The sequence below is a fragment of the Rhipicephalus microplus genome, chromosome X (assembly GCF_043290135.1).
Source record: "Rhipicephalus microplus isolate Deutch F79 chromosome X, USDA_Rmic, whole genome shotgun sequence".
Classification (NCBI taxonomy): Eukaryota; Metazoa; Arthropoda; class Arachnida; order Ixodida; family Ixodidae; genus Rhipicephalus; species Rhipicephalus microplus.
Window position 1 is genome coordinate 117,985,050 of NC_134710.1, and position 72,089 is coordinate 118,057,138.

At 44.6% G+C, this 72,089-nt stretch overlaps 1 protein-coding gene and 1 long non-coding RNA gene across 2 annotated transcripts; one reads left to right on the forward strand and one right to left on the reverse strand.

Annotated features, from left to right (window-relative positions):
• Positions 1-8,598: 8,598 nt before the first annotated feature.
• On the forward strand, positions 8,599-46,539 carry LOC119176796 (uncharacterized). Its single transcript, XM_075876412.1, has 7 exons — positions 8,599-9,752; positions 10,829-11,093; positions 11,421-11,680; positions 21,579-21,665; positions 42,420-43,361; positions 43,717-43,984; positions 46,230-46,539. Exons 1-7 carry the CDS (start codon positions 8,742-8,744, stop codon positions 46,460-46,462), a joined length of 3,066 nt encoding a protein of 1,021 aa, XP_075732527.1. The 5' UTR covers positions 8,599-8,741; the 3' UTR covers positions 46,463-46,539.
• Positions 12,363-31,341, reverse strand: LOC142775712 (uncharacterized). Its single transcript, XR_012886942.1, has 2 exons — positions 31,223-31,341; positions 12,363-13,378 (listed from the first exon to the last, which is right to left on the reverse strand). It is a non-coding gene; the product is annotated as an uncharacterized LOC142775712 (long non-coding RNA).
• Positions 46,540-72,089: the final 25,550 nt, after the last annotated feature.

Below are 72,089 nucleotides of genomic sequence, written 5' to 3' on the forward strand. Positions count from 1 at the left end.
CCTGATGTTTTTTTTTTCCGCGTTTAAAGAAAGCATGCGAAATAAAACTACGCGATCGCGTTCGTGCACAGCCGTACAGCAGCGCTTTCAAACGGGCTTCGGGCGACATGACCGGTAATACCCATCTAAAGGGGACGCCACTTCTGCCCCATACCTTTACTCAGTCGGAACTTTTATGCCATTTTTTTTCGATGCGCAATGAAAGTAAGGCTACGCATGTTTTTCAACAATGATGATGACCATAGAGCCCTGATGTGGCATTCAGAGAACTGTTCATTTCTCACCTTTACTACGAGAAGCCGTAGAGAAATGGCGGATCTTTGTGAGAAGCTGCAGTCATTGCTTCATTTTCATTTTTGCACGCGTTGCGGCGCTCGTTTTCTTTCGTACTCGACCACAGCGATGGGCGCTGCAGTAACATTTGCCCTTGCCCTGTAATGGGGGAACCCTGAGCCCGCTTATGCGCAAGGCAAACCTAACTGCCGTCGTCGTGGAAGCGTTACATTGACGTCTCTCGCATGTAGCACGACCAAGATCTTACGGGTAGAAAAGAGCGACTACCTAGAAGAATGTTAACAGTCGAGAAAAGCAGTGAATGAATGGGTGTGGAAGTTATGATAACCATTATTTCTAAAAACACGGCAATAAACCACATTGCACATGACCCAAGAGCCAGTTGGACGTATAAACAGTTACTGCAGAAACGAGTGACAACTGGAGAAGATTTGGAAATAATAATAATAATAATAATAATAATAATAATAATAATAATAATAATAATAATAATAATAATAATAATAATAATAATAATAATAATAATAATAATAATAATAATAACTGTTGGAATTTCATGTTTCAAAACCACGATTTGATTGTGTGAGATACCGCAGATGGGAGCGCTAAACATTTAGACCATCTGGGTTTCTTAAAAAAAATTTAGAACAATTACGACTAGAGATAGCGAGTAAACAGTAGGTACCGTGGCAAACATTAGGTTGAATGCATAAAACTGCAGTGTTTCGCTCGTCGCTTCGGCAAAAACCTAATGTCGTGGCCAGGTTTCTAGCCAGGAGTTTGTTTTCGGGGGAAGGGGCATTTGCTGCAAACCTAGACTATTTTAGAGAAAACAGCCATTTTTACGACGTATTTTCGGTACTACCCTCCGCTTCTCTGGCCACGGGCCTAATCATTGCCATGTATACGCGAAGTGGCACTTCAAGGATGCCTTTTCTTTACTTAAATTAACCGGATAAAATTATCTTAGTGTTGACGTCCCTCGTACAGAGCTCTGCCATATGAAATTAGTTGAGGGATACAGAAACGAAATAGTCTAATCTAATCCTTAAATTTTAATGGGATGAATTTATCATGGAAACTCCAATCGTTGGACGCAGATCTACCGATAATAATATCGGTGACTAAAGGGAGTCTATTTCTTCAGAGTCTCTGGTATTTGATCGCTTTGATATAAGCCGATATTGGTGGAGCAGGGAGTATATGTTCAATTAGCGATGTTCGGGCTATCAAGTCTGTCCTTTCGTTTAGCTAGTCTATAACCCGCAATCCACATTAACCAAGAACAGTTTACTTATTGAGTAATTAATGATATCACTTCTCTCAAGGCTTGTGACATTGGTGAAACGGTAAGAATACTTTGAAAATAGATCTATGATAATAGCTGTAGGAAATGCATAAAAAAAAGAAGATTGAGCGAAGGTGTAATCATAGTGCAATGGTCATCATCACAAAGAAGACTCCAACCTTTGGGGGAAGGCCTTTTCGGTAGAGCATCTCCAGGATGTCAAAATTTCTATTACATGTTTGTCATTCACAGCAACTTTTGTCTAAAAAACAAAAAAAAAAAACAAAAGCAAGTAAGGACGGTGATGATTTTCAGGACGGTGTTAATAAAGCGACAGAATGATGTGAACGTGCGTAGTTATATAAATGGTTTATAGCAAAAAAACTAGCATAAACACCTTTTAACAGTGATATGACACCTGAATGTAAAAGCATGCGAGTTTCACGCCTTTCTATGCTACCAATTGTTCACGTACTTACCCTCTCAACAGCATTCCGGTACCATCTGTTGACATGACCAGTATCTGGACTTTCACACTGCTTACAATATTTTAATATGAGACTTCAGAGGAGCCTGCCGAAATGTTCAACCGGGGCGGACCTCACCCCTAGCAGCCTAAATCATGTCCGCGGGTAGATTACCCCTCGCCCGCTCACTATTTGGCCCCCTGGCCATCAGGCAGGGAGGTGGCGCACGCTACCGACTGTGCAATCATTCCCCGGGGCCTCGACCACCGACGATCCCTGTGATGCCGAAGACAATGCTCCGCGCCTGACTTTGAAAGAGATAACTACCCATTATCGGGACACCCACCACCGCTTTCCTGCGCGCTACAAAGGACTCGGAAAGGCAGACGAGAGAATTCTTCTCCGCCTATTGACCGATACGCTACAGTGCCCGGCAGCGCTTAAGAATTTTGACTCTTCCGTTTCCGGCATTTGCCAGTACTGTGTGGAGGTGGCTGACACCTACGACATGCTATGGCCATGTCAGCCCAATCCTTCTTTACCCCCCGCACCCCAACCCAATCCGAGAGGACGGGGAGGTGGCTCTGCTCGGCTGCCAAAACCTGTCGGCCCAACAAGCTAGCCATAATGTCGGCTTGCCAGGACAGCAGCCACATCTAATGGGGTCCCTGACTATAGGGACTCCACCTGGTACGTAAGGGAGCTGACCTACTATACAGGCTGGTTTTCCTAACAACCTCTCTGTAAATTTCAGATTAATGAATGTTTACTACCACCACCACAGCCTGAAACATGCGCATAGAATATGTGACTAACAACGCGAACCGCATGCTCGGTAACCTGCGTCCAAAGTTTTCTTCGGCCCTATCATCCCTAAATAAACACTCTCAAAACCTTGGTTCGACCAAAATTAGAGTACACATGTGCCATATGGGATCCAATTCATGTAATTCTCATTCATACTCTCAAAGCCATATAGGATCGCGCAGCACATGTCATATCTTATCGAATTATTCCCGTCATTCTAATGTCCCATCCACGAAGAGGACTGTAAACTTGCTTGACCTTTCATTGCGCCGCAAATTGTCTCGCCTTAACTTTTTTCACAAAATCTGTCATTATAACAGGCATTTGAAAGACGCCCTATTTCATCCACCTCGTTACATATCATCAAGGACCTATAAGGTGGGCCTGCCATCCTGTCGCACCACATTGCGCAACGACTCGTTTGTTCCGAGGACAAACGCACCTTCTGGAACCACTTTCCCGCCTCTTATTCTTATGTGGTTCTTAAAGGGAAAAGAAAAGTGAGCACCGTAACTGTCTGCATCAGGTGCGCCACCTCCGCAGTAGCTCACAAGGGATGGGGTTAAGGAGGGATTAAAAGGATAGGTTTAAAAGGTATATACAGAGAGAGAGAGAGAGAGAGAGAGAGAGGAAGGCGAGAGCGAGGCGTAGAGACAGCTAGCGACGGAAGTAAAGAGAAGATAGAAAAGATGGAAATGGTCGCGGGAGTCCGAGGACGGGGCACCACTCGACGAGAGCTCTTGCCGGCGTCAGGAGTTGGCGTATATAGGGTTAATCCAGTCAGCCAGAGCTACGCTGTCGTCGTCGTCGGGGACCGGCGTCAGGAGGTGGCATAGGACCAGCCCCAGTCGGCCAGAGCTGCACTGTCGTCGAAGATCACGAGGGCACAACTGGTCGGCACGGAATCCACTGAGCGAGCCTCTTTCCCGTCTTCATCACCTGCATATAGGACGTAAAAGGTTTCAAGCTCACCGTACAAGGTGCCCGGAAACGTTTTAAATGCGAACCATTTCTTAGCGAACTTCGGCGACATTGAGCGTATCTATCTATCTATCTATCTATCTATCTATCTATCTATCTATCTATCTATCTATCTATCTATCTATCTATCTATCTATCTATCTATCTATCTATCTATCTATCTATCTATCTATCTATCTATCTATCTATCTATCTATCTATCTATCTATCTATCTATCTATCTATCTATCTATCTATCTATCTATCTATCTATCTGTCTGTCTATCTATCTGTCTGTCTGTCTGTCTGTCTGTCTGTCTGTCTGTCTGTCTGTCTGTCTATCTATCTATCTATCTATCTATCTATCTATCTATCTATCTATCTATCTATCTATCTATCTATCTATCTATCTATCTATCTATCTATCTATCTATCTATCTATCTATCTATCTATCTATCTATCTATCTGTCTATCTGTCTGTCTGTCTGTCTGTCTGTCTGTCTGTCTATCTATCTATCTATCTATCTATCTATCTATCTATCTATCTATCTATCTATCTATCTATCTATCTATCTATCTATCTATCTATCTATCTATCTATCTATCTATCTATCTATCTATCTATCTATCTATCTATCTATCTATCCATCTATCTATCTATCTATTTATCTATCTATCTATCTATCTATCCATCTATCTATCTATCTATCTATCTATCTATCTATCTATCTATCTATCTATCTATCTATCTATCTATCTATCTATCTATCTATCTATCTATCTATCTATCTATCTATCTATCTATCTATCTATCTATGTATCTATCTATCTATCTATCTATCTATCTATCTATCTATCTATCTATCTATCTATCTATCTATCTATCCGCTTAGGTTTGGGTGCTCTCATGGTCACCCCCTTAACTTGGCATGAACTAAAAATAACATGTGAGGGTAAGATGGTTCGACGAATATGACGCGCTGGTCAAGACATGAATAATGTCACAATCCCATCGCGTACGTCGTCAAACACTTTCCCCCGACAGTGGCACATGCCCACGGGCGGGTATGTGCCGCTGTTATGCAGGTATGTGCCACTTGTGATTGGCAGTATCTGCCCAGGAACGACGAGAGCACACATGGGCAATTTTAACACGTGAGTGTCAAGAAATACCCGAAATTGGTAGCGTCAACCTGATGAATGCAAAGAATAAATATCAGAATCCCAGCTGAAATTGAAGCCAATCATTCTGCGTGGCAATGAAGAATCTTACCGCAGAGCTACGCCAGGTCTCAGAACTACTTTTGAAATAGACGCTAATTTTTGTGAAACGTCAATAGTCGTTGTAGTGCTACCTACCTAATTTTATAAACGTTACACATGTACTCCTTTGACACATCCGTCACGTCAGGTTAATGTCAATTCTGGTTAGTTGCCGTGCGCTGAAGTTGATTTATGTAGCAGTGTCCAGGGCCAGCATCATCGCGAGCATCAACGGTTCATTATCAGCTTCTGGTGTTGGTAATACGCATGTTTCAGTTGGCATCGTTGCCCAAGTGCAAAAAACTTGGTATATAAGCATCAGCAACTCTTCAAAACACAAACATTTTCAACATACAAACATTTTATACAAACATTTGCAACTCTTCAACTTGCAACATTTGTACATATATTTAGCGTCACTTCATCACGTGTCGGTCAACAAAAAAATTGCAACATGGTCACCTTCCCTCCGCATGCTACGCATAACGTCGATTTCCAGGTACGTGGGATCTCAGTGAGTTTCCTAAAATTAACTAGAGGGGACTCTGGCGCTGCGATCATTCAGCGACCATAGGAATGATGGGTAGCACACACATTTGCCTAGTATTCGTACTTGCGGGCGGCGAATCGTACTTGCTTGCGGCTTCGTTTATTGCAGTGTTTCAGTTTTGTTTTGAAAGAAAGATTCAACCCTTTTGAACTTTATGACCTGATTTGGAAAGGTAAGTGTAAAAGAATAAGATGATAGAGAGCAACCGCTGAACATTTGCTAATATTTGTTTCGTAAAAAAAAAAAAAAAAACAGCTCCAAGCCACACGAACACACATGGAGCCAAAAGCAGGCCAGAAGTACGAATATTAGACAAATGTGTATACTACCCATCATTCCCATGCTCGCTGAAGCGCCTTGCGTTGCAGCTGCCATAAACACTAGCGCCAGAGCTCCCTCTAGTGTATATTAGGAAACTCTATGTGGGATCTGTCAAACTTTTTTCTTCTTCTTTGCTTTCCTTTTGACTGTATAGATTTTTATTCCCCACTCCTGTCGATTGTGCCTTCGTGCTCTGAACATATCTTTATTAAATAAATAAATAAATAAATAAATAAATAAATAAATAAATAAATAAATAAATAAATAAATAAATAAATAACGCGTACACAACTTATTTAGTAGCTATTTTGAATCTGAAGGCTATTATTCGTATCTTCAAGCATTCCACCTTGTTTTACATTTTTTTTGTCAGTCGTTCCAAAAGTGATAACCGAGCAATGACGGTGGTGCGGCGACGCGGTCAACCAAGGGCGGATAACCAGAAAAAGAGAAAAAAACAAACAATGGAAATAGTTCTATAAGGGGACACCAGGATGTGTTGCCACAGCGCAAGCAAGGCACACAAATGCCTATACTGCGTGTACGCTTATAGGGTGCGTATACCTGCCAGCAAAGCAGTCGAGCAAAAACTTGCCCCAATCAATTATTATTTCCATTGAGGACCAGCCCTGTTGTGATATACTCTATCTAAAAGGGTCAAATTGGGCGGGAGACTCAAATAAAGCTTTGCTTAAAATTTAATATTGTGTTGAACCGAGTAGACCAGTCAATAACCACGTATGGTGATCGACTGGTCGATCCGCGGCCTGGCTGAGAACCATCATGCAGGGTGTTAAGCTGTGTAACCTTGACAATACTTGATCCAGCGTGCAAGACAGCAGCCAGCACGGGTGTACTAAGTAACGGTAAAAGAGAAAGAAAACATTTTTAAGAAACAATTGAGGCTGAGGTGGTGCATGGCCTGCGCTTCTTGCAGCGCACATGAAGAGACAAAGCAGTTAACTCAATCGAACATGTGGATGAAGAGGAAGATGCCCAAGCTTAGCCCAGTGCGCGCGTTCATCATGCATAGAGGATTAGACCCCTAATACTGCTGGAAAGAGAAGCGTTGCGTTTGTGTCTGGGTCTACCAAAGTTTGTTGCAAATAACGTGTTGTATATGGAAGCTCGCCTACCTTCTCTGCTAAATAGGTTTAAAATTCTTACTGTGCAAGCATTCTTAAAGATATACAGTTCACACCAAAAACTCTCATTTTACGCTTTCATTCAAGAACCGACTTTATTTTTCGAACCCCATTGGTCACGACTACACACCCCGCAAATAGTATTTGCACAAGCGCTACTAAAGCAACTGAATGTAAAAATTAGACATATTGGTCCAATACACAACCTAAAGTCAATGCTTAGCATACAATTCGATGATATATTTCCTCATAACGCGAAACAATTGGCATATAGGTATTTAAATGACCAGTTAGCAGATTATCTAGCCCACCCAGCGATAAGCAATATCATAGCGACTGATGCATCTGTGTCAAAAGAAAAGGCTGGGGTTGGCATCTTCTCTCCTTCTTTGGACTGGTCCTTTTCGATTCGACTCCCAGATTATACCCCGGTATTTATTGCTGAATTATTGGCCATTGTTTTGCCCTACGCAAATTACCCTCAAGCGAATCATTAGCAGTTATCATTACAGATTCGTTATCAGTTTGTAATGCACTTTCTGCGGCAGTAAATGCAGAGCTGATGAATACGTTTCGTCATTTAGTACCGAAAAACGTAAAAAAACTGCACTTGCTATGGGTACCAAGCCACCGCGGATTATATTTGAACGAAATGGCGGACTCTTTAGCAGCAGTGTCCCTGGGTGGGCCCACCATCCCAGTTTTGCCAGATACGGCTTACGTAACCGCGCTAAGGTTCCGAAATGCTTGCCTTCAATGGGGAAAAGGTAATTGGAATAAATTCAAAGATTTCGAGCATTTGAGCTATTGCTGGAATAAACAGTGGTGTGTATCTCGCCAGTTAGAGGTCACTTATACCAGATTGCGCTGTGCAGTTCCACAACTAAATTATTACCTTAATAAAGCTCGGCTCAAGGCGTCACCGCTATGCATTTGGTGCAACGAAATGGAAACAATTGAACATTTCTTTTTATTCTGTCATCGTTACTCTTATCAGAGAAAAAGATTTTTAGTAGCCCCATTACAAAAGCTAGGAATACAAGTAAATCTACCAGTAATTTTATCACTTGGCGGAACTTCATTTGGTTACTGCCACAGGCATGTATGCTCCGCTGTGTTTGATTACATCAACGCAACTAAAAGATTACCATGCTAGTGAACCCCTACCTTTTCAGATCTTTAGTTTATAATTCGTAGTTATGTCTTTCAAAAACAAAAGATGGTTTGACCGCTTGCTCAGCAAACATTTTTGCTTTTTGGTAGTATTATTTTAAGCTACTTTTTCAGATTGGCTTCATTTTCAATTTAGTTTCATTTAAGTATCCTGCCGCCCGGTTCTTGGCCCATCCCCCTTTGTGGGTAAGCACCATCCATCAGAGGTCATCAGCATCAGCATCAGCATCATGCATGGGGTTTCTCTTTCGCTTGGAATTTTTACATAGAGTGCGCAGCGCAGCCCACCGCAACATCATGGTGGGCTCTGGGAGAAGTTGAGGGTCAGCAAACGGCGGCGAGGAGAAGCTCGCGCAGGTGATGGCCTTCTAGTTTCACTGGGCGCCTCCTGGTCTGCAGCAGCGAGTCGTGAGAGCGCCATGCTGCCGCGAAGCGTCGAGCACAGACAATTCCTCAAGATTTATCCTCACAGATGCGGAGCGCGTGCCACGTCGTCCGGCGGCGATGCGTCGTAGAGGCACGGGGTGACGGCATGCAAACGAGCAGCCCGGGCCAGGGTCGCCAGGAGCCGAGGGACAGCGTGGCCGTTCTCTCCACGGCCGAAGCGGAAGGACCCTGCTGGGACCCGCGGCTGCGCAAACAGCGGCTGCGCAGAAACCTGCTCGTGGTGAGCGCCAGTTCGTTCCTCGTCAACTCTGCCTTCCTGTCACTGAGCCACCTGCAGGCAAGCATGCTGAACATCGAGAGCGGCCTCGGTACCGTGTCGTTAAGTGCCATTTCGTCCTCGTTCGTGCTATCGTGCATGTTCCTGGCGCCCTTCTTCATCAGTGTGGCGGGTCTCAAGGTTACCATTGGCGCTTGCACTCTGCTCTACACGCCGTACTTCATCGCCAACTTCTATCCACAGTGGGTGACCGTGTTGCCTACATCCTTCGTACTCGGTTTCGGAGCAGGGCCTTTGTGCACGGCCAACTATGCGTACGTGGCCGAGCTGGCAACCCAGTACGCCGGACTGAACCACCAGAATTCCGACGCGGCTTTTGGCCACTTCTTTGGTGTCTTCCTTATGTTCAGCCAGTTGTCCCAAGTGTTTGGAAATCTCCTGTCGTACGTGATCATTCAGGCAGGTAATACCACTGGGGAAAGCACTGTGGTCAACCAGGAGGCGAGCAGCGACAAGCGTTCCACTTGTGGAGTTAACTTCTGTCCTCAATCACCGCTTCCGACCAACATGACCGCACCGACAGCGACGAGCCGCTTCCAGCTGTGCGTGGTGTATACAGCATTCGGTTGGATCGCAGCTCTGGTCGTTTTCCTGCTGCTCGATCCGCTTGAGCGCAAAATGCAGCGTCACGACAAGGCATCACTGCAGCTGCTCATGCTCACTGTGAGACACATGAAGAACCCATACCAGATGTTCATCATCCCGTTGACCATTTTCAGTGGATTGGAGATCTCGTTCATTGCGGATGACTTCACGAAGGTCCGTGATTCATCCTCCCGACTGCGCTGAGCGGTCGCAAATCACGGAACGCCGAGTAGCGCACTTGCCCTGTGTCGCTTAGCGCGCTTGTCATGGAATGTTGATGGCGCCAATGATGCTTGAGGATACAGTTGGAGGCATGCCATTTAGCTGCCCCCTAGCACTACAGATTATCAGAGAGGATGGAAAGGGGCGTAGTCCATGTCATGAGCATATGTGGTAAAAAGGAAATGCCTACATCAACAAAAACACAGTGCACTATATTACAACTTTTTAGTATCGGCAAAACTGAAGCGCATGTTAGAAGAGCAATATTTCTTAAATATATATATATATATATATATTTGTAAGTGAGTATAGAGCAGGTATTTGTGCTTGGATTGTTATGTGACTAAGGGGTAACACTGGGCTACTACGAGAAATTAGTGCATTCTTTTTCTCCCCTTCCTTCCTCATGCAAACTTTCACCGTCATTGATGTTCCCCATGATATAATTCAACGTGGTTATATTTTATAAAGTACATGATTCAGCATTTACACATGTAATAACTGTGTACTACTTGCGAAATTCCGTCAATATTCTTCAACATGCAGTGAGGAACGTATTTCAGGCTCCGAGTGACATTGCGTAAGGAGTAATACATACAGAAGTGGCATTGCAAACAGCTATGTATGATCAGCTGTCACGTCGTCAAAACAAAGGGCAAAAGAAATGTGCATCCTGAACTAGAAAGTAGCTTTTCCAGCTGTGTGTCAGACTGATTGATTCGCTGCAATAACTGTATTGTGACTGAAGCGACATTATCGACTATATTGACTATGGGGCATGCGCGCCCACGGGAAATCGGGATTGAAATCTTTCGCGTAAAAGAAACCGGCTTATACTGCAATACAGTGAGTGTAAGATGGTGTAACTGGGCCTCTCTTGGTACCTCAGAAAATTGTGCTTGTCGGTTATATTTCGTCGCCCTACGTGTGTCAAGCTCGAATGTTCTAGTGCGGCCTACAGAACCGATGACGCGCTCAATCTTTTGGTGGTCGTTCACGTGCCAAGTAATTTGTACATTGTTCTGCAGGCGTTCATCACATGCACGTGGGGCGTGAACTACGTGGGATTGTTCTTGGTGAGCCTTGGCGCGTCTGGAGCTCTGTTTTCGCTCAGCTTCGGCTGGCTCGTGCACATTACCGGCCGGCCGCAGATGGTGCTGCTTGGTGCGGTGGTAAACGTGGCCATGATCATCCTCATGCTCAGCTACGAGACTGGTTATATTCTTGTGGTCTTGTTGGTGGCCTCCGGAGTCTGGGGCATTGCCGATGCCGCCTGGACCACGCACCTCATCTGTAAGTGATGCTGCCTCCTCCGTGTTGCGCGTCCCTCCGTAACGATGATGCGGTATACACTTTTCACGAAGAGTGTATGAAGGGGAAGATCACAGCCCTTCAGTTTTTGCGGAAGCCAAGCTTTGTAAAGCTCCGACGTATTTGACGTTTGACACGTAAATGTATATCTGAGGTTTGTCTTGACAAGCAGTTTGTGAGCGCGCAACGGCCGATGGATGTGTCCAGAGATTGCACGCTCTGTAACGTAAGCAGTAAAACCCGAAATCGTCGCGCAGCTGCGAATGCGTGTGTTTTCTGCTGCGCTTGCGAACACTTTCTTTGGCGCAGCATTCTACGCCGTGGCGTTCAGGCAGAACCCGGAGGCCGCCTTCGCCAGCTGCCACCTGTGGCGCTCCGTCGGCACCATCGCTTCGTTGAGCTACAGCAGTGTCGTGTGTACCGACGTGAAGCTGTACATTCTGCTGTGCGCGCTAACCGTTGGTGTGGCCGGATACTTTGCCGTGGACGCCGAAGTTAGGCGCGTCGCTGCGGCAGCGGCAGTCGTGCTGCCACGGGCCTCCGTGGTCAACGCCACTATGACGCCTATCGTGAGTGTGGCAGGCCTGCAGCCGCTAGCCGCGACCCGCAGCCTCGACGGGGCCATCCCTGTCATCATCCCCGCTCTGTTCACCTCAAACTCCTTGGTGGCGCGCTGAGCTCAGTAAACTGGCCCCATGCTGGCGGCGCTATCCGTGTTGTTGCTCTCTCGCCCGCCTGGGTGGACCGCCATCGGCGGGTCGGTGTGCCTACTTGTTGCCGTTTGGAAACTGAGCCGTGAGCCTTTACCATGTTTCGTCTGACGTAAGAAAAACTATTATTAAATATGTCTCGTTCGTTGCTGAGTTAGTGCGGCATTGCCAACGTATCAAAATCGGCGTGTCGAGTGCGTTCTGTGAAAAGGTGAACGTCCCGATCACTTTGAAAGAAAATCGTCACGATGTGAACTTGGGAAACTTGCGTGTGCGCTGAATCAGATAGGAGTGCTGGTGCTGCAATACAAAAGATGGCTGACCGTTTACCGTTGTGCCAACGTCAGCTTACGTATAGTGCAGAATACGCGTATAGTTGACCATTCGTCCGCTTAACAACGTTCCTACAGTGCCACTGTGTGTTGATAGTGCTAAATAGTAAGTGTTCCTAATGAGTGACTATAGCCATTCTGGAGTTCACTTGTGATAATCTGAAGCAGTTTGGGTGCGCGCCAGTTGGACAAAAGGAAACCGAGGCAGCTTACCTTGCTAAGGCTTAATTCCCTTTATTCATGCAGTTGAACGGCAATTTAGCGAACGTTGTGTCACGATGAGTCAGCGAGATCCCCTCGGGAACGCCTGTATTTGCAGAGTTCTCGGATTGGAACGCGACAATTCAGGACTAAGTTATTCGACTACCGTATTTACTCAATTTTAACACGACCACAATTGTAACGCGAGGGGTGACTTTTCATTGCGCCCAGAAAAAAAAAGGCACTTATTTGGCTATTCGATTGTAACGCGAGGGTCGATGTTGGGTCCCAAAAAGCTCGCATAACTTTCACTTTGTGCCATGTTGGCCTCGAACGCGAGCGAAGGTTACCTTTAGGAGCTAGATTCTTACCATGGATCTGTACACAAGTAAAAAAAAATACTTGATATAATTTTTTGTTGTGAAACACTGCATTATGGGTTCTCTCTCGCATAACTGCAAAGCCACAAAAATGCTATAGGCGGCACCGCCGCGGTGGTCTAGTGGCTAAGGTACTCGGCTGCTGACCCGCAGGTCGTGGGATCGAATCCTGGCTGCGGCGACTGCATTTTCGATGGAGGCGAAGATGCTGTAGGCCCGTGTGCTCAGATTTGGGTGCACGTTAAAGAACTCCAGGTGGTCTAAATTTCCGGAGCCCTCCACTACGGCGTCTCTCATAATCATATGGTGGTTTTGGGACGTTGAACCCCACATATAGAAACAGAATACAAACGGCGTGCGTCTAGAGGCGCAACGCTGGTAGGAAAGCGTGCAAACGGTTTCAAAGTGCGCTGTTACAGGAAGCGTCCTTCGAAAAGCTTCTTCGGAGCTATAGTTTCATGTTGGGACCGCATGTCACCTCGCGGCGAGAAGAGGCAATATACTCCGCTTCATCTTGTTTTGCAGCGAACGCGGCGATCAGTTCTCTAAAGTACTGCAAAATTTTGTATCGGTGACGAGGGTGTCATGGCGCCAGCTTGAGCTGATTCCCGGCGCTCCGTGCCACCACGGTTGACGTCACAGTCCTGAAAAATCGGGCGGGGAGATGTCTCTTATAGTGAAAAATTCCATTGGCTACACATTATTATTACATGTGAATATTGCGGAAGTCTGCCAATGTGCATTAGCCAGCTTGAGTCAAGCTTGTGCCAACGAGGCTGAGTTAGCAGAAACGTATTGCAGATGTTTCACCTTCTATTCGATGGGTTGAGTGTACCAACCACAACCAACAAATTTGCATATGGTCTAATAGTTCCACTCCTTCCAACGTATGCAGTAGTAGACTGTTATGCTTGATTTTTTTTTGTGGTGTCAAGGGGCTGAAGGTATAGCTCAAAAAGGCAATAATCTTCAACCACTAAAAAAAGTTTCCCACGTGTTTTCTGGGCAATATATGTAGCGTGAATTTGACAGCACGATAATTATTGAACACTGATTTCTGGTGTTTCGAAGATGCCGCCATGACGGCCAGCGAAAGCGAAACGCGGACAGAGAAGACAACGACACAAGCGCTGTCTATCAACTAAAACTTTAATGAAAAAATATATGGGTAGGAAAAAGATTAGGAAAACAGCACACGCTCCAAAGATATCCAACAGAAAGAAAGCTCACGTATAGACTAACGTGACAGCGCTTGTGTTCTTGTGTCATTGTTTTTGTCTCTGTCCGTATTTTGTTGTTCGCGCTGGCCCTCACGAGCATTTTCGAACTAGTTACTCTGGATGATGCTGTATAGTCTTATGAGTAAAAAAAAAAAGACCAGCGGTAATTATGAGTTGTACTATCGCAACCGTAAAGTAATCATATTTCGCAGTCTATATGTGCTTCAGATCACATTCGTTTTAATAGATGAGCTTAAGAATATTGAAGCATTGAAAAGGCCAGCTTTTCAAAGCAGTAAAGAAACGAAGATAAAATCTGTGAGCGAGCCCTATCACGAGTTCGCTTCGGTGGTACAGTGGTTGCGATTCTTGGCTGCTAATTCGAAAGGTGTGGGTTTGAACCTGGCCGCTGCGGCCACATTTCCGATGTAGACGAAATTCTGTAGGTCCGTATATACTGGGCAATGTCAGAACACGTTAAAGAGATAGCGAAAATTTCCGGAGCCCTCCACTACGGCATATGCCTCGTAATGAAATCGTGTTGTGGCACGTAAAACCCGGGATATTATTATTATTATTATTATTATTATTATTATTATTATTATTATTATTATTATTATTATTATTATTATTATTATTATTATTATTATTATTATTTTACATATGCCACACGAGCAGCCACTTGCGTATCTCATAGTCATATCGTGGTTTTTGGGCGTAGACTCCTAAGGGTTGTTGTCACGTGCAACCTGTCATGCGGCGTCATCATTTCCAGAGTAGCGACAGGTTTTTCCAGCCGATATATGTTTCAAAGTGGTTAATAGAACACCAATAGAGAAAAGGCTTGATTGCTACAGGCTTCCAAAGCAAAGTCGAACAATGCCATCTGCTCTTATCGAAACTGGGCCTATTGGCCGTGAGGGCCTCCACTGGAGAGGCCAGCGCTGCGATCGTTTTGACGTCACAGATAGGCTAGTAGCTTTGGAATACGGCAGGTTTGCTTTCGCGACACCATCGTCCCCCATGGCTGCACCGGTTCTTAGTCGCGATTTTACGATGCAAATCAGACACGATCGTGCCACCGGGGGCACCGATTCGTAGTTTGCTTGCCCGTATTATCAGGTCTTACCACTTCTTTAAGCACTGAGCTTCAAAACAAAGGGAAGCACGCATGGTGTTCACAGCAAAAGCGCAGAAAACGCGGAGTGTCTAGCAAACAATACAACACGTTATCCTATGGGTGACATCATCACGCGGGTGGCGCCATGGTATGCCCTCGAGGCCAATATCCACGATGCTTCTTTTGCCCAAACAGTGCCACTCCCGCTACCATGCACGCGCAGAGCTGTCGGATTGCATCTGGGCTGCGTCACAATGTAACTATTGCCCACTAGCAGGCCTTCGGGCCTAATGGGGTGCACATGTGCGCAAGTGTCCTTGTCGCCACCGCTGCCCCATCCGGCGCCTACCCTGGCGGCGTCCATCTAACTCCCAGTAAAGCTTATAGATCGGCCGCACAACCGTAGCATCCAAACTTGAGCTTGGATTCCCTAGAAATAGCAGTTGACTCGAGTTATGAGTTACGATAACGTTATGTGCGCATAATTAGTCAAAATGTGCTTTAGCATATTGCCACATGGGCTCCTTTATTTCTATTTTTTTTTCATTTACCACTCCATTACAATGTAACTGCAGCCTTGTGCAAAGCGTACTCTAATGACTGGGAGCTATTCTAGATAATATTAGAACCTTCTGATGAGGTTACGTGCTCAACACGAACATTAGAGTTAGTTTTGAAAATTATACGACAGCTGGCGATAACGCTGGAATCTTCGATAAAACATGTATAAAAGTCGACACGCTTGCCCCGCTTGTCAGTTTTATCGACGGCTGACACAGTGTCCGCCGCTATCAGCGCTATCAGTGCACAGTGTGCGTTGCTTTTTGTTTCCCCTCACAAGTTCGGCCAAATAAAAAGTTTCATCTTGTGCACGTCGACTGCTGCCTTTGTCAGTGTCACGACCCCGAAAAAATGTACATAAATAAGTGACGTCGCATTGACGAACTGCCCGGGGTTGCAGTTTGGGTGGCAAGCTGTAAAAGAACTCTCACTTTTTTGGCCAACCTTTTTCCACAACATATACTCAGTCAACAGCATATAATATTTAAGAAAATGGGCAGATCCCACGTAGAGTGGAATCGATTATATATGCGAAGCCCGAATGAAGAAAGTTAATATTTCCCTTTATTATCAGCACTACGTTACGAGGAGGGTGTAAATTAGGCCGTGCATCACTTCCATGCCATAATTATAATGTTTGCGCCTGGCATTTGTGTTCGTCGTCTATTCACATCACGTAATACCAAATTTGATATATGCGGAGCTAGCGAAACTGCCGCGAGCGCGCTATGAGTGTAGCATGTAGTGATGTTTTATATGGCACGCATGCCATGATGATCATATTTGGACGTGTCAGTTACCTTCATCGTCCATTCACGTCACGCAATACCATATTTGGTGTACGTGAAGCTAGCGAAATGGTCGCGAGCGCATCATGAGCATGGTATGTTGTCGATGCATGTTACATGACATGCATGTCATAATTATGTTTGCACTGTAGTCATATACCTTCGTCATCAATTACCATCACGTAAGACCAAATTTCGTATATGTGTGAAACAGCCGCGAGCGCACTATGAGCGTAGCATGTAGTCGTGTTTTACATGATACGCATGTCATGATTTCTATGTTAGTTTAGTGTCTGTCATTTATGTTCGCAATGTTGTCATGTCATACCATACTAGTTTTGCAATATCTTAACGAAACCACCGCAAGAGCAACAAGACTATGAAATGTAAACCAGGACATTCATTACACACTTGCTATGATGTTCATTTTATGACCAGTCAGTTATGCTCGTCATACAGTCATGTTATAGCACTAAAAGTCGTAGGTGGGTGGATAAATAGATAGATAGGTAGATAGATAGATAGATAGATAGACACGGTCAAATTTGCCGAAGCTCACTAAGAAATGCTTCGCATTGAACATATGATAGAGAAGATTAAAGACGACAGTGCAAGTCACTGATATACCTTTTTTGTGTAAACTATTGCATCGCGATACCATCCATAAATGAGGAAACCTGATTTACTGGACTGGATGCGTGTCTACCACTGCGCCAACCTGACGGGACTGTACGTACTCACCTCCTTGCCTGCCCATCGTTATACATTACTCTTTTTCTTCCCTATTCCCCTCCCCCCGTGGTAGAGTGGCTGGCTACAGCATACTATCGCTTGAACTAACCTGTTTGCTTTCTTTCACTAAACCCCTGTCTCTCGGAAAGTGTACGCAGTGGTGATCTCATGGCTCTCATCAAAATACCAGATGATACAACGATACAATGTATCTCGTTATAATAACAACAGTCTTGTGTCACTTTGGCATATACCTCTAGGGAATATGAAAAGAATGCGCACATACCAATATCACATACGCAGTTACGAAGCCATTTGTTCTGGCTACATAATTTGTTCATCAGGCTAGAGAGCTACAAGTTGTACAACCCTTTCAGAAGCGAATTACGATGAACTGTCTGCGAATGTGTCAGATTCACATAGTGTAATTAGGGGCGACGCTCCTTATGGTCTAGGGCAATCCCTCGTCTCTGCGGTGTACGCAGCAGCGTCTCCCTTATTATACAATAGATGGCGCTGTCCTATAGAGATACATGACTGGTAAATACAGGAAGTTGACTGGTAAATACTTAGAAAACAGCAGGTGACCAAACCAAAAAGAACTATCGGTTAAGAAGAAAGTGAAGGAAACGGAGACCGACATGTGGAGAATGGGCATGATTAAGAAGTCCGCACTTGAGATATATCGAACTTTTAAGCAGGAAATTGCCAAGGAAAGGATCTATGATAATACTCGGGGTAGTTCTCTACTGTTTGAGGCCAGAACGGGAGTACTGCGAACCAAGACATATCGGGCCAAATACGAAGGGGTAGACACGGTATGCAGTGCGTGTGGAGAGGAAGAAGAAACTGCCGAACACTTGATAATGTTCTGTAAAGGGCTTCACCCTATAGTTCAGGATGATGGCGCAGAGTTTTTCAAAGCACTGGGGTTTAGGGACCGGGAAGGCAAAATAAACTTTAAGCGGGTAGAGTTAACTAGAAGGAGGTTATCTGATTGGTGACTAAAGTCAAGGCACGAGTGAAAATTAAACTCTTCACGGCAAAGTATGAATCCTCAAACTCACTTTTTAAGGAAAAAAAATAAATATAGTTTTTGGTTCATTAGGTATTACGGCTTGGTGGCGCTAGCCACCGCCCGATCTAAAGGGTACAGCCATATCCATCCATCCATCCACATGACTAGCCGTTGCGTGACGATATACTAGATGGCGCTGTACGCATTCTGTGCCGTCATCGGTATTTCTCGTCTAGTTTACTATTGCCCAAATAAATGCCCCGCCGCGGTGGTCTAGTGGCTAAGGTACTCGGCTGCTGACCCGCAGGGCGCGGGTTCGAATCCCGGCTGCGGCGGCTGCATTTCCGATGGGGGCGGAAATGTTGTAGGCCCGTGTGCTCAGATTTGGGTGCACGTTAAAGAACCCCAGGTGGTCTAAATTTCCGGAGCCCTCCACTACGGCGTCTCTCATAATCATAGAGTGGTTTTGGGACGTTAAATCCCACATATCAATCAATCAATTGTGGGAACCGTCCTGCGAAAAAAAAAAACGATAGCGCACAGTTGTTCGACCCCCGCCACTCTCCAAAGCATGTGTGTGTATTGGGGGAGGGGGGTTCTCTCTGTTTGTTGAACGACGGTCACATACCGTGTGAACTCGACAAACAATTATGACCCGTTTCGGATTTAGATGCTTTCACTCGTCCCTGTTTATCACTGGCCAGCCAGCAACCTACCTTAATAATGTACCTTTACTATGATAAGACTGACCAGAGCAGTGCCCTCAACATCGTGTCAGACTTTGGTATTGTAAATATAGGCTGCAATTTAGACTGAATCCGCGGTAATCGAAGCTCCGTTAGAGCTACTTCGGGCGTATACAGGAAGCGTGAGCAGGCAGCACTTGTTTCGTTGCAAATAGAAACCGAAGGCAATCGCTCGCATTGAACTCCCTCTTTTCTACCTCGATTTCTGAGCGTGGCTGTAATGACCGACGTGTGCGTACGTGACGCCGGGCTCTGTGGGAAACACAGGCGGACATAAGCGGCGCCGTGAAACGAGGCAGTTTTCCCGATGCTGTACACATTGTCGTGACCGAGCACAAATGCCTTGCACAGGGACCTGTTTTGAACATAAAAAATCAATATTTTAAGAAACAATAAACCAAATAAGACATGTAATAAGTCTTCAATTGTAGACGTAGTTACATTATTTTTCTTTGTAAAGTTTTACCACTGAAGTAATTAAATTGCGGTGGTCTACATGCCTACACCACAATATGATCAAGGGGCACGCCGTGGTGCATCACCCTAAATTAATTTTGACCCCTGTTACACCCAAATGAACTGGTGTTTTCGCATTATTTGGCTGCTTATACACCGCAGTACGTGACGACTGGAACAATTTATATATGTATGGTGCTTTAGCGAACTTGTGCTAAGCTTTCAAAAAATTCAAAAGTGCACCATTCGACTGCAATCAGGTCTGAATTGTTACTGCACGTGTAAGAAGTACACGTAGGCTTATATGATATTGAGTAACTTATCGGAAATAAAGAGCCAACATTTAATGTATTGTGTTAAATGGAAAACCAGGATTCAATTCGTTCAGGCACATCCAACTGATATTCGAAATGATAACTGTGCTTTCATTTTTTGGAGTACCAAACACAGCGGTTGAGATATGAGGTGAATTGCAACCAGATATTTCTTGACTGTAATTAACGTCTTGCGAAGGCGTTTTACGTCACTTGTGTCGTTACAAATTCAATTAAACGCAAGACGTTTAGTTGTATATTCTTTATTTATATATATAGTTTTCAAATTTTCAGTTTTCTCACCCGTAATTATTTTCCAGTAGGTTGAACATTATGAACACAGCGACTATAGTTGGCATGCTAAAAAACATTGCCTCAATATTTATGAAATAATAAATAAGATTTTGTTCATATTTAACGAGCGCTTTCTAGGAGGGGTTCATAGGAGAGCACCAGTGCTCTTGCATCATAAATAGAGAAATGAAACTTCGGACTGCGTTAAATTTTTTCGTTCTGACATTAACAATCCAGGATACTTTATAAGTGGTTGAGAAATACTAAATATTGTTGAAATAACTTGGAGACCCATATTATTTACTTATAGTAGTAGTAATGGTAGTCGTAGCAATTGACTTTTATTTTCAGCCACAAACTAAAGGCTGAGCATTTCGACCGCCTGCGCGACCAGTCAACGCTGTTCTTTTTCGCCTTCGGCACCGATCTAGTCGAGCCAGGTGGTGATCGAAAGGGAAGAGGGAGCGTAATAGCTGAATTGCTGAGCAGTTGGGCAATAGAAAAGGCAGTGTGAAAAGCTGGCATATGCGGAGGGGCACTTGGGACAGCAGTGGTCATATATATCTATACCAATGAGGAAACAGGCGAGAGGGTGTGATCAGGCAATTCAGTTGTATTTGCCGTAAAATTCGGGCCTCTAGAACTGTGAGTGATGAATGAATGAGCGGGAGAGTAGAGATGCTTGTGAAGTCTAAGCTAGAGGTACACCTCCTTGATAGTATGGCGCAAAGATATAGTACCGCCGTTCACGGACCTCCCACCGTCCTTTGAAGGTGTGGGCCAGGGAATGAACAGTGCTCGGTGCAGTATATCACGGGCTAGCTTATGAGCCAGCTCATTTCCGTCAATCTCTGAATACCCAGGAACTCAGCGTAGGAAAACAGTGGAAGGTTGGAGTGTGAAGACCACTCGCTTGACCCACTCGCTCGACGTCCTGCTTTAGGGAAGAAAGGGGTAGCGTGTGGTTCTGTGTGTGACGAAAGGCGGCGTAAGAGTCAGAGGAAATTGTGTGCTCAGGTACGGAAGGGAGAGAGGAAAATGGTTGTAATGCAATTATGAAAAGGACCTCAAGCGACAGCACATTTGGCTGGTATGAGTAAGGCCTACAGGTGTGAGTTTTAGGTGCCTAAAGTTGTGAATTATATATTGCGCACAGCCGTAGGAGCCTCGAGGAGCTACGAATGAGGCATCAGTGCAGGTGACTCCTTGCGTAGAAAGACAGGGGAAATGATGCTGCGCTGCTGTGTGACGTTAGCCTGCGTGGAAAATGGGGGATATGTTGGATGGGAGGGGAGGGATGCGAAAGTTAGAAGCAGGGGTCAAGCGGGAGAAGGCAATGTCGGAACGGAATTGTGAGGTATACCTGTTTGTGGCGATAGCCGTTGACCCTAAGGGGCAAGAGAAAGGCGGACAATCTGAGAGTTGCAGTGAATAGAAAAAAGAGAACTTAATGGATGAAAGAACCCTGTGGAAAAAAGCTAAGTGGTAGAGGTAGTGATAGGGAGGCTGAGGGCTGCCTTGCATAGGCCCATAAGAGCTTTTTCGAGGGTGTCAACTTGTGTTTGGGTGAATTGAACGTAAGTTACAATGTACAGGAACTTGTTGAGGGCGAGTCCGTGGGCAACCCGGCACGCATGAGTCTCGTGGAGACCCGACTGCCGAGTGACAACACGACGCAAGATGTGAGTAACCGATTGGCAGATCTTGACAGTGTGATGTAAGGCCCGCACGTTCTTCATTGCATGCAAAGGGAAGCCAATAACTTTCCATTGCAGAGTGGTCGGAATGGGAGAGCCAGCAAGATGTAAGGAGATGAGGGCATTGTGGGAGCGCTGGCAAGCAGAGCAATTGAGCAAAAGCAGTTTGGATTTCTCTGGAACGGGAGAGAGGCCAGCAGCGGTAAGAAAAGGAAGCAATAAGATCTGGACCACGTTGTAAAGTGTCCTGCACGTAACCTGGAGATCCAGACGTACACGCAGGAGTGATGTCATGGGCATTAAAAATGTGGGGGAGGTCAGGAATTTCGGATAGCTGTAAGGTGAGATGGACCATAGCCATATTAAAGACAGTAGGAGAGGGCCCCTTGAGAGGGGCCCTGGGTGAAAAAGTGTGGGTTGGACAGGTGAGTATCGACCCTAAAGGGAGCTATTCAACTAGAAAGAAATGATCAGATATAAGAATACACGTGGGAACTACAAGAAAAAGCGGAGAGCTGAGCTAATGTGTGGTGCTGACACATGCCATGGAATGCCTTGCGGGCATCAACAGTTACCAGAGCATAGATCTGGCTACGACAGGGTGACAGAAAAGTGTGCTGAAGGACGAGGAACATGTCCCGTGCACAAACGTGGCGTTGGAAGTTTATAAGAGGAGGGAAGAAATTTTTCGTCTCAATAAAATCACACAGGCGAGTCATTCACTCAAGTGTCTTGCCGACGCATGATGTCAAGGAGATAGGGCGATGGTTAGAAAGAGAGAGGGAGGCTATCCCGGTTTCGGAATAATGCAAATAATAGAGGATGTCCATGAGCTCGGCATACAGCCGCTGTTCCATGCTTTGTTGAATGTTTGTAATAGAAGTTCCTCTGCGTTGTCGGGAGGATTGCAGATGCAAGTATGTGTTATCTCATCCTCGCCGGAAGCTGAGCGGGTAGAATGAGTGGCTAAGGCATCTTCAAGCTCCCTGAGAGTGAATGAGTGGTGGAGGTCTGTGTTAGAATGACCACAGTAAGCCAGGTAGAAAGGTGTGAGGAGGTGTGTGAGATACGGGGAAGCTATATTGTCAAAGACATCAGATGGAGTCCCGTGAGTAAGTGCTTTAGGGGTGAGAGTGAGGGCAGTATTAATGCCCAAGAGAGATCTAAAGAGAGACCACGTGGATCGTGAGTGTAATGTGGAATCAAGACCATCACGCAGCGCTCTACAACGAAAATACTCGAGTGATGCACCATAAGCAATTATTACAGATCGCAGAGCATCAACGCGGGTTGAAAGTTGGACGTTATATGCTTGGGGCGGAACGAGCGATTCAAGCGTTTATGACGATGCCATAAACAGAGAAAGTAAGAATCAGGATCAGGAATTGGTAATCGAAAGCGAATGCGACCACTGCAGGATGTCTGTGCTGCGGAGATCCACGACGTCCAGTTGTCATAAGTTTCAGAGGAGGAAGGTAGAAGATTAGTGCGGAACGCATCCCAGTCAGTGTGAACAACGCGATGTTTCCCAGTGACGTGAGAAAGAGAGGTGGTGATATGTTGAGAAACCTTTCGGCTGACACCTGCCAGTGAAAAAAAAAGGAACCCCCAGAGGAAGTGAGGTCAGGTGCAGTAAAGCACTGTGAGACAGTGCATGTTGGAGTAGAGGTGTCAGGAGTGTTAGGAACGGTTAAGTTGCGTTTCTGGGCAAGAAAATGCAGAAAGCGGCCAGATTTGGATGTCTGAGGGTAACCCCAGAGCCTGTGAGAAGCATTAAAGTCTCCCCCTTCCTCCCAAGGAGTATATGGGTGGTCAATGGTTGGGAGTTGAGGAATTTGCCAAGGGGACTGAACAAAGAGGATGTGACAGGAGATTGTAAAAATACATTAGGGCGAGAGAGATCTGAGAAGAGGGTTCTTAATAGACCACGGAAATATTTAAGGAGGGTGGAGGGAACATCAGGTGGTTCAACAAGAACGTCGTTGCGTATATGGACACAAGTAGCGTGTCCATCGTAGCAAGGTATAGCGTGGTAGCCCAGAATGATGTGGATCGTCAGAGTCTCTTGCAGAAGAAGAAAGTGGGGCAGAGGGGGGCGGTTGGAGAGGGGTCTGATTATGGCTATAGTTGCGCAAGTTTCACTGCAATATATCCAGGTCCTTTGCAAATGCCATCTAAGTTATTTTAGTAGTGGTGGTGCTTGCTCGAGCACGTTCCTTCTTTTTTGCCGGGGAAAGCAATTCTTGCAGTGAGTTAAGCATAGGGCTGAATGATTCCCATTGTTTGGATTGGGTTTCGATGGTGGTTAGAATCCGCACTACTGAAATTTCAGCTGAACTGAACGAGTGTGGTGTGTGATAGTGTTCACCATGTCAACCAATTTTGATACATGGATGTCGGAGGTTGGGGTGGTGGGTGTGGAGAGTTCCTTATTTAGTCCCGTGAGTTGGGAGGTGAGAGTGGAAGTGGTGGTTTTAGGGCCTGCGTCAGTGCGTGTATTTTTTTTATTGTAAATCACATGAGACGTGCTGTGGCTCACGCTGGTTGTGCTCCAGCATTGCGAGCCGCTGATCAAAGAAGCGGCTCTCGCTATCCAAGGATGGTGAGAGTGCATTAGAGCATGGCCTCCGAGATGGGGGCACGCGGCGGGTTTATCCGCGTGCCCGCCATCTCGGAGTCCATTGTTAGAGGAAGAAGGGCACAACTGTGACACGCTTTTCACTTTAGCGGCGTATGAGCCCGGGGAGGGGGGAGGAGTGCGGGGGATGAACAGATTTCATGCGTGAAGAGGAGGGTGCGGATGACTGAATGGCTCGGCTCAAGGCTGTGTAAGGGAGAGAGGCAGCTTTGGCACACTCCCTTTGCTTCGCAAGAAGGAAAGGGTTGGTGAGTTGAAAGGCGGATGAGTATTTACTTGGTAATGGATGCACCAGAGTTGGGTGCAAGTGTGAGTGTCCGCATCGGAGAGCAGATGTGCTGCACAGCGGGGGCACTTGGCCGGAAAGCTATGCTGAGTGCATTGGTGAGCACGGTGTCCTATAGGAAGGCACCGGGGGCAAGTAGAGGGCTTAGGTTTGTGTGGGCGGCATCGGAAAGAAACGCGTTTGAAATATACAAAGGGAGGAAGGACGGTGCCAGAAAGTGTTATGAGCATGGGTCAAGTGAAGCCCATCATGCGTGCAGCGAGTATATCTGCCGTGAAAGATTCTGCCTCACATATATTCTTATTTATGTATCGACTCCCTTACGCAACGCCTCTGTGAAGCCTGTAAGGTATGTGTGACTGAGTTATTATTTAATTGGTTAATTTGGTGATTGGTTAATGAATAAAAATTTATTAGTGAATCATCTTGACAAGAAAAAACTTCTGTTTCGAGCGTGGTTCTTTTCCGCTAAAAAAAGCCCTTGATGCTAACTCTGTTTCTGAGGATGACGGTAGAGCGTGGGCTTACCTAATGTCCCTGCTCGTAACCTTACGCGCTCTTGAGACGTTCTTCATTACGCTTTGAGGAAGCGAGAAAATTGCCCTTTTAGAAAGAGAAAGCGCGTAAGAGCAAAAAAAAAAAAAGAAGGGGGTTAGGGGAGACAGAGAGAAAACACATCCAGAGCATCAAGACGAAAACTACATGTATTCTTCTTCTGTCCGGGTTGTTTTTTCCCACTTTATTTCACTTATTATGCCCTATTTAAAAAAAAAGACGTGCAAAATCACGCGCATATATACTCTCCTAAATAGTAGACAATTAGTAGAGGTGCGCAATCGCAGTCAAATCACGTTGTTTATATGAAGTGATTCGGTGTAAAAACTGATCTAGTAGCAATCTCACAAAGCTGTGTGAAGACGTTGAAACGAAATTGGTTAAATCCATGAACTAATCTGTCATTTACAAGTTCGCCGCTTTGCTGCGCATGCAGCGCCCCTAGATGCTAGCACTGTAGGGTTCTCTAGGCAGCAACATTTGCGGAAAAGGCTGTGCCAGCACGTGTCGACGTTTGTGCCCCGAAAAACGCTTTGAGCGGATCTTCGGCGTTGCTCGAAAACAGAGCGCGTGCATGAACACGTCGTCACTATAGAATAAATACGCTGTTATATATTTATTTTTTGGCCAAGTATCCCGTGCGCTGAATCGAAGAAGCAAATGTATAACCATGTGACGTGTAACGACAAATAGTGCATGACAACTCTTGTAGTTTTGTTGATTTTTTTTGTTTGTCGCTGACAGATGGCACAGAGGACGAGGGAGTTGTAGCGCCGAATGGCATTGCGTCCGAGATGACTTGTGTGGCTGTCGAGGTTCTCAATCATCACTTTCACTTCGACCGCTATTCGCCTGTTCGGCTTATAAGCCGAACATGCTATAATAGCGGCCGAATGAATGAGGGGTGCATTTCCTATAAGAAATGCAACCATTATTCATTCGAAGCATATAAGATGGCAGAAATGTTGCGCCTTCGAGTTGTCTTTTTTTAATTCTTTAACGTGAAATTGTTTCATGACAGGGTCCACCAGAACTTTCATGACGTATTTCCGTCACGGAAATACGTCAGCAAAATACACACAATAAGACAGAAAAAAAACGAAAACAAAAAAGGATCCGTTGCCGGGGGTCGAAACCATGACCTCTCGTTACAGGACGATGACTGGCAGGTGTTTAACCAATACCCACTGCCAACGCTATGAAGGAGGAGATACACAAACTCACACATTTTATCTCTCGCAGTGCTCTTGTTCGTAGTGTGCATGGGTTCGCCGTCTGAAAACGGACGAGTAAAGTTATGCGTGGCTTCCGCGATTATCTCGGTCAACGCACCGTCGCTATACCGTCCCATTCGGCGCGTTTGCAATAGAGATGTAATTTTGTCAACGCTTTAAACACACCGCGAAAGCGCGAGGAGGCGGCTTCAACCCATGACTTGCTTATAGCGTTCATCCATATTAAAATATAGCGCTTTCTGGCGCTCGCCTGGCTGTCACACTGCTTCACCGCATACCACGTTCGACTTGTGAGAAATAGCGGCTGGGCTAGAGGGAAAGCACGACGAACGTTTCGTTTATCTTCGCGTTTCACAACGCTTTGAAGGAGCGCACACCGAGTTTATCCGAGTTCCAGTGTTTATTGTGGGCTTTTCATTGCCATCTTCGTACGGATTGGCCATGTGTAACTTCAGCTAACGCCAAGGCCTAATTATCATCATGACCGTTAGTATAGCCGGGACGTGGATGCATCGCTGTAGGCGTCAACGTCGGTGGGTGCACATCGAGCGGAGCTATATATGCCAAGTACCAAGAGGCATTGTGCTAGCTCTCATAAATCAATGCACCGTAAACAACCAACTACTTCTCTAAAAACGCGTTTCACTTTGGTGGTATACCAACTGCCATGATGGGAAGATTAGCCGAGTTTTTTTTTCTTTTTTTTAGGAGCGCACGATTTTTTTAGGTCCGCACGATGTGCGTTGACGCTGTAGTGGTCGTCGCTTCGAGTGCGGCCAAAACACAAGTGTTGCATATGCCGCACATAGAACGTTCATAGCACGCATACTGTTTAAACATAGACTATAGTTTAGATAGATGTGGGGGGTTTAACGTCCCAAAACTACCATATGATTATGAGAGACGCCGCAGTGGAGGGATCCGGAAATTTCGACCTCCTGGAGCCGGGATTCGATCCCGCGACCCCAAATCGAGTATGTTTTACTTTGAGGGACGATGTAGCGCTGCTACCGCACGAAGGCGCTAAAAAGCACCCAAAAGACGACGGAAAGAGCAATCCACACTTCACCGTTTCGGCAAGTTGCCGCCAGGCGGCGACTATGCTCGATCTCGCGGCCACGCAAGCAAAGCGCGGGTAAAGTGAGCTAGAATAGGGTAGTGGGATCACTCGCCGGCCGGCGCCATGCATTGCGGTGACGCCGCCAATGTCACACAAACGTGCTTCGACGTGCCTCCACGGCGCGGCGCCACCACCGCATTAAATGTAGCGAGCGTTAGCGCTAAGGCAGTTGCTGCCTGTTTGGAGTGGCGGTCAGTGTGTGCGAGTTTTGTTACTTTGAGAACTCGTCGCGCTTTGCATCCTCAATCCCCTAGGTTCTTCGGTGAACAGTGATGTGGCCTAACAAGCAGTGACCCTCAAACTAGGTTAAAATGCTTCCGCGGCGGCAAAACCACTGTTTTGCGCCAGGCTGTCGTACAGGTTACGCCCACGTGAAGGGCAGCAAGAAGCCGTCTTTGTTCGGCGTTCCGAAGGATGCAGCACTGAAGAAGCAATGGGAAAGAAATTTGCATCGAGCGGACAAAGCCCTGGACGACACATCTGCCGTGTGGGACCTTCATTTTCAGCCGAAGTATGTGCTACGGGACTACATGCATATAATCTACTTGACTGGACGGCGTGTGACTATAACCAGTGTGCTAAAAATGCTTTCTTATTTGACTAGAAAGTAGCATTTTTATACATAATGACATTAAAGACCAGCCAAGACCCATTAAAAAATTTATTTGGTATTATACGTCAGTCATCCGGTAGCAACGACCACCCCACGCCAACTCAGTTTTTGATAACCATTACTTGTCTGTCATTCTATGGTCTCGTAAAAACAGTTTGCCAGGGGAGTCGTGACCAAGTCGAGCTAGCTTCATTGCTGGAGATCAATGCTGCTACTGACACACTGGCACAAGACGATTCAGTTGGCAGTGCAAGCACTGTGAATGAGCCTAGTTTTGTGCCAGCACCTATCGACCACAACCAGCATATTGCTAGAAGTGATTCCAGGCTGATCTTTTATGTTGCTGGCAATATTGCGCGAAAGTGTGTCATTAAAAGAAACTGCGAAGTTCGCATTACACTACTCACGATGCCAGCTCAAGGAGAAGATTTTCAGCTCGCTCGTTTAACCACCTTTCGTGACAAAGGTGGACTGTTGTATCCATCTAGCCACCTGTACAGTTTTGTGAGCAAGCTAGAAAACATGTTGACGGAGTGCTTTTTTTGCCACAAGTTGCATTCGGACAGCATTTTGGATGTATTGACAATCGTGAAAGAAAAGTTTTTCAAGAAGTTGGGTGCGCACAACATGCCCCTGGCCTCTCAAAAGACGTAATCAACTTTTATATTGTTACGCGGTTTTGTGAAAGGTATTAATTCTGATATAACCGAGAAGCGGGCGAAGGCAAAGAATCTAAAGTTGAGCCGCTGCCCTTGAAGAAGAAATATCCAGTAAGCTACTGTGCCCAATATATATGATGAGTAAATTTTCATGTACTTGTGCCCAGTACTTGGGGAGAGCGGCTTCCTGTTTTTCTTATCTGTGGATTTTTACATTCTTTGCATAGAAATATTCAGTCGAAAAATAGCCAAATTACAAAGCCAAGATAATGGAGATCTGCAGAAAGAATGAGCAGCTTAAAATTTTTAAATGCTGTGATATGTATAACATTAAGAGCTTGTGGTAAACTCCCGAGTGTGTGCCAAGGTCAGCATCGGTAATAATTTCTCACGCTCGTAAAAGGCGTGCGTGACGAAAGTATAGGGCCCGAGAAATGCAAAGAATCCAGTTTACAATTGATATCCGCGCAACGTAAGCTTTGAAAAGTTCGCCATCTCTGCTTATCACTTGTAAGAGAATTTAAATGCATCTCATGTTTGCACAGCATCCCTTGCATGCATCGAGTTCTGCATGCAGTTTAATCGCGCGAGTTACGCCGACAGAGTTTATGAAAAGAGTGTTTTCTACAGCTTTATTCGCACGAGTACTGACGGTATTCGGTGTGTTTCAATTAACATCAAATAACGAGCTCACAGTATAGCTGCATACACCATGCTACAGTGTTCTAGATGGTTACCTACGCGCACATGTAGGCCAACGGCCTACGCACCTAGCTCCACGCTAGTTTTCTTTCTTTATTTTTACTACCTTAGCAACATCAGCATCACCGTTTACACTGCCGAAATTCGCGTGCATTTCCGTCCAGTGCATGGGATAACAGCGCACAAAAAGCATGATTTAAGTTGCGCACCAACGCCTCCGTCAGGCAGTGCCCTATATCGAAGTCGCTGGGGGCGCCCCCACACGTGTGACATACCCGGCGGCAAGCAGGGGACCCCAGCAAGCCCACTACCCTATTTAGCTCACTTTAGCGCGGGCGCTGTTGAGTCCGACGCGATGGGTGACCGACGCGACCGGCGTCCTTTGGCGCACCCCGGCGGCCACCTGGCACCATTGTAATCATTTACATTTTGTTAGCGTCCAAGGGGCTTCGCTGAATCATTAGCATTCACTTCATGGATTGGCTTTCATTTTTTAAGATCTTGCGTGCTTTTCTATGAAATCCCGATCAATTAAAACCACAGAGTCTATCTTCATAAAAAAGAAATCGCTTGAATATTGTCAAAATAAACCCTGCAGCCTCCGATCTAGTCGTTCAATAAATACATTAAATTTTGTTGCAGTTTTCGCTAATTTATGACAAGATTGTAGCAGAATTTATGGTATTAGTTCTGAAAGAATGCAGTGAATCGTACGCTGATATATTTAAGATTCGCGTATCGCACACCTGCTTAAATAAAAGAAATCTTTGCACTTACTGATATGTCACACGATTTCAGTCTGTACAGATGGTACAGCTGCATTCGAAAGCTGCGAGAATGCGGCAAGTATTTAAAAAAAAAAAAGCCCCACAGCGTTTAGTGGAATGCTATACGACTCTGCAGAAAAGACGAAAGACAACAACGTAAAATATGCCTACGAAATTCTATACGCCTCATAGCCATCTCCTTTCTTTGCAAAACACGCCCCGGTCGGAAGAGGAAGCCGCACTGATACTGAACGCACAGAGACGATGCCTTGCTCGCTCAATATTAAAAGCATTACATATACAGCGACGAAGGATGCAGTTCCCAGATACAGCACAGACGTTGTGGCGGCACAACAATGAAACCGCATAAAACCCTATGCCGTGGGACTTGGCTTCCAATTTTAGGTGGTAGGTGAAAAGTATTTATTTTTGCAAATCTGTGGTAATGTCCACACACACCGAATTTCCGGCAGCAATTAATATCGCTTAGTAATAGCGAAGACTTCCTAAAAGGAGGCCATGGTCGTTCTCGAATAAGAAGCCTTAGATAGCCTTCGCAATGCAATGGGGAGTTAAAGAAGAAAAGGTGGGCGTACAATAATTCTGGCATCGTGTGAAGAACTCAGACATTGATGTTCGGATAATTATCGATTTATATGGCATATAACACCAGTTACCAAAAATAAAAATGTGAGCTGGAACTTTGTATTGCCTAAAGCATTTCTTTTTTAAACTTAATTAGTGTAATCGTCACTTGGGGTTTGGTAGAAAACAAACAAACATTATATACCTGCCCTTGTTTACACGTCCACATGCATAAGCGCTTTTATCCGCAACTAGATAGATCGCTTGGCTGCATTTCCGTACTGATGGGCGCGACGGTCACCAATGCGCGTCGCAGCAGCTGGGAGAAAAGGTGTGATCGCAAAGTGCTTCTAAAAATGAATTTTAAAAGAATTTTACCTACAATTGGTTGCTTGAATTGGTGCATTCATTGAAGTTGTACATAGGGCGTGCATTCGTCAATTGCCACCATGGTGGCAGGACTGAGAATGAGCCGGAGAAAAAACAGTGAAAGCCTAGTCATCTCTCGTTCACGCTGGAAAGATATAGGCAGAGGAGAAAGACCTTCGACGTAGAAGTTGCACACGTCAGCACTCGGTACCGGCACGTGCTTGAGGCGGGATGCACTTATTTTTCATGTGTCGACTGACACAGAGAGGGTGGAAAAAGGAGGAGGCAACGAGAAAGGCGGCAGGTGGAAAAAAAGGGTGGGGGTGTACCTGTTCAAAGCACTGGCGCAGGGGAAAAAGAAAGAGTGTCTGAACAGGAGAAGGCAGAAGAGTTGGGCACTCTCTTTTCTGCCTATCGTACGTATCAGCTCGATAACAGTAAAGAAAACCCGCGGTGTGTGGGACGCGTCGTCTCTGGGAGCGCCGTTATTTTTTCTTTGTACCCTACTGCTGCTTCCTGTGGAGCGCTAGCACGCAGTCGGACGTATCGTCACCTAATGGGCCCAGCACCATGCGAAGCGGCCAGCGCAGCCGCAGGTACTGTACCCAACGTCCTTCCTCATTTCTGTTCGCTTCTCCGTGGCAGCGACCGCGTGTAGCAAGCTTGACCCGTTCCACCCGGACATTGCATCGTAATTATAGTGCTTCCTAAATTTGTTCGCTTCGCCTGGCCTGTGCACTCGAACATATTTGACGAGACATTTTTGACGTGCCAACGACAGTTACCTGATTAACGACTCCAAAAGCTTATTAAAGAATTAGCAGCACAGTTGAATATATATATATATATATATATATATATATATATATATATATATATATATATATATATATATATATATATATATATATATATATATATATATATATATATATATATATATTGACCGAGAGGCAGTCAAAAGAAAAGTACGTTTTCGTTTTCTGACCCAAAGCGTTAAACTAAATGTATTTAAAGTGCTTTATTTCTTAAACAATCTCCTTTGGGACACCATACGCTTTTCTGTCAATTGGATGCGCGAGCTAAGTTCCTTCCTTTGCTTTTTATACACACACTGCACATAACATGTCTTAGCTATGACAAACAGTGTGCTCTTAACAACCTTTATTAAATGCAGAAATCAGTCAAAAGCGTGGCGTTCTTCATGGCTTGGAGCCACAGTATGTAACGGTTTACATCTTACATTCAAAGGAAATCGGTCCCATGACATATTCTGCAAGACTGTGAAGCCTGAAGGAACTTCCGGAACAACACATGGCTTCCTTTTTACGTGTACTGCTTTTACTGAGTGATTAGGGTCATTTTATGAACGAGATAAATAAATAAGCAGTGACAAGCCCATGAGGGCTACTGGCGGCATGTGAAATTCTGAATAATTGTACCTTGTTTCCATGTTTTTGTTAAAAAAAAAGATACAAATATATGGGGCGCTCATTAAAAAACATAGAGAAATTTGGATAGGACGCAGTGGGAATACTCCTATGTTGTAATCTTTGGTTTAGTGACTGATGAATACAGCTTGTGGTGCCAGGTGTTAACCAACCGAAGGAGGTGCACATTTTCTTACGTTTGGATTCCCACTACAAGTGACAAGTTGACGTTGAGCTGTAGAACTAAAATTACGGAAAAGTGTCGCCCATGAATGATGCAGAACTATTAGGCTCAAACTATATTTAGGCTCAAACTAGAAGTTGGTATGTGTCCTTTTGATTTTAAACATGCCAAGGTATGCACGTATATTTGTTGAGTGAGCAGGAACCGATTCAGATAATTCTACAAGACGAACAGAAATATTCAAATAACTCTATCTTGATTAATTTTTGGATAAAGTGACATGTGATTGGCTGACTCGCAAAGGCGTTGCAATTACGTTTGGCTGCAGTGAGCATTAGTTACCTCGACAGCGTTGCTATATTTTTATGCTCGAACGTAATCGCCGCTTCAATGAACAATTACACGCGTTTGCTCTCGTGGCATGGAGAGTATTGTATATCATTACCTGTTAACGCGATATCTTTAAAGAGCTCATTTCGCAGAAATGCCAGCGTCGGCGTCGAAAAAGGATCACCCTGTCCGTGACCGAAAAATCGAAAAGTATGGAAATAAATAAACAACGAAAATTTCCGGATCCGAGTGAGAATCGAACCCAAGCAAATTTTCTACTGCAAAGCCACGAGATTTCTTGAAGCTCCTTTAAAAAAAAAAAAAATCACTGTATGAATGTAATGTAGCAAAAGGAGTCTTGTATCGTGTGAAGAAGTCTAGAATTGTGCCAGGCGTCAAAAGATGTGAATTGAGCGACGAGTGGGTGCTTTAAATGCCCACACATAAAACGGGCCTGCGCGGAACGCATATATTCGTCACAGCAAAAGCTGGAAAGGCGGCCTTTTTTTTGAACTGAAGGTTAGGCCTTTTTGAAGCGAACTTGAGGCGAAGCTCAAGTTTCCTTCAATTTTCTTGCATAATGAACGTGGTGTTCTGATTTACGGCTGAAATCACCGCGTAAAATATTTTTCCTAAGAAATTTACTCAAAGAAACCCTGACACTGGTGGAGGCACAGCGGTAGAGCCGGCAGGGAAATTATGGTTGGAATACGGAGGTTTCTAGAGTTCGCCCTGGTTTCCAACGACTTCGTGGCTTTGAAAATTTATTATCGTCAACCATGTGCGTGCTGCGTTATAGGTCCGATTTGAACAGTTCACTACAGGCATGTATACGTCCGCATATTTCACTGCTTTGGTGTGTTCATATAACCATGGGTACTTGCAAGAGTAGGAACGAAAGGATCAATAAATAGTGCCGCAAGATAAATTAGAATGATAAGCGCACAAATAGGACCGATTCATGTGCATATCTGTCGTTACAATGACATGTAGATGAATTATCGCAGTGCCATCATTTCATCTTATAATTTTTTATTTTATTCTCCAAAGCCTAATGCAGTGATGGCTGAATTACAGCGTGCGCTTACGTCTGAAGGACACTGGCGAATTTAAAGAACAGAAAAAAATTCTTCAAGGTCGCTGTGTCGCGGTTTTAATATGCTGGCTGCTGCGGCACCATGCATGGCATCCCCATAAAATCTATTCGAGCGGTACAAAAAGCAACAGTTCCGAGATTCTCAGCGACTGCGGAAAAGTGCACTTTCTCGTGCTTTGCCACCAAGCTGCAGCAAATTCCGTGGGATCGCTACTGTCCGGCCGACTTTCCTTCTTGAGGCTTGACGTGTTTGTGAAAGGGTGCGTAGTGCACGACTTGAGGCGTCCTCTTCGGTATACGGGACGAAAGATTGATGGCACCGCGTGCGCCAGAAAACCATCGGAAAGCAGTTCTGCGTTGATTGATGTTGTCCGCAGGGAAATGAAAAATGGGCGACATGAAAGTACGCCCTCCGGTCAGTTTCAAATGCACCACAAATGTATCGGTGGCAGCATCCTTCGATTGTTGCGTTCCTATATACCGTCACTGCAAGATATATAACATAAGAAATGATGCGAAGGTTTTTTTTTCTCTGGGCCTGCACTTAAAACTTCCGAGCTGTCGTCTGCAACTATATTTTTGTGTATAAGCACTCATATGTAAATTAAAAGAAAAACTGGATAGTCACTGTATAAAACAGAGTAGGCATGTTGGTTATATTATATTAGTTTTGTTGGAGTAGGAACGTTACTACACTAAAACACCAGAAATTTATCGGCAGTGCCGAACTATCCTCACTGATGCCCAACTACCAAGGCACACTCCCTTATCTACTGTTAAAAACGTGTGTAAGGCATATCCAATGCGGCCGCTCGGAATCGCTGGTATTACTGCGACAGAGCAAAGAAAGTTTTCATTTAAGAACCATCCATGGAACGTTTTGGGAGAAAATTTCGTGCTCGTAAGCCGATTAGATTGCAGAAAATAAGTGTGACGCGCAGTGGCGAGATATTGATACGACATTGTTAACCAGTTGAGCTTCTTTTGAGTCAGTGCTTGCGTAATTTCTCTTTTTTTAAGACTGCTTTTTTTCGCCACGGGTTACATATATACTACAGAGAAAAATTTCGGATCATGTTTCAGCGCTATCTTGGCGCTTCAACTTGGGTGTCAAGTTTATATGGCCCAAAAAGGCCACGCCTTAAAACTGCTTTATTAATTTTGGAATCTTAAAAAAATTGAAATTATATGCGTTCATGATGCAAAAATGTTTTTCTAGAGACTCTGAATACGGGCAGCAATGCTGAAAACCTTGTGCTTGCCCGTGAGGCGTTGCGCGGTGACGCGGCCTCTGGTCGCTAAGGCCTTGCAACTTCTCAGAAGCTTCGCTGTAGTGCGCACCGCTCCTGCCAACAGCAGCTGTGTGCGCATTCTTCGCGCCTTCAAAAGGGGCGTGAGCCTTAGAAAAATGCCGAATTGGCACATTTATCCACAGCTGCATGACTGCGTGAAATATGAGAGGTGCGGATCGCAAGAGACTCTCAACAAAAGCTGTCTGGGCGCTTATCGTTCTTGAAACTGCAGAAAGCTGAGCTTGACGGTATAGGGATTCATCGTGAGAGAATGCAAGTTGTGCAGACAAGAGATAACAAGGCAATACAAGCGCCGGCGTTCGTGTTGCCCGGCTCTCTTTTTTTTTGTGTGTCTGCACGTCTCACCTTGTTTTGTTATTGTTGATGTTGGTTTTTTAATTATCTCGCTGATCAATTTTGCGTTCAGTTGCCACGAATGATGGAGAACGGAATGATGAGAACTAAGAAATGAACGAGAGAGAAGCAGGTGGAAGAAAACAAGAACAGATGGGCAAGGAGGTTAGTCAGTTCTCGGACCGGCTGGCTACGCTGTGCTGGGGAAGGGGGTGTGGGAAATAAAAGATGATAGAAGAGAGATCTTACACAAAAAAAGAAAGAAAAAAAAGGGTAGGACTATAATACGTTAAAATACACTGCGTAAAGTCCGTCTTTCCGACTAATTGTCCGTATACAAAATGCAACAACGCTCTCAAAGCTTCCTGTGCCGAGGATGGTCTAGGCTAGTGTCCCAAGACCTTTTCCTCGGAGAATTGGCGATAGTCAAGTCTATCGAATACTTTTGACAGTTCTTTTCTTGGCGCATTGAAGCGAGGGCACTCGCACAGAAGATGGGTGATTTCTCCTCGCAATTACAATTATCACATGATTGCTACTGGCCATTCCGGTTTGAAAGTAGTAACTAGAGTTGGTAGAGTTCGTATATTATTGAAGCGTTCGTAGTTGAAGAATCGCCGCAAGCATGGTCTATCTTCTTCGACTCCAGATCAGCTCTCTAGTACACTATATCACCGTATCTAAATAAACGAGAAATATTGATGTGTTCAATTAAGGGATGCTTTTATTCCGGAGTACTGGAGAGCAGCAATTATAAATGCGGTCAGCGAGTGCTTGAACCCTTGTACTGCCCAAGAGAAATTCTTGTAGTCACAAAAAAGTGAGCTCAGTGAGTAGAAAATACCAGGACCCTTGTCTCTCTACCAGGACCCTTGTGGGAACGGGAGACTGCTTACTTCGGCCATCGAAAAGATAGCCGAGTTTCGTTCAGCGCGCGGCCGAACACATCTCTCTGAAGGAATTTCACATGAAGTAATTAAAAACACTTCGCGGGTTTCTGGGTGGCGATGTCCGCTGATACGGGATGTACGACACATATCCTTGCATAGAATATGCTTGCGTGACTACCCCTCACCAGATTTACACTGTCACTGGTCCAATGTTTTTGCCTTGCTCTCGTATGAATGTAATAAAGGGTGTTCTTAAAGTAGCAGCCTTATACTTAAACCATAGTTACGACTTAACGCCGTGAGTCATCTTGCGCTTGTATCCCACGTGTACACTTTTTTGCCGTACTTCCACGCAAATTAACAATTACTTTGGCAGGTCGCTACTGTTGCGAAAGTGAACGCACGGTATTCAAGAACTAAACATACACAAAGTCTGTGCTATCGAAGCCTTTGCAAGACCGACGAGTAGCATGCAACCTACGATGTATTTGGATAGCGCGGCGTGCTCTAAAGAGGCTGGAGAGGTCTCGTGACCGAAGGTGAAGCGTTATCAGCTGGAACTCTCGAGTTCTACTCATGGTGGGGTGTTATCTAGTACGTTGGTCATGAGGACTCTCTGGAAAGATTGTAAGAAAGTGTTTGCAAAGGTTCTGCATTTTCCTGTCTATATTTATAACAAGTCAGTGGTTTGTGCCCTTGACAGGTTCCACTTGATGCAAGCATAATTCATTTCACATAAGCCCCACATAAACTAAAAAAAACTACCCCCTTTCCCTTCCTTCTCCCGACGAATACAATATTCCCTAATCTGAAATCTGAGCACAGGTGTGCATACGCGTGTTTCTATTTATATATCTGCTGAGGCAAGTAATTTTATAGCGATGTATGTCCACACAGTTACAGACTACTCATTATTCTTTTTTTTCTGTATTTTCAAACAGTTATTCTACGTTTCGGGTGATTTTTACTTTTTATCATTTTGCTTTACCATTGATATTATGAATGATAATTCACTTCGCAGTTCGGTGGCGCGTACTGTAGTTCCAGACGACGCTTTGAGTTTATTTCTTCTAGTTTTTTTTTCGTTTTCTCTTTAGTTGTAGCTTCTCGATGCTTCAAGGGTAACCCATCCAGCCTTTTAATGTCCTTCTAAACTTTTTCAAGTTTTTTTTATATTTTTTAGCTTTTTTCTCTCTTTTGGCGGCGAAGGCTGCACAGTTCTCCGTCTGGCTTCGGCATAAGACGAGCTTCATGTGTCGAGACGCGTGGGTCAGTCATATGGCTGCACTCGTTCGCCCGGTCACTGCGAGGGACAACAGTGGACGCTCAATTCAGGAACGTGCGCTTAATTGCTGCAAACTAAAAAAAAATATTGTGCGAAATTAGTGCAAACAGGAGGAAACACATTAGAAAAAAGAAAAAGCACACAAGTGCATATGGTTCAATAAAAACAACAACAACAACAACAACAACAACAACAACAACAACAACAACAACAACAACAACAACAACAACAACAACAACAACAACAAAAACTGGGGCACTTAATGAAAACGCACACGAAACGCTGTATGCTGTGGATTTATATGCGAAGGCGTATTAATGTTTGTTGAAATAGGCGGTGAGTGGGTTTAACCGGTACAGCAATGTTAAGCTATAGTGAGAGCTGCGAAAGGTAATAATTGTTTGGTTCGATTATGTAATCGAAGTTTTCTTGTGGTGTGTTAAAAAAACAAGAAAAGGACACGTGGTGGCTACTCCTTTGGTCATATGGTGACGAGTACTCCTGTGCGCACAAATTTAAGAGTGATACAAATACTGTCAGAGAAAGAATGGCACATGTATTTAAGAAATCTACGGCTGGGTTTGCTGAAAAGAGAATAAACTTTGTTATACAATCCTACACACCCGATCATTCGGAGACAATACGCACGATGATATTGCAACGCACACTTCATTGAGTAGCGATACATATACGTGTAAAAAGTGTTGCAAAGACGTGCACGAGACCGCATTAAGGCCCGAGGTATGCAGGCGCAAAGGGTGAGTAAGACAACCTTATGAAAAAATAGAGAGCCTGCGCTGAGGTTTGTGAGAGCCAAATAAATGTGCTTAATCACACAACGCCTAAAAGAATTATCACCCACATGGTCGACATATGCACTACAGTACTCAAGGATTAAAGTAAGACAATCCAGGGATAAGTAGCGCAAGTATACTTTCATTTCCACCGTTTTTTATTCGGGTAATATTGGCATATTTTTTATTCGAACACGTAGATCAAAGTCAACACCATCTTTAGAGACCAGATTGGTCACGACAAGGCGTGGTTTGCTCGAGAAATCGCGCATACAGTTTGCTATTCTAAAAAAATGATGTGTTTGAATGTGGTACTATACGTGCACATGAATACGAAGCGCGGGTTCTGGTGACATTGCTCTAGCAAACGCTGCAGCTAGTACGGATTAAGCATGCTAGTTTCTTCAAAAAATGTTGAAGATTTTTGTCAGGAGTGACGTGTAGCACAACAAAAGAAGTTATAGGAAATTCCAGTAAGCAATTATTTTTTCGTAAGCTGCGAGAAAACAGCGTCGTAGAAAACTCGCCCGTTCTAGGCTGCATATTCGTGGTAGTTTTTGGCTATATGGTGGAGCGCTGCTAACTTTGAAGTCTTGGCTCCATACCCTGCCACGGGGTCGCATTTCTATGCGAACACTATTGTGTATGAAGCACCCGTTATACATCTATAGGTACGCGTAATAAAAGTAACACTTTTTTCTCAATGCTAACCAAGGGCTCACATTATGATGTACCTGACATGTTACTTTTGAGTCATACTCTGAGCTCATTTGTGAACGTTTTTAAAGCTTGCTAGTTGCCACTATGAATGGTCTGCAGCTATTTTTTTCACATTTTTTACTCTCATACTTTTTGGATGTACTTCCAATCGCATAAGTGCTTATTGCAGAAATAATGTAATGTTACAGAACAAACGCAGTAAAGTAAGAGATATACGGGAAAATCAAGAAATTCATAAGAAGCATAACTACATACTTTTTGGATAACAAATACAATCAATCAATCAATCAACCAACCAACCAACCAATCAATATATTAATCACCAACTGTTCCACCACCATCATTATGATCATCATAATCATCCTACGGACGAAATCATCTTTCAATGATCGCAAATTTACCTGGTCTCTTTTGCGAACCAATTTCATTTTGGACCTGCCGATATCCTAATGTAATCACCGCAATACAGTTAGAAATATAATCATTCAAAAGATTGCCGATGCTCTCGTTTGATGATCTCCTTAAAGTGGGCCGTTGACAAGGCGGTCGCACTTGTCGCATTTCTGTTCATTTGTTGTTCCTCGCAAGGAGATGGGCATCCAAGAGTTGCTGCAGCTATTCATTAGCAAATATTGCGCTTTTTTTCGTGATAGTCACATGCGATCTGCCTGCGTACTTATATAGCCCGGTGACGAACGGGTCGACAGGCTGACTGTCTGTCCATGTTTTTGAACGTATCGATAAAAACATTGCATGTCATAAGGCTACCTTGCTGCATATTCCCAATACCGACACAAAGTTCGGCACGGTACCTTATTATGACACGCTGTATATGCGTTATCAATACAAATTCTTCGCGTTGCAATGGCGAATGGCTCCGCCGTGCAATGACACGTGGTCTCCATCGCGTGTTTAGCATCCGTATGAGCTAAAGTGTCATCTTCCAGCTCAAACATTAGCAGCAAAAAAAAAAAAGAAAAAAGAGAGTGCTTGCTTACTAATTATGCCATCACAGAAAGGTGTGCCAGCCCTACTGTGTTTCGTGATAATTTTTGGGCAGGTGCTCTTAATGTATATTATCGTTCAAATGACATCGAAATTTTTCTGTGTTAATATTAAACGACATATTCTGATGCTTACAAATAGTGCACTGTGTAATCTTGGTGAGCGATAATATCTAGCCAGACAAATGTTTAAAGGCATAATTTTCTTTTGGATAGCTTATTACTTTGAATACAGTAGCCACGCCGCTGTTTGCCAGCTGCACTACATTAGTGACTGATGATCTAACCAGTTGGCTAGGCGTGCGTAGAAATGCTGCTATAAGGAAGGTAGTTGCTTCCGTGACAAAAAAAGGCAAAGCACTGTAGCTACAACATTATTTCCAGCAAGATGCCTCATTCGATGTCATCTAGCTTTATCTCTCTTGAGATTTGGTCATGACTGAATTTCATCAGTAATTTTGCTAGAGAATCGTTCGTATGGTGAACGAATACATTACATGGTAGTGAAAAGCAAACCGATTGGATTAGCCAGCGCTTCATGCCCATCCAGTCATTGTTTTTTTGCTTGCTTTGTACTGCATTACGCTGGACCTAGATTAGCGTCAGTAATCACTGTGCGCCACTATGCCATTTTCTTACACGTTTCTGCGGTGAAAGAAGATTGCACAGTAGAATTTGTGGCGGGAATACGATGGCTCATTTTCAGCGCATCCTTCGTTAGACTGGTAAGAGCTGTTACTAAGACAATCAGCGCTGTACAAAATGTATCAGCAATTACTTTCCTTTTTTGGATCAAATATATTCTATGGAGAGCTTTAAGGATTCGTATAAGACACATACTATAAGTGACTGATTCGCTTCTCTAACAAAATAAGGGCTTGAGGCAGTGAGTCTGGAAATTTAAAGTTTTCACATTTTTATTCATTGTTAAGTGAGATGGTGATAGTACAACATTATTAATCGAATGCTTGGAAATCTTACTGACGGTGGTTATGAAGTTTTATGGAATACTATTTCGAAATTACCGCATGTCATTTTGTGGATGTTCATGGTCTCTTTGCGCTCTAAAAAGGGCCAGTATAAAATGAACAAGTCATGGTACATTCGGAGCAGCTTTTTTTTTCTGCTGCGAATGCACTGAAACATGGGCTTGTTCAGGATGCTGAAAAGACAGGCAAAGCAAACACGGACACAAGAGAGAAGTTGAGAGACCACAAGCTTCTCTCTTTTGGTCGTGTTTGCACGCCCTGCCTCATTAACATGAATACCTCCCGACTGTTTCTGCTCTCTGCCATTATAATGTAGGCTGAATGATGCCAGTAACCCACCCCGCTCCCCCTTTTCGCTAATGCTAAGCATCTTTCCTGGTGATGACGTCGCTTTCATGAGGCGAGCGGGTCAATTTGAACAAAAAAGGGGGCAACAAGACGACACAACACGGACCTAATTGCATCACACGCCTGCAATGGAAGAAATAAGACAGCCACGAGAAAAGGAACAGGCCGTTGCCTGTTTCCGGGTGCATTTTGCTGCAACGCTTGTAACGGATGGTTAAAGCGACTAAGCTTAGCCAGCGCCCACGATGCCGTCCCATTGAAAAACAGCACTGCAGCATTGGCGTCATTTCTGGAGGTGACAGTGATTAAATTTTCGTAATCTGCGAAAACGTAGGGCATTTTGTTTTACCCCTTTTTTTGGTGGCACAAAGCCAAAAGCAGTCGGTGAAATCACGTCTTCTTTTGATAATGAGAAGAAGTGTGGCCATGCCAAAATAACAAAACTTTTCCTCGTATTTCTTTTTCATTACAGCGTAAAAGACGCATCGATCTAGTTTGTTTCCCCTCTGACAAGGCAGCAAGCATCCCAGAGCACCAACGTTATGGCGAAGGTCCAAGAGAAAGGCGCGGTACTTGAGCTTATGGGCTGCGAGGAAGTCACTGCGAGCACTCCGAGGAACATAATAAAAAACGTAGTTACCATGAGCTTCAGTTTCCTGTTGCTCTTCACCGCCTTCCAGTCGGTGTCCAACTTGCAGAGCAGCATAAACTCGGTACAGGGACTGGGAACTTTCACGATGGCGACCATCTACGTCGCGCTGGTGCTTTCGTGCATGTTCGTGCCCCCGCTCATGATCCGAAAGCTCAACCTTAAGTGCACGCTGGTCGTATCTATGGCTATGTACGTGTTCTACTTCATCGCCAACTTCTACCCGACCTGGGCAACCTTGTTGCCGGCCTCGATCGTGATGGGTCTGGGCGGCGCACCGCTATGGACTGCCAAATGCGCGTACCTGACCACCGTGGCCAACGACTACGCGGCCCAGACTCGCCAAAAACCGGTCGACGTTGTGACCCGCTTCTTCGGGCTCTTCTTCATGATCTTTCAAACGGCTCAGATATGGGGAAACCTCATCTCATATTACGTGCTCAAACCGGCCAGCAGGCCGGTTAACGCCAGCGCAAATATCGACAGCTGCGGGATTCGTTTTGTGACCGCCGAGGATGACGCGGACAATGAGAACCTGCAACCACCGGACAGCGCCAAAATTTACACGCTCATGGGCATCTACACGGCATGCTCGTTGCTCGCTGTGCTTAGCATGTTCGTTCTGCTGGACCCGTTGACGACACCGTCAAGGCTTGCGTCTAAGAAGCCGGCCGCGCTACTCGTGGAGACACTGAGGCATCTGCGCAAGCCGTACCAATGGGCCATTCTGCCACTCACTGTCTACAGTGGCGTCCAGCAGGCGTTCCTCATCGCTGACTTCACTCAGGTGATATGGCGTTGAAGCGTTCTTCAAATTGACGGAGTTTGTTTGGTTCGGTTACGGTTGCATGGTGGTTTGCATCTCTGCAAATAGCTTCCACGTTTCCCCATTCGTGAAATTAAATGCTATATGAACAAAATAATTTGGATATTGTTTGAGCCAGAAATATGTCAAGTATCTCATAACTGTGTCCCTTACAAAACAGGTACCTACTGTTCGTTACCCTGCCAGATTATAATCCACCGTAATAACTATTGCCTGCAGGGTAATGTGGCGGACATTGTGATCTATCTATAATGCAGAGCGTGCTACTTCATTATAGATAGGCGTATATAAACTTGCGATTCTCTCTCTTTTTCAGGCTTACGTGAGCTGCGCTCTTGGAATTCACTACGTGGGCTTCATCATGATCACCTTCGGGTTGGCAGACGCTGTCTTTTCGATGGCGTTTGGCACCATCATAAACTTCGTGGGAAGAATTCCGATATTTATTTTTGGTGCTGCTGTTAACGGCGCAATAATAGCTGTTCTCTGCATGTGGCGACCAACGCCGGACCAGTTCTACGTTTTCTTTCTCATTTCCGGCTGCTGGGGTCTAGGTGATGCTGTGTGGCAAACGCAGGTCAATGGTGAGCACATGTGCCATATAATATATAAGAAAAGTAGTTCCATACGTTCACAAAAAAAGCGAAGGTTTTGTGTAACTCAGAGCACTTGATGACACGACTACTAGTACTTGCTACCCCCCCCCCCCCCTCCACCTCTTCGTCTTTTATTTTATCTCTTACTGGTGAAAGAATATTTGCCAATGTGGCTTATAAAATACAGGTGGGTCATGAAATAGAATATTATAGTTTCGGAGATGAAGCATATACTAGATAGAATGACAGAGAGTGTGGAGGTTGTTACACATTCCGCTAAACAAGTTCCCGCTGGGACATAGTGGCTAAGCGGTTATGACGTTGCGCCGCTAACCACGAGGGCACGTGTTCAATTCCAAGTCACAGCGGGCACGTTTTGATGCAAAGAAATGCAAAAACGCAAGTGTACCTGACATCAGGAGGACTTTAAATGACTTCAGGTAATCGAAAATTGTATTCCACCCAAACGGCATGCTTCAGAATGTAACTCAACAAACGCGAATACCTCAGCATTTGTTTAAAGGGCGTAGCGGGCCAGACATTCTCTAGTACATTTCAGCTTTATAAATAGCTGCAAACGTCGATAACAGTTGCATTGATTGTGGATATTGAAAGAAACATTTTTAAATTGGGGCTGTGTTTTAGAATAATCGAATGGTAACGTGAAGCGTTATGTCTCACTGCGGCGAAGCGCGTTCACTGAAGTAGTAGTTGGTATGCACTCTAAGAAGTAGAGGAGGAAGAGGGGTATCGAGGTTGCTCATTTAGAGGATTAACTTACTTCCCACACCCGTTGCTTCATTTTAGGGGTAATTGTGGAGTTACACCACCCTCTCGCAGTTACTCCTGAAGGAAGCAACAGTTATTTTTCGCAAAAAATCAGATTTTGGTTGATTTAACCAGCCTTTTGAATTGTGCTTGCATGCTATTAGATGTACAATCAATGTGCAAGCATCATGTTCCAGAAAATGTGCACCAAACACATGAGATTCGAATTAACGACCAATCAGTCAGCATGCACATACACTAACCACGCCACGCTATGGCATCGTCTGGAAGGAAACAGGTTTATGTAAGCACTGGCGGGTCATTTGCACACGGAGCAAACATTTCTTCAGTTACTCCAAAAAACAGGGTGCTTTCCTCCACAAGGAGAAAAGCGCCCCTCTTTTTTTTGCCGGATGCAAACGTTTGCACTCATTTTGTCTCTTTGGGGAGCAAAGCGCCCTTTTCGATGTAACTGCACAATTACCCCGGAAAACTTTTCTTTGAGTGTATCTGCAGGAAAAACTGCAATTGCGCTTGACAACCGTGCGCTAGACGTACAGAAAGCGCCTTTACACAGGGTACTAAATCACAAATGTAATTTTTCATGGCCGGAATAGCTTAGAGGCCGGCCACGAAAATCGCAAAATACGACTTTCATTTTATTTCATTTCATTTCATTTTATTCAATACAAAATCGTTACAATTTGTCTTGGGGGACCCCACTAAAGGCTAAATAAACGCCTGACTAAGTCGTACTACCGTGGCAGCAAAATCATAGACACACCAACAAGCACTTGTTGTAAAGAATAGATTGGTACATAATCATCGAAAATGATAACAGGAATAAAGAAAATTATAAGTTCACAATTTTATAAACACAGCTGTCTTAACGTGATATTGATATAACGAACGTGTACTCATTTTGAGCCACAAACAAAAGAAAGAAAATAAAAATAGTCTCTCGCCGCTATTGCGAGAGGAATGCACAAAAGTGTACTCAACACTCACTAGCAAACAAAATTGATATGACCGGGCACGCTTATGCACAGAAGGAGAAAGCTACGAACGTACCGATCAGAAATTTTTAACAGAAAGAGGTTATCTATAACTCAAACAGGTCGTTACAAAAGTTACTAAACAATCACACGTCATTAGAACAAAGGTGTACACGAATACAAGACTATATAAAGTCACAAAATTTTAAGGAACAATTGGGTCATCATTTTTATCTGTTAGGAGTTCTTTTGTTATTTTTTGAAATAACTAACTGATGTTTCATCCTGAAATAAAAGGACTTCATATGTATTATCAGTTTCGATTCGCTTTTCGTAGCATGCTGCAATTTCTGTATAAGTTTAATATCTTCTGTCGGTTCTCACTGTTTGCTGATAAAATAGCGATTTTTAGGAGTATACGAGTTATTTTAAAACCCATAACATACAATAATGTCTTTTTTTACTTCCAGCCTTCTATGCCATTGTGTTTCCGGATGACGAGGAAGCTGCCTTCGCCAATTACCGTCTGTGGGAGTCAATGGGATTCATCATTGGTTTCGCCATACAGAAGCTGCTTCCGATTCAACACAAGGTGGCCGTCCTCGCCATATTTTTAGTCAGCGGCATGTTGGGATACCTGGCCATCGAGACGCACCTCGCAGTCAAGAAGCGAAAAGTTGTGGTTGTGACAAGGCCTGGCTGATGGCCGTTGGGCGGGGTGATGGGTCCCACGCGTAACTTCGATTTTAGCCTGTAAAAAGTAAAGATGATGTCAAAAGAGATGCCTTCTGTTTGCAGACGACTCTAGACTAAAGCAAGCATGCAATGCGATTTAAAACTTCAAGACTGTTACTACTTACAGCCGCAGGGTTGAATGCGATAGAGCCTCGGCGTGTTTTCGAGTGAGCTGGTCCATCTCGCACGCCGTCTCCTTTACCAGTATGATGCATTTGAGGGCAGTAAAAGCGCCATAAGCGTCCGGTGTGGACTCAGGCGCTACATCTATCCGAGGTGCCTGCAAGCAATCGACAATCCAGGCTACCAGTTGAGCACCGCTCTACGAGAAATTACAAGGTCCAGATTCAATTCCGGGTGCACGGTAATCAGGCTGCATAACTTGCTGTACACGCTGTGGCTTGGTACGCGTCTCAGCATGACAAGATGTTTTCGTTAAATGCGATATCGTTTTTTTATAATTGATAAAGTTTAAAAATGAATCCTTTGTGTGATTTTTCAGATTCTGAGTAGTGAATTATGTGAGGAGCTGCGATTAAAACCAATGTACGTTTCCTTCCCATAAAGCAAGAGGGTTCTTTCCAAACTGCGCCACAAATTGTGCAAGGTCATTTGGTGTGATGAACATAAAAAGACTTCACTCCTATATCAAAATTGATCCGTTTCTTGTTGCCCCGCCGCGGTGGTCTGGTGGCTAAGGTACTCGGCTGCTGACCCGCAGGTCGCGGGTTCAAATCCCGGCTGCGGCGGCTGCATTTCCGATGGAGGCGGAAATGTAGGCCCGTGTGCTCAGATTTGGGTGCACGTTAAAGAACCCCAGGTGGTCGAAATTTCCGGAGTCCTCCACTACGGCGTCTCTAATAATCATATGGTGGTTTTGGGACGTTAAACCCCACAAATCCATCAATCCGTTTCTTGTATTTACAACCAATCAAAAGATCGATCGACCATTTGACTCACTCCTGCACCGTCTACTGTTAGGTGTAGCATACACATCTCACTTAGTATGCCGCATGAAAAAATGAAAAAAGGAACGTCTCCACACTGCGACCTCTGTGGTCATGCCGGTGTGTCACTGGAGCATATCATCATAGAATGTCCACCGTATGATCAACAATGCGCTCAACTGAGTGATCGATTGAACCACCTCGATAGACGACCAGTTACAACTGACAAAGAGCTTGAACCATGCCCACATTCTGATAATCAAAGGCGCGCAGTGAGCGCTCTTCGTGATTTTTCAATTGACACAAATTTAAAGAACTGCGTTTAATTCTTTATTGATCCTTATCATTATCTGCACAAACTCTATCCGCGATGTGACCATGCTGTATGAACTAAACTATGCCGATAGACTGTGCTCATGTGTTATAATCCTATAGTGTATATATGTATATAATGCGCCTGGTTGTTTTTCTTTCCTTATTATTCTTAATTTTGGTGTCTTCGTGTGTGGCTAGTATATTACTACCATGATGTTGGAAAAACCGGCTGTAACGTACACTACCTGCTCATATACTTTTTTTTTCATAAGAAATGGGCAGCATTTCACGTCCTTGTGGGGATTTTATATTCTCTAAATGTGAACACACGATCGTTAAAGTTCTTATAATTATGAAGGAAAAATAGTTACAATGAGCGCCAGCGTTAGCGCTTGCGGGAGGTATCATTAGCAAAACTGACTAACCAATAGAAAAAAAACGTACTTACGCAAGAGAACTTTTGTGAATTTCGCCCCAGGTGCATAGTGTTATTGTAAGACGTGGAACGATGACTCTCTAGAAGAGGGTAGAAAGGGGAACACTTTTGAAAGGCATGAATCCTTCGAATATGTCATCCTTAGCTGGGGGAAAGACTATACAGTAGCATGTGGTAGCAGACGAATGAACTCACAAAGTTCTTCGTTCGTAAGTGATTTCTACCATTACGTGGCCAGCCTTTGTAATGAAATGTCCAGCGTCACGATTGGCAGAAATTTCTTTTTACGAAAGAATACAGCGTAAGAGGTACGGGCCGAGGTTCGAATTGCGCGCGCCTTCGTGCCTTAGCTGTCGATAGATGGCAATAGTGTCTCGTCAAATTGAGAGCGTTTGCACGTCAACACCACTCAGCAGCGGACGCGGAGAGCATCGTTGCACTACAGCCAAATTAAGACTTTTTGAGGCTTTTTAGGCAGAAGAACAACATAATTTTCGTAATAACTTGTTGGGCTCGTTGATACGTGCTATGAGACCTAAATACGCTTATAAAACGCACAGAACCACTGTTTTCATAGGTTCCTTGCCTTGCACACACCTTTTATGGAAACAAGTGGATATTACAGAGTACGCTGCGTAACTTTGTTGTTTCCAAGCTGATTGGATAGCATCCAACCGGTTCTTGTCACCTTCGTAAAAGTAGCTGAATGTAAAAAAAATGGACAGTTAGTATGCCTTCTTTCTTGCGATTAACATGAAACACGTGAAGAAAAAAAAATGCTGTAATCAGAAATTACGTGGAAGCCTATCTAGCTCTAGGTACACACACACACACACGCACACATACATACATAAACACACACACGCATATATATATATATATATATATATATATATATATATATATATATATATATATATATATATATATATATATATATATATATATTTATAAAAGAAAGAAGTGTGTACCTAAGGGCTCGTTATTCCGTGTTTTGACACAATATGAATGAGATCTAACAGACAGAAATGCCAAGGAATGTACAGGGGAAGATATTAGAACCAATGGAATGTAAATAAGAAAGAAAAGTGGGTGAAAAAATAACCAGCCGTGAGCAGGAATCGAACCTACGACCTTCGAATAACGCGTTCGATGCTCTCATATATATATATATATATATATATATATATATATATATATATATATATATATATATATATATATATATATATATATATATATATATATATGAAAAACATCTGCAAACTTTTTTCACTTATGATTCTAGGTACCTAGATTTATCTGAAATATTGTGTTGGCCAAATCGCATAAACTACTGTGTGATCGGCTAGCAGATAGGTTTTAATAATGCCCCTGGTAAACTACATTTGAAAATCTTGCATTTCTTCCGGTGACTCTGCATTCCACGGCTCCTAGTTCTTTTCTGTAAATGAAGTGATAATGCGTTATCCAGCTTAATAAGTGCGGTTTCATGGGTCTGTGCTTACACGCGTTTAGCTTTTACGAATGCTTTGAACGACAGCAAATTAGTGTAGCTATGAATTCATCATGGAAAAAGTTACGGATAGCACGCACGGACGCAAAGAAGGAAACCGGACTACAGAAACCCTGCCTATCAATTGAAATGACGCCCTGTAAAGGAAAATTAACTTATAGACCATCTCCTCGAAGTGAACCCTGATGCGATGCGAAGCCGCAGTGGTGCGCATGGCGTTGACCAGGTTGAAGCGGGCGTAGACGCGGGTGCTTGAAGAACGGTTTGAAGCGAGACTCGGTGTAGCGTTTACTCTAGTATACAAACGTTTGTTTGAAACGAAAAGCCCCAGGAGGTGTGACGTGCAGCGTTTTTCCGGCGTTTCGTACGCCAGTGTCACTCAGCTCCGACGCTACCGGTGACGGTGGCAGAAACGTCCACTTAAGGACGATTCAGATATTTGCAGCGCTGGCGCCGATGTCAGAGGCGAGTCGACGAAGGGAGAACCAATCAGCGCATGGCTGCCAGAGACTTCGGCTCAATCGTTGCTGCTGTCAAAATGGCTGCCGCCTGCCACGGATATATTAAGTTGTCACCACGCTCTGTGTGACCCAAAAATTCTCAACTGATGCTTGTATTTGACTTAGCATGTTCTTCAGAAGCTTCGACAGGAAGCGCTCAGTATTTCTTCGAACCGTTTTTGAGCGCCATACTCAAGTCCATCGGTAAGGTTAGCAGGCCTGAGTGTATTGGTTGAATACATGGCCTCAAAGATAAACAACTTCCAAGCTTAGGGGCCGTAATCTGCGAGTTTCTGGTTCTTCCTATTCTCAACCGCTGGCGTAAGAAGTAAAACAAACGTTTTCAGTGGTAATGCAATTTGTTTTTCTCACCTCAGAAGTGAAAATAAGACAAGAAATCGGTTTTTAGGAATATTTCTTGTTGCTGCATTGACGGACACTGCACACTGCTTTGCGAGGTCTCGGGTTCATTCTCTTCGACACACTCTACGACGCTGAGCTGACGCTGGCTTTGGCGCTGCTCATATGGTTCGCCATCCTCTCTGGCAGCGTTGACGCGATGACGCCGAGGGAAGAGGCACCGGGAAAACGCTGGAAAAACGCTGCATATGTTTCGGGCTTAAGTTTCTTCGCAGATAAACCAGCCGAAAGAATGTCTCCACTTGAGGTGCGATCGAGCGTTGCGGGTGGTGGAGAGGGTGAAGCGAGAGAGAAGTGTGTTGCGAGCGCGCGGAGGAGCCGGCAGCTGTATGAACTGCGGCGAGTGTACTGCGGGTGAGGGTGAGAGGGACGTCAGCGTGCACCTGCAAGGGAAGCGTGTGAGGGGAGCGTGGCGTCAACGCACAGCTGCGGCGTGACCTACTTGGCACTGCCCCAACACTTGTGGTGAGGGGACACGTTGTGGTGCGTACGTACGGCGTTACACATGCGAGTCAAAGAGGTGCTTCGCATCTAAAAAAAAGTAGAGCAAGACTTATCAGCGAATGATCGGGTATGGTAGCGCAAGCCGTCAAGCAGGAGCACTTGTTGGTCTGGAATTAAGTTATGTTGTATTAGGATTGCCCAAAGTTTTGTTGCTTAGCCCTTGAAAACGATCGCCGCCAGAACCATATACACGCCAATTTAGTGAACAAACACGCAGCATTCTTGCGGAGAAAAACTTCGAAAGCGTGAACCAAGTAAAATAATTTATTTAACACGAGTGTGTTTTATGCCGGGGTCCACCATGGCTCCGCTGACGTATTTTTGTCACAGATATGACGTTGTAGAATATATACTATCAGATTGGAAAGAAAAAAAAACAGTGAGGTAGAGTAAGCTACGACCTCTCGCTCTGCAGCGCGAAACTATTAAGCCACGAAGTGTACGTTGTCCAGTTTGCTAACGGAGAGTCATTTATATACACCAGGTCCTCAGAGATCAGCAACTACAGCCAGTTTTCGTCATCAGTAGCTAGATGGCTCAAAGGGTGCGTGTTGGGCGCGTTTAAAGGTCGTCGCCTCACATGTTCCAATGCGCGCGCGCTTATAACGTGGTTCGGGTGCTTGGTACCTCTAGTGCATTCACCGCAAGTTGGTTTTGAAGTTACAGTGGTTAAAAAGAGCCCGAACGTCACTTCTCTCGCTGCCGCGGCCGTGATTACAAAAGGAGCGCGCTGCTTACACTCGAAGAACTAAGAATCGTGACAGTTGTTCGTGCTCGTTCTCTGTGTGTATATGTGTGTTCGTTTTGTGCGTCTTTCTGTTAGAGCAGCTCGCTCTAAGAGCCGAGCTGTGACGGTTGGTGGTCCGCGCACGTACTGTGTATGCTGATTTCGTGCGTGGTTTCTGCTTGAGGTGCTGGTTGCAAGCTTTGAGATGCTTGACATTCATCGCATGAGATTACAATTTGTTGCTTTAGCGTTCATTCCTTTGTCCTCGTGGTAAAACCATGCACAATAAACAAACATCTTTCTTTGTGAAGACACGTTTTTTTGCTATTGCATCATCGAATAACCAAATCCAGGTGTGTGGAGGCGCCGATTGCAAAAACCTAAATACTTTAGCCTTTGAAACACCCATTTCAGCCTAACCTGAAATCCATAGATGCGTTAAGCCTGCCGCACTGTAACGCTACTTGTGTGCCTGAAGAGCAGCACTCGTGTTATATTTCAGAGTGCACTGATAGCATCAAGTTCTTTTATACCGGAAATGAAGGCTTCCGTTTCTATTCGACCTTTGGTTAATTATTGTGAGGAAAGGAAACATAAACCCCTAATGATATCAGGAAGATTAAGGTTATGGCTATGATATGTTTTCAGAAAAACATTTGTTACCTATTAAAGATAATTTTGAAGCTACAACTCAAGCCATCTGTAATTGAGCAACATACTGCCGACCTCCTGCTGATATAACTTTTACAAGATTACTTGTAATGTCAAGAAGGAAGATAGCTCACCCTATGACAGCTTTTTTAGTTCAGAGCATAAACTCAAGAGATTATTTTTTGAGCGATTACTTCGAAAAAGGAAACAAATACGCTGTAATTATTGCTACAGCGAAAGTGCACTGGCGGGATAGACGGTTTACTATGCCAAGTTTCAATAGCACAGCTGAACGCGGACAGTGAAGAGCACGCACGCACGCACGCACGCACGCACGCACACACACACACACACACACACACACACACACACACACACACACACACACACACACACACACACACACACACACACACACACACACACAAACCGCCACGCTTTAACAGAAAATGTTTATTTTCATGTACACGTGACGTAAACAGAGACGAATGAGAAGAGGAAGGTAGGGAGGTTAGCCAGAAGGTAGTAGCTGGCATGCTACCCTGCACAGACGTTGGAGAATAGGGGGTTGAAAGAGAGAGAGAGAAAAAAACTGCATTTATATAGGCCTTCACACGCTGATGGTGAAAACAACGCAAGAAAGATACAGAAGGACCTGAACTCGAATGCTTTCGCCGCATTGATAACATGCTGCAACAAAACTGAGGTGACGAGTCTAAAAAACTCAATTCCTCGTCGGACAGCGACAAGGATGGCATGCTGACATGCTCATAATTTATTTTTTTCTATTTCACAGGCTTTAGTTATTTTTTTTTGTCATTCTATCTTTGATTAGATGTGGGGTTTAACATCCCAACACCACCATATGATGTCAACCTATCTTTTTCACTGTTTAAAATACTTGTTACATCAAACATTAGACTGCACCCACATATTTTGCAAGGTGTCCCGAAGTAGCTTTCGTGACGTTGTATTTATGCTCCTTCAACCTTAGATCAGCGCAGTGGTCAGTCTGGTCAATGTACACACGAGCACACGACAACGGGATCGAATGAATTACGTCTTTAACGCAGTCAATTTTTTTCTTTTTCAGCTTAGACCCACATGCAAAGGCCGTGTAATCGAACAGGTGCGTGAAAAATAACGCCCACACCGTACCTTCTCGCAGCGCGCTGTGTGTGCGTGTTCTTCTGTGTCCGCGCTCAGTCATGCTGTTCAAACAGCATGCTACCGTGAATCGCCACCCTCTTCTAGGTAACTATAGTTATCTACAAAATTTCTCAGAATCATTGACAATTTTCGCAACTCTGAGGTGGTAGTTATATTTGCGGCTAAGATACATGTCGACGGAAGTGCAGCTTTTATTATGAATATTGAAGGTTTTTATTACTCTCTGCCGCATGAAGGGTTGTTGAATTGGGTTAAAGACAGCATTCATGAACAAATGCAAGAATCGCTTTTCCCGGACCAAAGTAGTGGCTCAACGGGGGCGTTCCTGGAAATACTTTCCACGTATGTGATGTTGACGCTTATTGGGTAGAAAGAAGACGTTTTTGTACCGAAATCATTATTTTTGCATCGGTTCTAAGCTTTTTCTTATTCTCAGGGATTCACATCTTATCAAGGTTGACAAACTCTCAGGTACTGATTGGTGGATGCGGCCCCGCCGCGGTGGTCTAGTGGCTAAGGTACTCGGCTGCTGACCCGCAGGTCGCGGGTTCGATTCCCGGCTGCGGCGGCTGCATTTCCGATGGAGGCGGAAATGTTGTAGGCCCGTGTGCTCAGATTTGAGCGCACGTTAAAGAACCCCAGGTGGTCGAAATTTCCGGAGCCCTCCACTACGGCGTCTCTCATAATCATATGGTAGTTTTGGGACGTTAAACCCCACAAATCAATCAATCAATCAATCAATGATTGGTGGATGCGTTAAGTGATTGCATTATTAAGGTAATTTACGTGGACAATTACTTAATTTTTTTTTGCTAGACACGGCTTCGAACTTACTCTGTGCGCGAACAACCTGAATTAAATGAAGTAGGATTTATACAGTTCCTTCCTTATCAGAACAACAACGTGTTCTTGCAGCATTTTTTCAGATCATCTAGATGTTGCTCAAGTTTCTAATCCAAGTATTATAAAAACCCATGATATGGAACAGCCATTTCGTGTCCTCTCACATCAACTTGTTCGCTCACAAAATTAGCGCCAGCTTTAAACGCAGGTTACGAGTCAATTAGGAGTGAAGGCGCTGCAGTGAGTATACTGTAGTTGAACGCTTATATGTATAAGTCCATGGTTTCGTCAAGTCCGAACGTGGTCGCAAAGAGTAATAATAACGAGATGACAGATGTAGGCATCCTATATCTTAACTTTTTTTTTTCGCACGGAATGAAACAAGTAAGAAGCAGACGATACGGTTTTAACGGCAGAAGGCATACAGGCACTTTATTCGTAAAACAAACAAAAATATACAGATAGTCGATTAATGTGGTACATGAGGTTTATTTCACTTGCGGGTGCTTTTGCATATTGTAGACAGATAATATCGTCAATAAAACACAAAATGTAAGGGAAAAAATTGACCTTTCTATACGTGATCTTTTGACGAATGCGCTGTTTTATGCTCGCGGAAGATTGAAAATCCATCTGATAGTTGAGGCTTAGCATATCAGGGGCAGTGCAAGCGCATACGTGAGAGTTCTCTTCGATTAAAGAAGAAATGAAAAGTATAAACAGATATCTCTCGCTTACAACGGCGCGTGTGTCATATTGACCAGTGGCGCCCCAATTCACCGTGTGTGCAGATAAGGTTTGCGTCAAGTTTTTTTACCCCGCCACAGTGGGCTATTTCAACTTATAGTCAATCGTTTGTGCTAGTTTCTCCTATTTTGTGGCCGTGACGTCACACCTTAGCGTGGCGAATTCTTCGAGCACGTGACCACACCAAATACGACGGCCAAACGTCCTCTTTCGCGGGCCCCTCCCCCTTCTATTCGCCAAGGAAGCACGGTCTTCTATTCAGACCAAAACCGCACAAGTCGATATTCTACGCTCCGCAAGAGCGAGCAACTTCGGCAACTGAATATATTCATATTCAGCATGTATAAACAGCCTACGGTACCGCGAACAGAACAAAAGGGCTAGTACTTATGTCTTGTTGAAATTCAATGCATTATACATGTAAAGTGTTTGTCACATACTTTTACCGGCAAAAAGATGGATGATGAATGAAGTAGAACGGGAGGCGTCCGCGTTGAATGTTTCAGCTTTGGACGGAGGTGGACGTCTTAGGAAAACGTTAGGTCAGCGACATCAATGCGAACAGCAATGGCAGTGCGTAAGGCATCTGTGAAGTTTGACGATAAAAGCAACTGATTTAGCAGCGTTGCCCCTGTCTAGGGAAGAGACGCGCAACATCTCTCGCGCGTGACAGAGAGCGCTAAGTGCCAGCCGTAACAATGCTGCCCCCGAAAAACTTCAGGCGTCGCCATATGCACTTACTCACAGCCAAGCGCTGGAAATGGCTTGTTCTTGTCATTGTCTCCTTGAGAAGTAAAAAGCTTGTCACTGTAGCAGAATGTGGCATTCAGCACAGCAACAGTACGAGTTTGCGCGATAGTTACTTCAAGTGTCGTCCTGGGCACTTTTAAGAAATTGCTCAGAGTTTGTGAGGTGTTATCGCACTAGTACAGTTGAAACTGTACTAGTTGCCTCAAGTACAGTTGAAACTGTACTTGAGGTAGATTGCCACTATCCCTCAAGAGGAAAGTATATAACAGCTGTATCTTGTTGGTACTTAGCTACGGAGCAGAAACCTGGATACTTACAAAGAGGGTCCAGCTTAAATTGAGGACGACGCAGCGAGCAATGGAAAGAAAAATGGTAGGTGTAACCTTAAGAGACAAGAAGAGAGCAGAGTGGATTAGGGAACAAACGGGGGTTAAAGATATCATAGCTGAAATCAAGAAGAAGAAATGGATATGGGCCGGGCATGTAGCGCGTAGACAGGATAACCGCTGGTCGTTAAGGGTAACTAACTGGATTCCCAGAGAAGGCAAGCGGGTTAGGGAGATACAGAAGGTTAGGTGGGCAGATGAGATTAAGAAGTTTGCGGGTACACATTGGCGGCAGCAAGCACAGGACCGGGTTAACTGGTGGAACATGGGAGAGGCCTTTGTCCTGCAGTGGACGTAGTCAGGCTGATGATGATGATGACAGTTGAAACTTTATGCGACGAAACTTCATATCACGAATTCCCCAGTGTGGCGAAGAAATTTCTGTACCCACAGGCACCGATAACGTTCAACATTTTGGTCAGCTCGAATTTACAAAACTACTGTGACACCAAATTCGATTTATTGAATTTTTTTGGAAAAAAAAAGAAAGAGCAAAAGACGTGGTGATTTCTTTCCGTCATAACTTGGAAGGAACAAACGTGTTTTTCCCTGGCCTGCGCTCTAACGCTGCCGCACTAAAATACCTAGCCACCCTATGCACGACCCTAGTTTTGTATTGACGAGTTTTCACGCCACACATATACGCACAGAGGAATTAACGCTCAGCAGCGCTCTTATGTCCCAAATAGCGTTAATTGATTGATATGTGGGGTTTGACGTCCCAAAACTACCATATGATTATGAGACACCGTAGTGGAGGGCTCCAGAGATTTCGACCACCTGGGGTTCTTTAACGTGCACCCAAATCTGAGCACACGAGCCTACAACATTTCCGCCTCCACTGGAAATGCAGCCGTCGCAGGCGGGATTCAAACCCGCGACCTGCGGGTAAGCAGCCAAGTGCCTTAGCCACTAGACTACCGCGGTGGGGCCCAAGTAACGTTAGGAGCGGTGGTTGTTCATTGTGCCTGTAAATTATATGCAATGAAGTCGTGCATATTCAGCCCTATCTCTTTTCGTGCAAGTTTTCTTTTTGCTGTGAAAGAGAGACGTTAATTGACAGTATGAAGAAAAGAGGGATCCCCCACGTATGCTGTGAGGATATTGTGTTTCTCGCAGGTGCGCGGTTGATGCGAAAGCAAGTGACTAACATACTCTTGCGTTTTCTACGAGAGACATGATTAAGCGATGTATGGTGAGCCCAACTATGCCCCGCCATGGTGGTCTAGTGGGTAACGTACTCGGCTGCTGACCTGCAGGTCGCGCGTTCGAATCTCGCCTGTGGCGGCTGCATTTCCGATGGAGGCGGAAATGTTGTAGGCCCGTGTGCTTAGATTTGGGTGCACGTTAAAGAACCCCCAGTGGTTGAAATTTCCGCATCCCTCCACTACGGCATCTCTCATAATCATATGGTGTTTTTAGGACGTTAAACACCACATACCAATCAATCAATCAATCAATCAATCAATCAATCAATCAATCAATCAATCAATCAATCAATCGGTGAGCCGAACTACATGTAAAGAGTCGCTCAGGTGGAACGATTGCCGGCCTGGTTTTTCAGGCTAACCCCACCTGTTGCAACATGACCCAGTGCCACCACCATCCGAAATTATTTGTTTATAGCAATATATGTACCAATATGTTACACCTGTACAGTGTTGATTGCTCATTTTTTGTCGTATACATGTTTCTATGCTTCGCTCGGATGTATTACGCAAATGCTTCCTTTTTTCAAGGCAAATACGCCAACATTTTTTGCATCTTTTGAAGTAGATTTTTTTTTGTTGTTTAAGCATTAGACGTTTCGTTTTATCACACATGTACAGTGATGATATCTTTCTTGTCATAGACCTGTTTATTTTACGCGTATGATCCCGAATATTTTTATGAAAGTGTTACCGCTGCTGCGATGTGTTCGGGGAGGGGGAAGGGGGGCCTGCGGGCTTGTCAAGCTGGCATCACGCCAGCTTTTTCTGCAGGTCTCCTGCATCATGTATCCTTGATGCGAAATAAAGTCATTATTATTATTATTATTATTATTATTATTATTATTATTATTATTATTATTATTATTATTATTATTATTATTATTATTATTATTATTATTATTATTATTATTATTATTATTATTATCCCCCTACAGGAGCCTGATGGTTGCTTTGAGAATGTCCTGCTTTATACGACAGATAACACTTATCAGTCAGTGTGTTCGTTCCTCTCTTATTTGCATGTCGGTAACTTGTCATAGGTGTACGTGACTGCACGTCGGTAGCATCAGCTGGACATGACAGCTGCGTGCCCGGACCACCTTCGCGGGCTTTTCACACGCGCAGGCGCAACTTACCGGTAAACTCAAAGGCATGCTTCATTTTAGCTTTCGCTACGTTGCAATCTTGAACTTCGAAGGAGAAAAAATATTTTTCTCGGTTTCACAAAATTACCAATTTATGAGAATAATTTGAACGCTCTCATCGCTTCGGTATATAAAGCTTAAACTGTATATAAAGAAGCCCCGCCGCGGTGGTCTAGTGGCTAAGGTACTCGGCTGCTGACCCGCAGGTCGCGGGTTTGAATCCCGGCTGCGGCGGCTGCATTTCCGATGGAGGCGGAAATGTTGTAGGCCCGTGTGCTCAGATTTGGGCGCACGTTAAAGAACCCCAGGTGGTCAAAATTTCCGGAGCCCTCCACTACGGCGTCTCTCATAATCAAATGGTGGTTTTGGGACGTTAAACCCCACAAATCAATCAATCTGTATATAAAGAAATGCTTGCTACGAATATAGTGTCACTCCATTACGAGCTCTTTTAAAAGTTTTAAATATAAGCTTACTCGTAACTTGCATAGACTACGATGCTCCTCATCGACGTAGTCGACGCTGTGGGTTCATGAAGCGCCTTCTGATTATGCCTAAGCAACCTTTTACTTTACAAAAGCCTGAATATGACGCTGGCAACTGTTAATTAAACAAATATTTATCCTATATTTCATGAAATTTAGTATGCTTTGATAGTAGTGTCATTCCATTAATTATAAAGCTATTCTGAAAGTGCAAAACAGCAGAACAAATACTTGGCATGTTCCGTTTCCATGTCAAAAGAACCTGCTGGCAACGGTTGGTAATACCATTAAATTTAAGGAATTACAGACGTAAATCCCAATGATACTCTCTGATGTAGACGCGAGCGCATGCAAGAAGAAGAAATACAGTAACAAGAAGCATGGAATGCTGTATGAGAGCACCATTTTACTTGATGAATCACGTAAATTTTCCCTCCAGAATCACGTTGTGATTAAAAGGCACGCCGTATTCAGAAACCCCCAATTTATTTTGACCGGCTATGGTAAAATTTAATGCTTATTTTTATGTCAGTAAATGGGTCGTTTTGCCTTTCGTCGGCACACGGACACTCTCATTCAGTGGCCGAAACGTACGTACTTGTGTTGTTTAAGCGCACTTTTGAGACGCTTGCAAACAAGGCAAGTGAACGGCACTTTCAATGTTTAGGTACTGGCGCGAAACGAGCAGACATCGGTGGCTCCAGGTGATGGAGCAGCAACGCCAAGGTCTCGACCGGCTGCCGTCGCTGGCTTAAGAGTGGCTGTGATCTGACCTCATTGAGCCTATCACCGTAATGACATTTTGCAGATGGGATGATCTGCAGCAACGCGCGCTGTAACGTTATCAGGTGTCCGCTTCGCGAGGCGGAATTCGAGGATGGCCCATAAAAGCGGAGCAGCCATACATTTATGGGCAACCCTGCGAGAGGTCTTCTCAGAAACGATCATCGGAGTCGCCTCTGCAGATGATGTAATTCGGCGTGGGCTGGGGCTCGCCATCACTTCGAGTTTATGTAGGCCATGCGTCACGATTACCGGCATGCTCCTGTCGGTGCGCACGGGCCGACTGCAGCGAGCGGAAATTCCGGACCGTATACGGGCAGCTGCAGCAACAGGAAGTCGAAGCGTCCGATGCTTGTGTGATGCCGGCGTCGTAAGATTAGAGAGACTAGCGTTGGGCGCTTGTGATGCATGGAACCTCGAGCGCGATTCCACGGCGGGTGCGACTCTACTAAGTCTACAGGCATTTGAGTGCGTTCATGGAGACGTAGAGCTTGAATGCACGCAAAGCTGGCTCATTTCTGCCGGCACCTTCAGTGATGCTTGGCTACACCCATACCTGGAATATTATGACAGTACTCTACGCTATGAGAGGAAGTGGAAATTGGGTTAGAATATATACGCAGTAGCACTCAATGAGGAACACAGCATAGGACCTGTTGTTTTCTCGAAACGACATTCGGAATTTGGCACAATGCCATACATTGACTTTTGATTTCTTCAACAATATTTCGCAAAAAGTTGTACGTGCATTTTGCAACCTATAATTGGGCCAGACTAACTGGAATGCAATGTCAGCATGCTCTCATGCAGCACCTTTGCTTCCGAAAGATATGAACTTTTGAACTTTGTTTGTCATGTCATAGAAATGTTCAATGACAGTTTCGCATTGTAAGAGTTTAAGATACTAGACAAAGTGCATTCGCCATATAGGAAAAAAAAAGCAAAATATTCCTTGGCCTGCCATTTGTCCTTTCTTTGAGCGTTAAGATGAAACGCCAAGGAACAATATTTTGTTGCATTTTCAGCGCAGATATGTATACACACGCAAGTGTATCATATCAAGTGTAGATATGTATCATCGCAAGTGTATCATCGCAAGTGTAGATATGTATACACACGCAAGTGTATCAAACTTGAACTGGCGTTTCCTTTTTTTGGACTACATATGCACTTCCACTCAGATGTCAACTTACAATACACCCAAAGGGCACTGCTGCTTCAACGCAAATGATACGTGCGATGCTTAGCCAAGAGCCGTCCATGCACGCAAGCAGTCGCGTATCAGCACCGTGCCCCCTATCTGAAGCATGGTCTTTCGTACCCCTGCCTTTACAGCTCACCTCACGGACAAATAACAAACACCGCAAAGGGCGCATGGCTGTCTTTTCTGTGAGCACGTCGTACAGGCCGACCAACAAGTTGATATCACAACATGCGCCCATCATCACCGAGCCAGCACCATGTCTTCTAGCGTAGCCATGTTCACCCATTTCCGCGTTGTTGTTTTCTCTGTGTTGTCTTTTTAAGGGACGAGACCGTTTGGAGGCGACGGAGCAGGAAGGACTGCGGTATTGCGGGAGCAGGTGGGGGATGAATGTGGAGCGCTGCAAAGGGCATTACGAGAAAAGCGTGTCCGTCCGCCGTGCTCACGGCTACTGTATGGGCGCTTACTGGCCACGTTACGTTGCCATGGAGACGCTGTGTCACCGCGCGTGCGGTGCGAGCGTCTCTGCAGCCTGCTCAGGAGAGCGGAGCGTGTTTCCTGGAGCATGGCCTTGGCCGGGCGTGCAACACGGCCCAGTTGCTAGGAGGGGGCACGTATTCGGCCGTCTACCTGTTGTTCCGGCCACGCATTGACGCGTGCTCGCACTGGCCGATGGCGCCCATGCATCACCGGACCGTCACTATACGAGCGACCACCTCCCTACGAAATGGCCCGCATGCGGCGCGCCGTGGGTTCAATTTTCGCTAGCGCTGGCGACATTTCAGTGGTTGCGAACTTCAAGAATTACACGCCGACGGACGTGTCGAGACTCTACGCAACATAAAAGCGTGGCATGACTCTCTGAAGAAAGCTGGTGTATCTGCGCTCACACATGCCTCGCAGTTTGGTGCTCGTCGGACATCAAGGGTCACGCGCGATGCACGCAATGGTTCTGTGATTGTAATATGGAGAAAGGAACAGCAATTGCCAGTGTGGGTCGGAAAATGTCCAATCAGGAACGTAATGTGGTTCATGCGCCACTTTTTTTTTTTACTGGTATCAGGGGCTAACCAAAATTTAAAGCAGATGCAAAGCTTACGTAAAGCTCGAAAGTTCAATTGAATTCTGCGGTTTTATACGCAAACTTATGATTACGAAACTCACCGCCGAATAGGAGTAGTAGTTTGTTGAAATACGATAATCAGACATGGAATATTGCCCCATGCTTGCGATGGCGGAGAACGAAAAGCACAAACTGGTAGAAAAGAAACTTTTTGAGCGAATCTGTGCCCAGAGAAAGAAGTGTGACTCACACTGCAACAATAGCGGCGAGAACAGTCGTTGGTCGTAGACAATCTGATCGTCGGTGAAAGACGTCCTCGTTTATGCACGCGTGATCGAACAGACTAAAGTTAAAGCTGAGACTCATGTTATCACCAGAATAAACTCAACTACTCGCTTTGTACGTGAAACATCGTCGAAACAGTCTCAATGAATCGTGAAGGTTTTCACACATTCCGCTGAGCGCTGGTTACACGTCTAAAGGTGACTGAGGTCCGGTCTCGTGTCAATAAAGAAAGGCGCACGCGTGGCAGTGTGTGCTAATAGTATTTTTGGCCTCTAGGTAATGCTCGGAGAGCGCAGGGAAAAGCTTGTGCTTTCACGAGGCCCTCATTAAATTACAATGGCTTTCTTAGTTGACTGCCTTGATACTCCTCATGATGTGCTCAATTTCGTTCGCCTTGACGCAACCATCGGTCATGATTTGTCGTTGGGGAGTTGATTCACATGTTATTCACCTTATGCACTGATTATCACTACTACTCACTTGGCATACACTTAATACACGAAATAAGTCGTTGCTTTAATCAAATCAAATCAAATCAACGAACCAAGTGTAAACACTAAGACTGCTTGCAAAAGATTGACACGTGAGCTTCCAGCGCCACCGGTTGCCACGGAAGTTTTTTTCTACAGTCTTTGTATTGTCTCATTTTATGTAGAACGTCGATGAAGCTATACAAGTACCAAACCAAAAGTGGGGCCCACATCGTGTAGCTAGGCCAAAATAGACTACCGTTTCGGCGGGGTTAATGCCAGCAGGTGCAATTTGAGCAAATCCAACGGCAAATGGCCAAACTTGTTGTTGACGGGCTCAAGCAGCGCGTTTTATAGCAGCTTGGAAAGGCAACGGGGAAAGCTTAGCCTTATTGATGGGGCTCGGCATGCATCTCGCCACTCCCTTCTTGGTAATACGCGGGTGTGAAAGCGAACGCCTGGCTCCCAGCAGCTTAAGCGTGTCACTAAAGATGAGTGCCCCTAACGACCTGTTAAGTAGCGCGCCAGGAAAGGAGCGAGAACACCCCGCGATGTTGCTCTGCTCTCAGTAGAAAGCGAAGATGAGACATTTTCTCAACGCGCGCCACAACGCTTTTACGCCGACGAAGACACTTCTGAAAGGCAGCTTTCGGATGATAAAAGGCCGATTATTATGAAGAGGCCACGCTATACGCGCTCGCGTTAGACATGCCTTTGGATCATCACGCGTGGTGCCTATAACTGCCTCAGATTCGACGCGAAGAAAAACTTTTCACGGCGCAAACTACCGACTTGCCCCTTGCCCGGTAATGACGCGCAATATGAGCAATTGGGCACTACTAGGTGGCTGCATGTTGTACACGAGAAAAAGAATGAAAAAAAAAGAAACTTGCGAAGTTAGTTGACGCGTACCATAACTTTGGTCAACTTCCTTACTGGAGGTGCCCTTGCACACAGATGCTACAAAACATAATAAACTGATACAAAAAAGATCCGGAGTGCTCTTGTAAACGACGCCTTCTGTACTTTAGTGAATGAGCTATAGATGAACGAAAAACGCTACTGTTCACTGTAGCGGCGCCTTGCAGCTGCGGTAAACACCGCATCTAGAGCTTTGGCGAAGTAGATGGTTGAAAATGTTACCCAGTGGTTCTCTCCTTGTCAATGTCATCGTTTAATTACTGTTTTTGTGGGAGTTTATTAAAAAAAACAAATGTACATGACTCACAGTTGGGTCACTTCAGGCTTAAATAAATATTAGTTCTAATTGAGGTCAATGAATGTGAGCAAAGGACACTATGTCTAGAAACACAGCGGACAGCAAGTCGGGTGGACTTTTTGCCCAAAATAGAAGAAGCCTTACTTTAAATCCACTTGGCTGCAGCACTGCACAACACGTTCCAATATATTAGGTGAAGCGAAAAAGCAAATAAATAAACAACAAAAGTGTATGTGTGCTTGTACTCGGGAAACTAGGGAGAGGCAGGAGGTTGTATCTGACAACCGTGAAGTTACACAGAACAAGCAACCTGTGCCATCGGGAGTCACCTCTCGAAATGAACAATTTGTAGTCCTCCAGTTGCACTGCTGGGCTGCTGGTACATCTGCAGTACTGCAGTATGTTACCCAAATATATATATATATATATATATATATATATATATATATATATATATATATATATATATATATATATATATATATATATATATATATATATATATATATATATATATATATATATATATATATATATATATTGTACAGTGCCGAGACTGCGAAGAGCGGCCCTGAAACAATGACCAGCGAGCCCTGGTCTTGCCCGCACGTCGACTGTTTCTACTTCTACGACCGGGCCTCGTCTGGCCCTTGTGCCCAATCCGCTTCACGCGGTTTTTTTTTTCGCTCGACGCAGGGCCCTGGCTGAGCCGGCGAGTCCGGCTGTTCCGACTCAATACGGCGTGGCTCGCGCTCCGCTGCAGCTGACGGAGGAACAAATGAGCCGAGGAGGGCGCCCCGAAAGCGTCGCGGGCGCACTTCAATAATCTAATGAGAGAAGTTGGAGGAAAAGAAAATTGCGAAGGGGGGAATCCAGCTGTTGCATCGGGCCCCACCTCGGGGCTCGCGTGATGGGCCCCGCTGCCTTTGCGAGCCACCGCCCCGCCTGGAGAACGTTATCGTGCGCACCGGCGAAACGAATAGCTCCAGCCAGATACTGGCTGCACGCGCCTTCCTTTTGCTCTGCGAATCGCGTTTTCGCTCTCGCCACGCGCTATTGCGCTCGGCAACGCTAAGCCTCGCTCGGTTGCTGTGTGTCGCCTCCGTATACCTCCACGCACATTTACAATTGGATTCAAATTCAATTTCGCTTCCATGTGGGCGTTTTGTTTCTTGTTCTTTGGCGTCGTGTACGTGCGTATTTTTACCCCGAACCCCGCCCAGCCGTTATCTTTTTCGTGTTACTGCCGGTACTCGCGCCAGATCTTGTAGCGCAGCTTTGTGGTTAGTTCGTGTGTCATTATGTGAGTCGATTTACGCGCTGTTGAAGAAGTCGTGGTCGTGACGCATCAGTCGTGAATGTTTACACAGACTAAAATAAAGAAGAGTTAGGGAAAAGCTACGAATTTTTTTTATATGCACATCCATTCACGTAATTTTATTTGCAAGATATTTTTTTTACATATTTTGTATTGTCACTATGGGTTGGGCTTGCATTAATTGGAATCTATAATTAAAAAAAATAAGCAAGCCCCACTTCTCTCTTTGGTATTTTTGCAGATCTCTACATGACAGCTGTTGTGAAAGTCGCTAAAGAAAGAATGTTGGCCGCTGTCACCTACTCCAGCACCCGTATAGCCTGCAGTGTTCAGTATGCTGATGAGCTGCAAAGCGCGAACGTTATATTCATAAACAAGAATTACGCTGGTGTTTTGGTTGGCTAAAAAAAAGTGTTCACTGCGCTGGAATTTGATCGTAGTGTAAATTCACTGAGGAGGCGCAGAGCATAAAAAAAGTAATACCTGTCATTAAGTTGCTTTCAAAATACGGAGCACAAAATAAGTAGTTCATTATATAGTTAAATCATTACTGACAGGTGCATAAAGCAGGAAATATGACTTGTACATGGCCGTATAACCACAAATAAATCATTGGACTTCATCAGGTTACTGAGCGATCATCTGCACGTTTTTGATGCCAGGGCTGTCTGTGTGTTGGTCTATGTGTAGCTGTGTGAGCTAGGGCTTGAAATTTTGCTTGCAATTACGGTGTTGGCAATATGTTTGAACCTAACTTGCTCTATGTGAATTGGCGTAGTTTACGTTGTGAAAGTAAACAACGTCCAAATAATAATAGCGCATCAGAAATACAGGTTTTTAAATATGCAATCGGCAAAACATGGATTGACCGTACACGTGGTAACCTACCCGAAATAAGCAAACGTGGCCAGCGGTCCTTAGACCACAATGAATGTTCTCTTTGCACTCTTTAACGGGAACAAGAGATGCGGAGCGATGAAGACACATAGATTATACATTCCTATATATATAAAAAAAGCTGATGTGAGTGGTCGTTTTTTTGAACAATTTTAATTTATTTCAACCAATTATTCAATAAAATGAAAGTCATAACAACTAAAAATTATATTTCTCATTTTTAGGTCATCCTATGTATAACCAACTTTGTTTATTCATTGTGAAAAATTAGAAAAAAAAAATGCCAGGCCTGCGCGGAAGGTGGAGCACAGTCCCAGCGAAAGCTAGAAAAGCGGCGTTTGAGAGCCTTTTCTAAACACTCATTGGATACCTGCTGCAAGTACACTTTCTTGATATTCACTACGGCATTATTAACAAAAAAATTTCTGTAGTTGGTTGGCATTCTCAATGCTATTTTTTGTCATTCTTCTGAAAGGCGCGGTATCCGCTAAACACTTGCAAGAAATTTTGTGCCTATTTTCATGCAGTGGCTGATGACGAGGAAAATTATGCCTAAACTGGGTGTGTGCCAAATAGTTGAACAGAGAGAGAGAGGAAAAAAGAACAAGCTTTTGTAAAGGGTTGGAGCATTGAACGACCCACTCGTTACGCTATTCGCATTTTCAGACGACTGGTTGTTCTTTCGCTGTTTTGAAACGCTTTATAAGTCGTATTAATGTGATTGCTTTCCCGACATGAAGCCTGTCTAAGGCAAGTTAGCCAACAACTCCCAAGCACCGGCGTGACGGGGTAGGATATTGGGTTGGCACCCAGCGGACCCGGGTTCGAGCCCTACTGTGTCTTTGGTACTAGTTTTTTTAACTTCGTGTGCTGTGGTTACAAATACCGTCGGCGGCGGCGGGCAACTACGGCAGCGCGTGACACGAGTTTTGATCTCATAACAGCTTTCGCTATAAAACGACAAAGCCTCTTTTTCTAGCTTGCTCCCAAACACCCAATTACCTGAAATTTGTAAAGCGTGCTTTTCTGTTAGACGTACGTGTTAACAAACAAAGCACACTTACAAAAAGCAAACGTTCTTGTGTTTTACGATAACTCTGGCAGAAGACCAATGACAACGTATTAGACGAAGTATTGGTTACTGTACCATAATTTAGCGTTGTCTCTTTCCCGTGATTTCTTTCACTGGCCTCCAACAGAAGTTCAGAGGTCGAAACTGTTTGCTGTTCTTCCCCCTCTTTTCCCCCACCCAATCGCAGTGGCTTCGAGCTTTGATCTTTTACCGCCTGATTTCTTATTAATGTCCTGCCAACGATTCATCATCTTGTAATCAGAATGCTCGCGTGCAAAAAGAGACAGAAAAAATTATGCAGATTATCGGCTTGAATCATTAACGACCTTCTGTGCCACTCCACCCTCTGAAACGGGACCACCGTACGTCGTCTCATCTCGTTCTCTCTCTTCTTCATATGATTTCCCTTTCTCTCTCTACCAGAGAGGAGAACATCCATTGTCTCGCCAAACAGGGATCGAAAGCGAGAACGAGGGAAGAGGGCGGAATCACGAATGACTTCAAATCGTTTGTTAGGTATACGGTATGAGAGGTACTGTGAGACGAACGATCAAAGTGTGGTTACAGCGCGCTTACGATAATCAGAGGTGGCGATTTCATTGTGATGACCTAGTTTTATAAAGCTGTTGGTATGTAAACAAAGAAGAGCACGATAGATTCTGAGCTCGGCACACGCACTCACGCACCCAGCTATTGTTCTTTGTTTGGCGTGCATGTTTTGCGATAAGATAGAACAACCTAACCACCTACTATGCAACTTATCTACTAAACAAACAGTTGCGAGCCGTCAATTTCATTTTTTAACCAGGTAGTCTCCTTTGTTCTTCTTTACACGAAGGGGAGAAGAGAGCGCCATTAGAGCTTAGATTGGTGTTCACGGTGATATTATTGATGACTGTGCGGGCTCGCATTCTTTGCTGTCGCTGCAGCAAGTAGGAAGCCAAGCGGGTAACTTTTTTCAAAATTCATGCGTCGCCCGCTCCACAGACTTCCAGGCCGTGCAAGGGGCATTTGCGTCGAGCTCAATTTGTGGGCAACTGAGACGAGCGCCTCGTAGAAGAGGCGAGGGTGGCCGTCAAGTCGCCGCTTCCGGCAGCCACCCCCAATCTTTTTCCGGGCCTGATTCCGTCCCGCACGCTTTGCTGCAGACACGAGCACTGACGTTCCTCAGATCGGTGGCGCAGTCGTGTGGCACGCGCGTCGTCCACGTCTTTTCTGGAGGCAGAGCACGCCTCGCACTGTCGGCGTCTCGTAAGCAGAGTGCCTTGAATCGAGACTCCGCGAAAGCTGACTTCTTTTTCAGCGATTCCCCACCGCTGCGCCCCCCCCCTTTCTTTCCTTTTCTCCGCTCCCGCGCTCTCGCACTTGACATGTTGCTCTGCAACAGTGTGCTGCTTGGCGCGGCCTGGTCGTTGCTTCCCATTATTCAAGCGGTCTGATCGAAGTCGGGACGCTGGAAATCGAATTTCCTCGCGAAGAAGGCGGGGTTCCGGAGCGCCGGAATGAAAACGGAGCTCGCGCACGACGCCTGCCAAGGACACGGAATCGGGACGCGCCGAGAAAGTGCTCGCTGCCGCCGATGCACCACCGTCGCCCACTCGACAACGACGTCGGAGAGGCGCCCTTCCCTCGCTCCTCGCGGTTGAGCTGCGCCCCGTCGCGAAGGCAGCCAGACGGTCTTGAATACCCAGCTCAGTTACTGAACGACCATTGTCGTAACAAAATGCTGGCTGTTAGTGGGGTACATTTCAAAAGATTGACGGTACGCCGGGACATGCGTTTTCGTGCTGCGTTTCGTTACAACTAATAGCACAGTGCGCCACTCGTGGACAGCTTTGTCGAAATACTTGTGGCATGTTAGCCTGCTGTTTAGGAATGAAGGTCAGAGTGCTATCAAATTTTCAACAAAAAATGATGATATGCAGGGTTTAACGTCTCAAAACCACCATGTGACTATGAGAGACGCCATAGTGGAGGGCTCCGGAAATTCCGACCACCTGGGGTTCTTTAACGTGCACCCAAATCTGAGCACATGGGGCTACAGCATTTCCGCCTCCATCGACAATGCAGACACCACAGCTGGCATTCGATCTGGCGACCTGCGGGTCAGCAGCCGAGTACCTTAACCACTAGACCACCACGGCGGGGCCTTTGACAAGATTGAATGAAAATATTTATAGGCTTTTTCTTGACTTGCATTCATCATTTTTCCCGATTTTGCATGTGAGAGAATTCTCTCGTTCGATTTTTTGTGTGTAAGAATTAACTCCTTTTTATACCTGTTGCCAGTTCTCTTTGATCAGACGAACCTAGAACATGCACAGAAAATTGGGGTGTACCTTTTGGGGCCATGAAAGCCTCACGCAGCCAGCGAAGAATTCTTGTAGCAAGGTGAATGTTCATAGATGACATGTAGGTTTCCTTCATGTACAAGAAAAACTTATTCAAATCATCTCGCATGTTTTAAGAGATCTTCCGCATGAAGCATTCAAGGTCGTTAAGTTCTTTGGAGATACTACCGACAGGCGCGCATGTACTGTGTGCTGTACATACTATGTCCTCACAATTATGTTACATTAGCTTGCACAGCGGAGATACATCTCACCATCAGTAATGGTTCCTGCATTCATAAGACTGTCAGCGAAGCAGTTCCGCAGTATTGTTAAGGAATAAAATAAACTACTGCTTATTACTATAGGATTCTCGAGGTAGCTTTGTATTCGCAGTGAGGTGTAACGTTTAGAACTTGTGAAATCGTGAGCAGAAGAGTGCCTACTTTTTAGCTACTTTTGAAGTTAGTCATTTGATGAAAAAAAAAAAACTCATCCTTCACGCAATCACCGAAAACAACACGAATGCTGAAGCCACAATCTTTTTTTTACATGATATTTTGTAAAGACCTCAGGTGGTCGAAATATCCGGAGCACTCTACTGCGGCGTCTCTCGTAATCATATGGTGGTTTTATGACGTTAAACTGCACATATATATCGATATGATATTTTGGAATGTTTGAAAAGTTTCTCTACATAAAATGGTTTTATACTGCCTCAAAGCATAGGGACATTGTAATTTGTGGTGATCGGCAACGTTATCAGGTGACACCAACATTTTTCTACACTCATGTTGACGTCACCGACGGTCAATGTAGGTGTTTGATGATGCATTTAAGGCTTTTGCTTTAGAAAAACTTCGGGAAAAAAACGTCTGCGAGCTGCTCAGAGGTAGGACGCAGTATGGCGGACGGATCTCGACTGTCTGAGTTTCTTACAATCCGGCTTTTCTGCATTCAAAATGAACCCACGGTGTGGTGAACCGGCATTTTATTTTTATTTCTTTTTTATACAATGTTTTTCAAATCCAGGCGTCAAAACCGCAATATCTTACTCAACAGCTCTATGGTATAGTCCTCTGAATCAACGCGGACGCTACCGCCAATCAGCGCCTGGTAAGTAGCACTCCAGATATATCTTCATGACCAATAAATTCGCTAACCCGTGTACCCAGCGTGTGCTGGCGTATTCCGTCAAATCGATAAGTTGAAGACACTGCAAGTTTTCGAGTTTCCTCTCGAGTATACATGCCACTATAAAAACCTCGCTAAAAATAAATGTCATGAGCTCCTGTGCTGAATCTTTTCGCTCATGCACAAGTATCACCTTAGTACTCCCCGTATATCGGAATTGTCTACGCGAAAAAAAAAAAAAAAACGGGACCGCAGTGAACTGTTTCACTCAAAGAGCGTCGCCACGTTGTTACAAAGTCTGCTTTAACAAGAATAGAATGCACGTCCGCCATTTACTGACGTGTCTCGAGGCAACGAGCATGCCACGGAGAAACGAGAAGCTATAGTGTATACCTTCATTTATTTTGCATTATCTCGAATAGCTACGTACCGTAGATTTGCATCACATGGAACAGTCAGAAGGAGCTGCTTCTGGGTACAATTCCAAATACCACCTGTTTATATCTATCTATCTATCTATCTATCTATCTATCTATCTATCTATCTATCTATCTATCTATCTATCTATCTATCTATCTATCTATCTATCTATCTATCTATCTATCTATCTATCTATCTATCTATCTATCTATCTATCTATCTATCTATCTATCTATCTATGTATCTATCTATCTATCTATCTATATATATATATATATATATATATATATATATATATATATATATATATATATATATATATATATATATATATATATATATATATATATATATATGTGTGTGTGTGTGTGTGTGTGTGTGTGTGTGTGTGTGTGTGTGTGTCACGCCTACAACAATTGCAAAGAGGGCAACCAAGGAAAAGAGCATACGTACGACAAGCACAGTCTTGCAAGAGGTGAGCGAACAAACATGCCGGAGAATAAAGAAGCTCGCCGCTTTTCTTCTCGGGCGAAACAGGCTTTGCAGTCTGGCAAGCGAGCCTTGTTCACCGACAGAGTGACGCCAGTGGGGCAAACTTTTTTTCCTGGCCGGCCGCGCAGCAGCCGATAAGGGCTCCCCCGTGGCCC

What these genes read in the sequence shown, in the direction of transcription:
- LOC119176796 (XM_075876412.1), top strand. Translation starts at nt 8,742, where the DNA reads ATGCGGAGCGCGTGCCACGTCGTCCGGCGGCGATGCGTCGTAGAGGCA. An exon ending in CTGGACCACGCACCTCATCT is followed by an intron (nt 11,094 to 11,420) that starts GTAAGTGATGCT and finishes TCTTTGGCGCAG; the next exon opens with CATTCTACGCCGTGGCGTTC. An exon ending in ACGCCACTATGACGCCTATC is followed by an intron (nt 11,681 to 21,578) that starts GTGAGTGTGGCA and finishes TACAATGTACAG; the next exon opens with GAACTTGTTGAGGGCGAGTC.